Source organism: Rhinoraja longicauda, chromosome 12, assembly GCF_053455715.1.
Source record: "Rhinoraja longicauda isolate Sanriku21f chromosome 12, sRhiLon1.1, whole genome shotgun sequence".
Taxonomy (NCBI): Eukaryota; Metazoa; Chordata; class Chondrichthyes; order Rajiformes; family Arhynchobatidae; genus Rhinoraja; species Rhinoraja longicauda.
The window spans coordinates 41,969,282-42,041,370 of record NC_135964.1 but is presented as its reverse complement, the minus strand read 5'-3'; the positions used below and the strand labels follow the sequence as shown (position 1 = coordinate 42,041,370).

Here is a 72,089-nt window from a genome sequence, read left to right as displayed (position 1 = left end):
CAGCTATGCATTGCCATTCCACCTGTCCTTTGTGATGAAGTTCTTCTAGACCAACACCTTTGACCACAAGTGCATTAGGTAGTGGAGAGCATGGGACTCGATGGATCCCTAAGCAGACTGCCTAGTTTGACAGGTATAATGCCTCATCACCAGAACTCACCAACAAGCTCCTAGAGTCTGGTCTGAAAAAGGGTCTCAACCCGAAATGTCACCCATTCCTTCTCTCCAGAGATGCTGCCTGCCCGCTGAGTTACTCCAGCTTTTTGCGTCTATCAACCAGCTCCTGGATCTCGCTTAGCTGGTGGTGAGAGGGTCCATCCTCAGTCAGATCCTTACTGTACTGTTGAAGATAGACACAACAGCGGGTCAGACAGCATCTCTGGAGAAAAGGAATAAGAGGACTTGCTAACGATGTACGCTGTCCACGGGGCAACAGCTATGGAGAGGTGATGGTTGCCCACCTCTTCGCACAATGTGAATTTGTGAAGAACTTGTGGAGAAGGATGCAAGGATTCGTGTCGTGGTTCATCGCAAGTAGTTGTGTAACAGAGGATTGTCTGATTTACAGGCTGTTCCCAAGAACACTTTCAGAGATGGACATCAGGTGCTTGATGGTCTCCCAGCACAGCGAGATGTCCATCGGGGAATGTTGCCGACTTGCCCCTTCCAGAATGCAGCAGGATTTGCTGAGGGATGCACTGAAGCTTGGTGCAGCCAATACAAAAGGCTCTATGTGGGAGGACCACATTCTAGTGCTGCTTTACATTGAGGGACTGAATACGGTGGGAACACCCCTCAAACAAGGGAAGGGATATCACCCCTTGGGGTCACTTGAGTGGCAAGAGTTTTTGCACAGTTTTTCTTTTGTATATATTCTGATTAAAGTTTATATTGAAATAAAAACAATTCTTTAACTGTGTTACTCACACAGAAACAGATCATCAAAAGAGTTAAATTATCATATGTACCGGCAAAGGAACAATGAAATCCCTACTTGTAGCAGCTTTGCAGGCCCAATAACATAATAAATTACCAAGCCCTCTCCAACAATCAAGCACCCATTATGTTAACGTGTGCTTTCCATTATTTTATTTCCCACAGTCCTATCAATTCCTCCCAGATCTTAACACTCAACCAAAGGGCAATTTTGCTATTGGTATTGTTTTATCATTGTAATGTGTACCGAGATACAGTGTGAAACTTTGCATGTTATCTACTCAAATCATACCATGCATGAGTACAAGAAAGCCATACACTACGTAGTGCAAAAGAAAAAACACAGATTGCAGAAAATAGTGTTACAGCATTACAGTGTTACAGATATAGAGAAAGTGCAGATGAAAACGTTCAAGGATCACGATAAGGTTGGTTGGGAGATGGAGACTACACCCATAAATTATGAGTGATCCATTCAGTAGTCTAATTACAACTGTTTCTGAACGTGGTGGTACATGCTGTCAATTTTTTGTATCTTCTGCCTGATAGGAGAGTGGAGAGAGGGAATGATTAGGGTCTAAGTGCTCCTTTAATATGTTGGGTGATTTCCCGAAGAAGTGTAAAGTGTGAATGCAGTTGATTTGGGGGGGGGGGGGGGGGGGAGGAGGCTGGTTTGTGTGATGGACTGAGCTGCATCCACAACTCTCTGCAATTTCTTATCGCCTTGGGGAGAATAGTTGCCAAAGTAAGTTGTAATACATCCCAATAGGATGCTTTCTATGGTGCATCTGTAAAAAAATTGATAGAAGTCTTTGAAGACATGCCAAATTTCCTTAGTCTCCTGAGGAAGTTGTGGCCATGGTGTGCTTTCTTAGGCATAGCGACAATGTTGTTAATTTACAGTAATTGGTTAATTGAACAATCCACACATCTTTGGGATGCAAGAAGAAATACATGCAGTCCCAGGGAGAATGTGCCAACTCCATACAGTCAGCACCAGAGGTTAAATTGAATCCAGGTTGCCAGAGTTTTGAGGCAGTAACTTTACCCAACTGGGTCACTCTGTCCTTGCTGACCTTTCTTGCAATGTCTCTATTAAAAAAAATTAAATCTTATTTTCAAATCCTTTATGGTCTTGCCTCTCTCTAAACCATAATCTGCTTCAGCCTAAAACAACTGCCCAAGTAACAATAGGTGCAGGAGTAGGCCATTCGGCCCTTCGAGCCAGCACTGCCATTCAATGTGATCATGGCTGATCATTCTCAATCAGTACCCTGTTCCTGCCTTCTCCCCATACCCCCTGACTCCGCTATCCTTAAGAGCTCTATGTAGCTCTCTCTTGAATGCATTCAGAGAATTGGCCTCCACTGCCTTCTGAGGCAGAGAATTCCACAGATTTACAACTCTCTGACTGAAAAAGTTTTTCCTCATCTCCGTTCTAAATGGCCTACCCCTTATTCTTAAACTGTGGCCCCTGGTTCTGGACTCCCCCAACATTGGGAACATGTTTCCTGCCTCTAACGTGTCCAACCCCTTAATAATCTTATATATTTTGATAAGATCCCCTCTCATCCTTCTAAATTCCAGTGTATACAAGCCTAGTCGCTCCAGTCTTTCAACATATGACAGTCCCGCCATTCCGGGAATCAACCAGTTTCAATAGCAAGAATATCCTCCCTCAAATTTGGAGATCAAAACTGCACACAGTACTCCATGTGCGGTACTCCTAACCTCAACCTCACCAATTCTGAATGAATAACTCCACATGTAATTGCTCTACCTAAGATGGCTGTGTCTTCAGCTGCCAAGTCCAAAACTAAAATGCCTTCAAAAACCTCTTTACAGCTGTTACTCTGAGAATCTCAAAAAGTTGACCTCTTTGACCAAACCTTCAGTTATTTGCACTGCCTCCTGCAGTTTATATGTAAAACATGTTGTTTTGAAGCACTTTGTGACAATCTGAGATTCTATTAGGAATAATATAAAAATGGAAGTCTTTTTGAAGTGAAACCTTTTCATGCATTTATTGTAGAATCAATTTAGGCTAGCTCATCTTCAGAGGAACTGGATTTGAAAGAGTGTTATGCAATAGCTAATCAGAAACAAACCTTTGCCATCTCTTATTGCCCAAAATGCTTAAAGAGATGACTCTGAAGATTAAATTCCTCGCATTTTATTATTTGACTTTGGATGCCACGCCGATACATTTTAACCATTCTTTCCACAGAGGAAAACCTGCTGTGATTTATGCGTTCCAATACAAAGGAATTAAACTTACCATAAGAGCAGAAATTGGGAATGCATGACTGATAAAATATTATTCCGAACTGAGACAGGATGGTTATTGTCAATTCAATTTGTTGGTTTTGATACCTGGAATTGGGTGCATTCAGTTTTGGACCCCAATCAATATGACTCTCCATTAAACATTCTGGAAAGTAAAAAATGGTTGGTATTAAACTAACATTGTATCCGATCCTGTCCACTTTCAACATATGGACTCGCATAGAATTGCTCCATTTATGTGAACTTGTTTGCCCCTGACCGATGAGAATAGACTGTCATCTAATTGTTAATCCAAGGCTGCAGATCAGCTGCCTTTTCTCAAAATCACCCAATTTCCATCATTGTTGACTTTGAGTTGGAAAATACAGACTGTTTTAGTAGCAGATGCTGCCAAACATTCTTCTCTCATCCAATACCAACAAAAATAGATCATATGGTCCATCCTCTCATTGCTGTACGTTCAAAATTGAGTGCTGGTTTTCCCACATCATAGCCATCACTATAAAGTAAGTTACTAAATGTGAAACACTTTTCCATACTTCTCGGTAATGATTGAAAGATAAATAACCACAAGCTTGATCTTACATTTTGTGGTGGCTAGCCAAGGGTGCCATAGCAACATAGTTGGTTTTCTCTCTTGGCAGGGGTAGCTGCTTAGATTGGAGTGAATAATAATGGGGAAAAGGAAATGGTGTGAACACAGCAGGAAGCAAGTTGATACTGCAGTAGCTCGATAATTTACGGGGTGTGTAGCGAGTGGAAATTTCATAGCCTCAATTTATTGTCGATTTCAAATATTTTCAAATGACTAGTTTCTCTTGATCCTTCATCCCCAATGTGGTAAATCTTGTCCCTCTTCCCCCTTTCACGATGTCTGTTAATGTTGTATCAGTATGTAGTTTAAAGTGTGAGGTATATGAAAGCACATCAATTATATTTTGGAAAGGAAACACAAGTCTCATGCAGAAAGAATGGGCTCTTGGCAGATTTGCTCAGAGACCAAACAGTTTCTCCTGGCGACACTTGATGTTGATTTTGGAAGCAAAAGAGCCTCCGTTTTCATTTCACTGAATAATTGCTAAGCAACAAACCATGTAGTTGTCAGGTGTGCTCCATTTATGAAGAGTGAAATGCTTCTATTTGCTTGGGTTTATAAACTGGCCTCTGACTCAATCAGGCATGGCAGACTGATTGTCCACATTGTTTTTTTAACTACAGAGTCTATGAGATATTAGTTTTTCAGCAGTCATAAAAATATATAGAATTAACAGCACCGAGCAGCATAATTGATCCAACGGGTCTGTGATGGTATTTACCCTCATCATGAGCTGTTTTTTCAGCTTATTTATTATACTGGGTCAGTATTTTCTCACTAAGATACTAGAAAAACAACTAGTTATTTAAATCATCCAGGAGCATCTCTACTGTGAACTTATTTCCACACATACAAAGCAGTTCTGTGCAGCTCTACACTGAAGTAATTGCAGCAATATGCAGAGAGCAGTTATGCACGTGTACAATTCTTAAAGGGAATACACCCAATGTTACATAAACCACATCTGTTGCACACACTATCATAATATCCCAATATTCCTTTCTATTTTATGTAATTACATTTCTTCATCATGAATGCATCCATGCCATTTGGATCAAGAGCTCAACGATATGTAAATTCCAAATGTAGGAGTAAACTATTAGCACGATGAAATTCAGGGTCCTTTGTTGTTCCTGTTTTTGTTTGAGTCATAGATTCATACAGCACATGAACAGGCCCACCGGCCCAACTTGCTCGGGCCATTCAAGATGCTCCATCTATGCTAGTCCCACCTGCCTGTTTTTGGTCCATATCCCTCTAAATCTTTCCTATCCATGTACCTGTCCAATTGCCATTTAAATAATGTTATTTCGGAGTGGAGGAGTACTACAGATTGGCACAGATAACACTGCTGCTGCAGAGCTCTAATGCCCAACATATTCCATAGGTATGACAAGGTAGGCATTGGCCTAATGCGTGAAACTAGGATAAACATTGATAGGATCATGATCGACATAGACAAGATGCGACAAAAAGGTGGTTTTTTCCCCCTGTCTGGTCCAGTGACTTATGATTCAATGCTGCCATTAGATGGTGTCTAAATGGAGTTTGCATATTGACCTAGTGATTGTGAGGTTTCCCCTGGGTGCTCCTGCTTCCTCTCAAAACCCAACAATGTGCTGGTAGGTTCATTGGCTACCGCAAATTGTTCCCAATGTAGGTTAGTGGCAGGAGCACCAGCATCTGTCAGAGGGAATATATTGTGAGGGAGAGGGCCTTGATGGGAAGGCTTTGAGAGCTGGCATATAAAGCAGTGAGCCAATTGTTCTCATTCGATTTTGTGAGAAAATATAAGAAGAAAGGACTTTCAGGTAGGCATCTAATAGAAAGGGTTCGGCATGGGACTAAGTCTGAAATAATTTGCTCTCAAGGCAAATGAGAAACAATGATGCAGGAAGAAAATCTGGGAAAACCAAAAATTGGCAAAATGGAGGAAGAGGAGGAAGAAAAAGAAGGAAGTGCAGAAGATAATTATGGTGAGTAGAATACTGCAATACAGAATAGGAAGAGCCACCTAGAGGAACTTGGAATCAAAGATACTGTACCAATGCCAATTCCCATCATTGTCAGTATCCAGTTTGAATAATTTATCTGACTTTTACGTAAGCATTTGGGTATTCAGGATGGAGATCAGTGGTGGCAATGAATGGTGCTGCGCGGGGTTGCTTGAAGGTCTAGAAAAAGAGTATGGTTGTTTATTGGTAGTCCTAGGACAGCATTGTCTAAGTTCCCCTACAATGCTTTACGTCATCCCACGGACAACTTAGTGGAGGAAATAGTGTTGGATATGAAAGGATGAATAACAATTGAAAAGTCTTGTGGAATTTTTGGAGTGGTGCTATTTGACTTGGATATAGTTGCAAATACATTTCACCGTGGAAAATAATCTTGTTCAGATGCATAACACTGAAAGACACAGCATCGTGAATGCTTTGTGCTTTTGCTTGACTCATCTGTTTATTTAGTAGTTAAAAGCTACAGATAATTAAATAATCTACTAAAAACTGAGCAAAAAATAAAATTGGCTGGAGGAAGTCAGCGGTCAGGCAACATCTGTGGAAAAAAATGGACTGTGGATGCTTTGGGTTGAGATCCTTTTTCTGGATCTCGTGTATCTAAACTCCATTCATCACTTCTGACACTTTTTCCTTTGTGTCCCACACTCTACCCTCTCCACCAGGTGTTGGTTTCTGCCTCCTTGCCCAACATTATTAGCATCTGTAAGGGAAAAAAATGGACTGCTGTGATGATAACTGGACAGGCTTGGCTAGAGTGGATGTGGAGAGGACGTTTCCACTAGTGGGAGAGTCTAAGATTAGAAGTCATAACAGAATTAAAAGATGTTCCTTCAGGAAGGAGATAAGGAGAAATTTATTTAGTCAGAGGGTGGTGAATCTGTGGAATTCTTTGCCACAGAAGGCTGTTGAGGCCAAGTCAGTAGGTATTTTTAAGGCAGAGATAGATAGATTCTTGATTAGTACAGATGTCAGAGGTTATGGGGAGAAGGCAGGAGAATGGGGTTAGGAGGGAGAGATAGATCAGCCATGATTGAATGGCGGAGTAGACTTGGTGGGCCGAATGGCCTAGTTCCTCTCCAATTCCTTCTGACCGTATGAGCTTATGAACTAGATCTGAAGCAAATTTGAAATATCAAAGGAAAAAAAAGATGATATCTTGATCACCTTGCCTCAGATTGGTAGACCACAAAATGGAAGGAACATTTTCTGAAAAAATGACAAATCTTTTTGCTCAGCCATCTGTTAAGATAAATGCTGTAGACACAAAATGCTGGAGTAACTCAGTGGGACAGGCAGCATCTCTGGAGAGAAGGAATAGGTGACGTGTCGGGTCGAGACCCTTCTTCAGACTGATGGGTCTCAACCCGAAACATCACCCATTCCTTCTCTCCAGAGATGCTGCCTGTCCCGCTGAGTTTCTCCAGCATTTTGTGTCCATCATTGATTTAAACCAGCATCTGCAGTTCTTTCCTACACAAGATAAATGCAGTATTGTCTGACTGAAAAGTAACTTCAAGTTGCGGTCAGCTTTCAATCCAATAAAGCATGATATCAACAGGAAGTCTGAGAAATTATCTGTTCAGTTCTTAAAATACCTGTGGTTCACATGAACAATGATTGCTATTTAAAGTCTTATGTCATGTACTGATATTGCTGTCTGGGTTACACAATCCCGTTATAGAAGGTCCCAGTAGTTGTCTGTTAAGAAACCTCATGTCTCATGTACAGCTTTTTACATTTTCATGTCTGAGGTTAAGAACCCACCAAGAACAGAAAGCACACAAATGTTAAATGCCAAAACTGAACTACAAACTGCTGCAAAATAAATCTTCTAAGCAAAATGTATACCATTTGAAAGTTGGAAATTCTTTATAATCTCTGGAGTGCCTCACATGTGAAATGGGTCATTAGATATGTTTTTGTGTGTTATCTGAGTCTATGTGCCAGTGCAATATAGACTGCACCGTAATGTCTGCTGTGCTGTAAGTGAGATTTTCATTGTATCTGTTCCTTACTATACTTGTGCATATGACAATAAACTCCACTTGACTTGATTTGACTAGATTAGTTTGCAGTCAGCTGAATATGTGAATATAATCAAATCTAGTCAACATGGTTTTCCAAAAGGTAAATCATGTCTGACAAATTTGCACAAATTTTTTGAGGATGTGATAGAGAGAATTGATCGAACAACCTGTTGGCGCAGTGTGTTTAGCTTCCAAAAGACATTTGACATGGTGTGACATAAAATGCTGGTGCACACATTAAGAGGCGGTAAGATTGGAGAAAGCATAGACACAAGGAACTGTGGATGTTGGAATCTTGAGTAAAACACAAAGTGTTGGAGTAACTCAACGGGTCAGGTAGCATCTCCGGAGGACATGAATAGGTGTCATTTCATGTCGGGACTCTTCTTCAGATGAAGAGCGGTCTTCCGAAGAAGGGTTCCAACCTGACCCTTCTGAAGAAAGGTCCCGACCAAAAACATCACCTAACCATGTCCTCTGGAGATGCTGCCTGACCTGCTGAGTTACTCCAGCGCTTTGTGTTTTGTTGGAGAAAGTGTATTAGAATGGACAGAAAACTGGCTTTTACATAGAAAACAGTGAATGGGTTATTTTCAGGCTGGAGTGATATAACCAGTGGAGTAACCCAGGGACTGGTTCTTGGCTGTCAATTCTTTACAATTTGCATTAATGACCTGGGCGAAGGAAAGATATGTAAAGTTTCTAAGTTTACCGATGACACAAAAGTAGATGAAAGAGCATATTGTGATGAGGACATGTGATTCTGCTACAAGATGTAGAAAATTTAGTGACTTGGTGAAAAGCTGGGTAATGAAGCTACATATGGGGATACGTGAGGTCATGCAATTCAGTGAGAGGAATCAAAAGGCAGCTAAATAAGTAGAGAGAGATTGCAAATGCATGAAGATCAGAAGGACTTGGGTGTTCTAGTGCAAAAAGCTAGCAGGCAGATCTAACTAGAAATTAACAATGCAAGCAGCATGTCAACTTTTATTGCAAAAGGGTCAGAGTCTAAGAATAGAGAGGTTTTGTTACAGTTGTGCAAGGTGTTGCTGTGGCCGCACCTGGAAAACCATGCTCAGTTTTAATTCTGTTATCTAAAAATGGATACAGTAGCCTTGGATAGAGGCCAAAGCAGATTCCGCAAACTAAATCCTGGGATGAGGGGTTTGTCCAACCAAAAGGCTTTGTTTTTTTATTCTTTTGAGTTTAGAAGAATGAAGGATAACCTTATTCAAAGATCCTAAGGGGCTTCTCAGGGTAGACTTTGAGATGCTTCCACTTGTTGGAGAGTCACGACCAAGGGGACAGAACAACAAAATAAGGAACCAGTCATTTAAAACTGAAGCGCTTCAAAATTTCTTCAAAGGGAAGTGAATCTCTGGAATTCTCTGCGCCTGATGCGGGTGAAGAACAAATCATTAGAAATATTTAAGGTGGAAATAGATAAAGATTTGAAAGACCAAGGAATTGAGGGTTATGGGAACTGGTGCATAAGTCAGAAGTTATAGAGTCATACAGCACAGAAACAGTCCTTCATTCTAACTTGCCCATGCAACTCAAGGTGCAATTCAAGGTGCAGCGGGTAGTCCATAGAGCTCAGAGGACCATCGGAACACAGCTACCAGCCTTGGAGGGCATCTACAACACACGATGCCTCAGAAAAGCCACCAGCATCCACAAAGACTCTTCACACCCCTGCAACAGTCTGTTCAAACTTCTACCATCGGGCAGACGATACAAGGCCTTCTACGCCCGCACCTCCAGACTCAAAAACAGCTTAATTCCCAGGGCCATAGCTGCTATGAACCGGTGCTGCTGAGCCGGATGGTCACATCGCACAGTGATCCGGCACAGATCTACTTGCACTTTATTCTGTTTTAAAACTGTTCTCATTTGTTTCATTGGGTTGTTTAAATTAATACTGACTAGCTAATTAAATTATTGCATCGTATGGAAGGCGCATTCCCAATCTCGTTGTACCCCTGTACAATGACAATAAAGATATATTGTATTGCATTGTATTGTATTGTATATTTCCGCTAGTCTGACCTGCCTGGGTTTGGCCCATATCCCTCTAAATCTTTCCTATCCATGTTTCTGTCCAAATATCTTTTAAATGTTGTTATAGTACCTGCCTCAACCACCTACTCTGGCAGTTCGCCCCATGTACCCATCACCCTTTGACTGAAAAATGTTCCCCTCAGGTTCCTATTAAACCTTTCCCCTCTCACCTCAAATCCATGTTCTTTGGTTCTTGATTCCGTTACTCTACATTTATTCTGATGTACAGTAATGCAAAAAAATATTGCATCAAGATAAGCATAGCAAGAAGCCAAAACAAAAGATGATTGTCAGCAGATGAAAATGTTTTGGTGATATTAATTAAGGGATAAATATTGTCTCTCAATTGGGGTATAACTCCTCTGTTCTTAAATGTATTGCCCAGAACATACATACATACATCCGTCATCTATTATTTGTCATGGTGTAACTTATATGTTTGCCTCCCTCAGTGTGTGGGAGCTGAAGTGCTTCTTGTAGGTTGGATGAGAAAGAAAAAATGAATGCTAGTTCGCTTTTTGCTTCCCACGTGTATTCCTCATAACTGATTTGGGAATAGCAAATGATGTGGGAGGACTTTGAAAATTAAAGAGAGGGGAAAACCTTTTTTTTAAAGCTACTGAAGAAACGTTAAATCTGCGAGGCAGTCTGGAAAGGTTCTGGGATTGTGCTGTTGACTCCTAACCACAATACCACAAAGCAGAATCGTGGAACTGCCTGTCATGCAAACATAACACAAACACCTTCATTTTTATTTTCTCTTTTCAATCACTCAATAACGTAGAATTTGACACCAAATTATATGCATTGTATGTGAGGAGAATAGAATGTATGTAATCATGATATGTTTCTCTTCATGGTAGTCGTTCGTGGTGGGAGATTGCTGGTAACTTTGGTGCTGTCATCACGAAACTACAAACAACTCACTAGATTGTAGGAGTCTTACTCATGATTAACCAACTAAATCTGAACACTTCAGTAGAGTTTTGTCTTGTTGCTTGTCCTGTTTAGAATGCTCTACATCTTCAAGACACAGGGCGATGAAGAATTGGGTTGAAAGGAATGTGGGCCTTCTCCTTGGATTCTTCATTGTCAATCATTGCAAATACACTGAGTCACCAGAAACCATTATGAAAATATGTTGACCTTTATCTGTGTCTAAGAGTTGGTGATTGTGGTTGTGGGTCAGAAGATTATGGATCGAATCTCCTCTCCAGCGAATTAATATACAGTATAATCTGATACCACAGAGATGAAGCTAGCAATTTGATGGGTCTTTAAATGGTATCAGACCTGTGAATCTTTTCTTATGATGATTCCAATGAAACCACTCAGAAGGGTTGTTGTCCCTTTGACATGGACACACTTCTTCAATCAATAGCCATAAAATCGATGGGGCTGTAAATCCTATGGCGCAATGTAAATGTTTTTATAATGTACTCAGCAATTTTTTAGTTGAAAGATGATTATCTGAATGTGTTATCTTAAAAGAACATAAAAACAGTACAGCACAGGAACGGGCCCACAATGTTTGTGCCGAACATGATGCCAAGTTAAATGATCTCATCGGCCTGTATGTGATTCATATCCCTCTATTCTCTGCACTTTCATGTGCCAACCTAAAAGCCTCTTAAACACCACTAACATATCTTCCCCCACCACGACCCATAGCAATGCGTTCCAGGCCCCCACTACTATCTGTGTAAAAACTTGCCCTGCACATCTCTGTTAAACATTTCTCGTCCCACCTTATAGCTTTGCCAGCTAATATTGGAGTTACACCCTGGGCAAAAAGGTTCAGACTCCCTATGCCTCTCATAATTTTATCTACTTCTATCAGGTCTCCCCTCAACCTCTGACAATCCAAGTCTATCGAACCTCTCTCCGTGGCTGACACCCTCTAACCCAGGCAGCATTCTGGTAAACCTGCTTTGCAACCTCTTCAAATCTCTCCTGCAATGGGGCAACCAGAACTGCAAGCAATACTCCAAAAGTAGCCTAACTAAAATCCTATAGAGCTGCATCTTGTCCATGCAACTAAGGTTTCAGATCCTGAAATTTGAATTTTACTTTCTTTTAAGTGTCAGTGGCCAACTGGAATTCCAGGTAGAAAATCAAGGAATTCTGCAAAAGTACGTTAAAAGGCACTTTTTGTCGCAGAATCATGTGCTAAATTGGGATCTGACTAGTTCCCTAAAAGGCTGCATTCATAGCTGCCACATTTCTTCAATGACCCCAGAGGTTAAAGTATTCTTCCCAAGGTAGCCATGGGATACCTGCAGTAATGGCTGTCGACAGTGATGAGATGTGGAATTGGGAACCCAATTATCTCCAATAGGGATGGACACAAAATGCTGGAGTTACTCAACGGGTCAGGAAGCATCTCTGGAGAGAAGGAATGGGTGATGTTTCGGGTTGAGACCCTTCTTCAGACTGATTCTGCCATTTGGATGAGGTTGATTTCAAAGAATAGATGATGTTTCGGGTCAAGACATTCATCAGACTTTCGATGAAGGGTCTCAACCCGAAACATCACCTATTCCTTCTATCCAGAGATGCTGCCTGACTCACTGAGTTAGCATTTTGTGTCTATCTTCAGTGTAAACCAGCAATTACAGTTCCTTCTTACACATTTTGTGTGATCTCCATTGGTCGTGGCATTCCCCATGTGATCGTTCATCTTGATCGGGTCTTGTGCCATGAATTGCCTCCACACCATTGCAAGGTACTTTCTGATTAAGGGATTGGTGTTTGCGGCATTTAGCTCGGACTTGCTTTGTACAAATAGGATGCAGATGGTGCAAGAATCACTACTGCAACCCTGACCACTGGAAACTAAGGTTGGTGGATGATGCATGCAAAGCACAGATGGCATAATGCCAATCCTTAATTTATGTCTCTATCAATCCTTGCATGGTGAACTCCTAGCTCATAATTTATTTTTTATCCCAGATGTTGTTTAGCACATAATAATAGCTTTGCACTGTGCCTTTGTAACGTAACAGTACATGTAACAATAAACTAAACTCAATTCAACTCAACTCAAATGCTACAGTTTATACTAGCAATGGGCAAAATGTGCAGTGTGTGAACTGTGATGTTATCAGACGCATGAATGATGCTGGATAAACATCAGTCTTGCCAGTATGAATCAGCACAGAATGGTAAGATGTGTGAGTTTTGGATGAAATGTGATTCACTTCTTTTATACTTGGTTCATGTTTCCTCTCAACACCAAGGGAACAGCTTTTCTCCAATAACAGGAACTTTCCTTTGCAAAGCATGATGACTATAAGGGTGCACTTCATGTGCAGCATGGATTATTTCAAGGTTTAAGTCACAGCAGATGGAAATCATTATACACATAAATTTAATTGTGATCCAGGGGCCAAAAGCTTGTTCACACAGTTTAAAAAATGGCATTGTGTTGTTGAAACCACCAAGAGCAAAGCTATTTTGTGCACATTTATGTATTTTTATACAGCATTTGAAATCAGTTTGCATCCATTTCATCACAATTTTTATTTCCCCCAGTACTTTTATTTCTCATGTAAAACCTATCATTATTAACAGTAGTGCATCATGCAAAATTAATCTGCAGTGTGATTTTCAAAATTCATGGTCTGAAAACACAGTACTTTGTAATTCCTACAACTTCAAACTAGGCCTCACATGCATACTTTAATCAATTTGGCCATGGAAGTCAGGGTTAGAACATAGAATATAGAACAGTATCTCACAGGATCAAGGCCTTTGGCCTACGATATCTGTGCCGAACATGATGCCAAATTAAACTAATCTTGTCTTCTGCATGGTCGTGTGCCTATATAAAAGCCTCTTAAAAGTCATTATCTTATCCGCTTCCACCATATGTCTGGCAGCACATTCCAGGCACGCACTACTCCCCGTGTAAAAGACTTGCATGGCACATCTCTTTTAAACTTTCCCCATTTCTCCTTAAAGCTATGCCCCTAGTATATAACATTTCCACCCAGAGATAAAGGTTCTGACTGCCAATGCTCATCGTTTTATTCATTTCTTTCAGATCTCCCCTCAACCTCCAACACTCAGAGAAAAAAAATTAAGTTTGTCCAACCTCTCGCTATAACTGATACTCTCCCAATTCAGGCAGCATTCTGGTTAAAAAAAGGCAGGTGATGGTTTGGGTCGGGTCCCTTCCTCAGAGGTTTGAAGAAGGGTCCTGACCCAAAATGTCACGTGTCCTTTTTCTCTAGAGATGCTACCTGACCTATTGAGTTACTCCAGCACTTTGTATCTATCTTTGGTATAAACCAGCATCAGCAATTCTTTGTTTCTAACATCCTGATTTAGTTTAGTTTAGTTTATTTTAGAGATACAGTGTGGAAACAGGCACTTTGGCCCTCCATGCCGGCCATCGATCACCCATACACTAGTTCTGCGTCATGCACATTAGGGGCAATTTACTGAAGCCAATTAACATACAAACCTGCACAACTTTGGAGAGTGGAAGGCAAACGGTGCACGTGGAATAAACCCATGCGGTCACAGGGAGAACATGCAAACTGCATACAGATAGCACACACAATCAGGTTCGAACCTGGGTCTCTGGCACAGTGAGGCAGTAACTCTACCGTTACACCACTGTGCCATTAATCTCTTCTCTCAGAACTCTTGGGCCTTGCAGTCTTAGAGGAAATGGAAACTAGCATGATATTGCCAGTTGCTGTTAGTGCTACAGTGTTAAAAGCTGATGTAAAGTGGAGGAAAAAAGCCTGCCTTTTGAGATTATATATATCGTTCCATAGATGAAGCCTTGTGAGTTTCTGCCGACAAACTTTTTTTCAAGTTACAATACAAAGCAGATATTTACAGTATAATCACACGGTTATGTGAGCCAAGATCTGAATATATATACTAATCTAGTTCTCACCCTTTGTTCATGGGGGAGTACCAAGTGTTAAAATCGGAGTGAAATGATTAATGGAACATCTGAGCTCAGAAGTTCCTCAAATCTTGTGGGCAAATGGATTCTTGCAAGTTCAGCATCAATATTGCAATTTGTGAGCAGCGAAAAGCGAACTAGTTGCAGTGTCTAAACATAGATGAATGTAACAAGAGAACTGCCAGTCTCTAAGGGGAAGGAGGTTGTGTCAAATTGAAGATCTGGAAAATATTCAGCAATATTTGTCACATTTGGCACCGAATATGCTTTTAATTTAGAATCTCCGTACAACAGTGCCATGTTTAAGAATGAAATGTAAAATGAGAATCCAGTGCCATTCTTCAAAGATGACTCAACGACAGCACCCCGTGTGCTGTATATCGTTATGTTCTGCAGTGGATATTTGACTTTTGACTTAGGGTTTGTCACACAGAGCTCTTTCAGGCCATAGATGACAAGGTATTCAGTCAGTACAGCATCAGGGTTGCACAAAGAAAGTCTGAGGCTTGGGACTGATGAGTAATTCAGCAGCAGCCCGACAGTAGTAGTATCTGACAGCCACACCACTAACCTGCTGCTGTGACTAAATGTCGGGCTGGTTTTATCGATATCCTTAGAAAAGACAGTCCTACATTTGCACATAAGGTTGGCAAGAGCAAACCCACAGTCTGGGATACTGGAGACGCAGCTGCAGTTCCGGAAGTTGCTCTCTTTTTGAAAGATAAGTGTGTGGTTACTGCTCCTTAACACAGAGACACAGGCACAGCACCACAGAGCAAAGAGCACCAGCTGGTTTGATGCAGCAGTGACCTTCTTCATCTTTTCAACCAAGCCTTCGGTAGCCTAACAGTAATCTCCCATTTTTTCCATAGGGTCTGAAACAGAAAGACATAGAAATTGTTTGTAACTACATCTTGATCTTTGGAGGGTCATTTAAAAAACAAGTCGCTCAAGTTGTTGGAGACACAAGGAACTGCAGGTGCTGGAGTAACTCAGTGGGTCAGGCAGCAGCTCGAGAGAACATGGATAGGTGACGTTTCACAGAGTGCTGGAGTAACTCAGTGGGTCAGGCAGCAGCTTGAGAGAACATGGATAGGTGATGTTTCACAGAGTGCTGGAGTAACTCAGTGGGTCAGGCAGCAACTCGAGAGAACATGGATAGGTGATGTTTCGGATCAGGCCCGAAGGGTCTCGACCCGAAACGTCACCCATCCAAGTTCTTCTTAAATGCTGCTTGACCTTCTGAGTTACTCCAGCATTGTGTGTCTTTTCTTGCTCAAATTGTTGTTTTTAGCTGAAGGGTGGTTAAACTGCAAAACCACTAAAGTACATTGGTATACTGATGACTGAATTGTGGGTGCAACTTCCTGTTCAAAAACAGAACTTAAAAGTGTCATCAGGGCTACTGTCAATATCTATCTTATTTTCACTTTTGCGTCATCCAGCTGGGATATTTCCTTTCCCTTTCTTCACTTCTCTATCACTGTTTCAGGCGAATCATTATCAACCTTTACCTTTCAAAAGCAGCATAAGAAGGGTCTTGATCCGAAACGTCACCCATTCCTTCTCTCCAGAAATGCTGCCAGTCCCGCTTTTGTGCCTATCTTCAGTTTAAACCAACATCTGCAGTTCCTTCCTACCCATCTACTTTGCCGTGCATCATATGAAGAAACTATTCTCTCAATTGTCAAGTCAAGTCAAGTTTGTTTGTCACATACACATACACGATGTGCAGTGAAATGAAAGTGGCAATGCCTGCGGATTGTGCAAAATAAAATAAAAAAATTACAATTACAGCATATAAATTAAAATTAATACAGAAAAGAAAATTTAGTCCCTGGAGTTATAATAGTTAACAATCCTGATGGCCTGTGGGAAGAAACTCTGTCTCATCCTCTCCATTTTCACAGCATGACAGCGGAGGCGTTTGCCTGACCGTAGCAGCTGGAACAGTCCGTTGCTGAGGTGGCAGGGGTCCCTCATAATCTTGCTTGCTCTCGATCTGCACCTCCTGATGTATAGGTCCTGCAGGGGGGCGAGTGTAGTTCCCATGGCGTGTTCTCCCGAACACACTGCTCTCTGCAGGGCCTTCCTGTCCTGGGCAGAGCTGTTCCCAAACCAGACTGTGATGTTGCCGGACAGGATGCTCTCTACAGCCCCAGAGTAGAAGCATTGAAGGATCCTCAGAGACACTCTGAATTTCCTCAGCTGTCTAAGGTGGTAAAGGTACTGCTTTGCCTTACCCACCAGTGTGGCAATGTGTGTTGTCCATGTCAGATCCTCTTTGATGTGGACTCCCAGATATTTAAAGCTGCTCACCCTATCCACAGTAGACCCATTTATTTCCAGTGGCGTGTACGTCCTTGGATGTTGAGCCCTTCTAAAGTCCATAATCAGCTCCTTAGTTTTTTTGACATTCAAGAGGAGGCTGTTGTCCTGACACCAGAGTGCCAGATCAGCCACCTCCTCTCGGTAGGCCTTCTCATCGTTGTCGGAGATCTGGCCCACCACCACAGTGTCATCAGCAAACTTGATGATGGAGTTTCAGCTGAACCTGGCCACACAGTCATGTGTGTACAGGGAGTACAGTAGGGGGCTAAGGACGCAACCCTGGGGGATCCTGTGTTCAGGGTGAGGGGGCTAGATGTGTGTTCCCCCATCCTGACCACTTGGGGCCTGGCGGTGAGAAAGTCCAGGACCCAGGCACACAGGGGAGTGTTAAGCCCCAGTTCCAGCAGCTTCTCAGCCAGTCTGGTGGGGACTATGGTCTAGAAAGCTGAACTAAAGTCAATGAACAGCATCCTCACATAGCCCCCCCTCCAGATGACAGAGAGTGGTGTGTAGAACCTGGGAGACCGCATCATCCGTGGATCTGTTCGGAAGGTACGCGAACTGTAGTGGGTCCATGTTGCGAGGAAGGAGGGCACAGATGTGCTTCTTGATTAGTCTCTCAAAGCATTTCATGACAACCGAGGTGAGGGCCACCGGTCGGTAGTCATTCAAACAAGCTGGGGAGGCATTCTTTTGCACCGGTACAATAAAGGATCTTTTGAAGAATGCAGGGACCACGGACTTTGCCATGGACAATTGCTCTGTCTCTGTCACAACTATGTTGCTTTAACCACCTCCAGGTTTAAGGACAGTTTCTTCCCCGCTGTTATCAGGCAACTGAAACATCCTATCAATAACAGTAGCTGGCCTGGGCTACTATCTACCTCACTGGAGACCCTTGGACTACCTTTAATCTGACTTTACTGGACTTTGTCTCACACTAAACGTTATTTCCTTTATCATGTATCTACTCTGTGGAAAGACACAAAATGCTGGGGTAACTCAGCGGGACAGAGGGCATCTCTGGACAGAAGGAATGAGTGATGTTTCGGGTCGAGACCCTTCTTCAGACCGAGTCAGGGGAGGGGGAAATAAGGAAGTGTAAGGTGTGAGAACGAGACCTCAAAGGCATTGAAGATCAAGGAAAATGTAGAATAGATCATTGTTAGCTAGGAGAAGGTGATAACAAAGCAAACAGAGATAACATGATCAGGGACAGTCAGACTAGTCGGAGAACTGAGAAGGAGAGGGATGGAGAGAGAGGGAAAGCAAGGGTTACTTGAAGTTAGAGAAGTCAATATTCATACCGCTGGGGTGTAAGCTGCCCAAGCGAAATATGAGGTGCCGTTCCTCCAATTTACAATTTACAATGTACACTGTGGATGGTTCGATTGTAATCATATATAGTCTTTCCGCTGACTGGTGAGCATGCAACAAAAGCTTTTCACTGTGCCTTGGAACAATGATGTAAACTAACTAAACTAAACATCTTCCGTATTAATGCTTCTAATAGAATCATTGAATCATACTGCTCATAAGTGGGCTCTTCTGGCCCACTTTGTTCATGTCGATCAAGATTCCTGACTACACTGCCCCAATTGCCTGCATTAAACCCATGCCCCTCTGTGCCGTTCGTATCGAAGTCCTTGTCCAAGTGCTCTTAAATGTTTAATTGTACCTGCCTTTACCACCTCCTCCAGCAACTCATTCCAAATAACCCTCACCCAGTGTGTGAAAATCTTATTCCTCAGCTGTCCTTTAAATGTATCCCCTCTCAACTTAAACCCGTTCTATTCCAAACTCTCTTGCCCTGGGACCAGGGCCGTCTTAACGCATGGGCCTGATGGGCACTTGCCCGGGGGCCCACGAGCATAGGGGCCCCATGCTGATCTGTGTATGTTAAGTGACTTGCAATAAATAAATACTACTTTAAAAATGTAGGTTCAATAAGTGCTTTTTTCGCAACATTTTCGGTCACTAAGTGCTTCTCACAGCATCTGTAAGTGCTTTTCGCAACAATGTAGCACCCTAAGTCCATCGCTAAGTGCTTTTCGGTAAGTGCTTTTCGCCGGCACGACAGGTAGGGAAAGGGGGGTGGGGGAGAGTAACGGTAGGGGCCCCAGTACACTGCTTTGCCCGGGGGCCCATAATGCTGTAAAAACGGCCCCGCCTGGGACATAGGACTTCCGTCTTCCTCACACATTGATTCCCCTTCACTCTGGGTGACAGGGCTCTCTGTCATGTCTATTTCATCTCCTATCATCATAGAGTCATAGACACATTGAAATATACAACACATGCCCTTCAGCCCGCCATGCCCATGCTGACATTTTGACTATCAATACTAATCCCCTTTGCCTGCGCTCGCACGTTCTTCTTTGCCTTGTCTATTTAAGTGTCTGCCCAAATTCCTTTTAAACATAAGAAATATATCTGTTTCCATCACCTCCTCAGGCAGCACTTTCCAGTTATCAACCACCCTCTGTGTTAAAAACATTCCATTCAGATCCCCTTTAAAACTCCTACCTCTCAGCTCTTTTGTCTTTGGTATTTTGACCATCTACCCTAACTATGCTTCTCATAATCTTATGTACATTTTTCATTCTGCTCTCATAATTCCAATTTCATGACGACATAGATAGAGCTATTTATGCCGGCTCAGAGAACAATCCCTTCAAATACAACCTTTCACTAACCTTCTTGTGACCTGTTTCAGGATTAACATTCCCTGATTCTTCTGCCAGCCACCAATACTGAGGGCAATTTACAGTAACCAATGAAACAGACAACCTGCTGTAAGCTGGAGAACCCAGAGAAACCCAACTGTTAATTGGGAAAACAGGCAAAAAAACCCCACTCAGAAAGCAGTAGAGGTCAGAAATGAACCCAGCTTGCTGGAGCTGTGAGAGGGTCGTACTACCTCCAGCACCAACCCGAAGAGGGATTGGCTCCTTCTGGATCTCTCCTTTCATCTTGCCAATCTCCGCATTCAATGAATGTTCCATTTTAATTTCCAACCTTTCCAACCACATCTTCCAGTGCACACCCCAGTTTACATTGCAAATGGGCTGGTAACAGCATAACACTCTGGCCCACTTATCGATTTCAATTAATATCCAAGATAGACACAAAATGCTGGAGTAACTCAGCGGGTCAGGCAGCATCTTTGGTGAAAAGGAATAGGTGACGTTTTAGGTCAAAACCTTTCTTCAGACTGCAGTCTGAAGAATGGTCTTGACCCAAAATATCACCTATTCCTTTTCTCCAGAGATGCTGCCTGACCCGCTGAGTTACTCCAGCATTTTGTGTCTATCTCCGGTGTAAACCAGTATCTGCAGTCCCTTCCTACTCAATTAATATCCATTCCCCCTCACTCATGGATTATTCCTCTCCTAGTTACACCTTCTTTACACAAACCTTTACTACCCTAGTTCAGCCAACCACCGCTTGTTGTGTCATTCAATCGCTCCTTGTTTCCATGCTGTATCTCGAAACAAAAACGTACTATAGTGGGTGGCAAGAGACTCACTGGGGACCTGATGGCATGTGAGAGGGAATAGTTTGCAGAGATATATGTAAAGAAATATGACTGACGGAAAGGCCGAAAGCGAGTATGGACAGAATGGGCCAAACGGCCTCTTTCTATCATGTAAAAAAGGTAAGAAAATATGAGAAAAAGTATAAAATTAAGGAATGATTCACCATTGCATTACACTATTATGCAAAGTCACGGTCTACTGCAGTAAATCTAGACAGCTCCAAACGTCCTTGATGTTTATTTTTAGACAAGAAAAAACACTCTTAAATGGGTTCATAACTTTACCGAACTTGCATAAGTTTCTTAACTCTCACTATTTAGTAATAACGTGCAACACCTTTATAGTAGCAAATTATCATGGGGCTCCCCATAAGGTTTAATTTTTTTTGATTGATTGTAGTTTTCTTACTGAGATTGCAACCGACCACATCAGAGTGATTTCTATATTTTTCCTGAGAAAATATTTCAATGTACTTACAGTTTTAGATTGCTAAGTTTAAATAAAAGATTCTCTCCCCTTTCTTTCCCTTGACTGGAACTGGGTTATGAGCACCATAGCAAAATATTGCAGTCTGAGTATTATCGACCGTGAAAATGCAGTTTCCTATGACTTGCCTGACTCAAAATTTATCTCTGTCTTGAATTATTCATTCTTTGTTGTCTGGACCAGGAGCTAAGCTATCTTTATTCCTTCTACACTCCAGCAAAATCAACCTCCTGCATTTACTCTTCAGGATTTGTTTCCAAACAGTTCTGTGATATAATAGAAATCTGGACAAAAATAAACACACTCAGCAAAAATAGCTTTGATGGTTCAATGTTGTCAATGCAAAATGAAAGAGAGATGTGATCATCATAGCAGCTATGTTACAAAAGCTGATTTTTTAACCATCAGTGGAAAGAACTATTGTAATGGATACTTGGAAGAAAAAGAGGTACAGAAGTTTGAAAATGCATACCTCCGGATTCAGAGACAGTTTCTTCCCTGCTGTTATCAGGCAACTGAACAATCCTCTCATCAGCTAGAGTATGGTTCTGACCTCCCATCGATCTCATTGGCGATCTTTGAAATAGCTTTAATTGGACTTAATCAGACTTTATCCTGTAAAATGTTATACCCTTTATCCTAGGCGATGTGGACGGCTTGATTGTAATCATGTATAGCCTTCTTTTGGATTAGATAGCACACAAACAAAAGCTTTTCATGTACCATTGTACACGTGAAAATAATAAACTAAACTGAACTAAACTAAACTAATCTAAACTAATGAATTATATAACCAAGACAGTCAAAATAAATGCAAATTTATTGTAATTTCTATAGCAAGATATTTTGTAAAGACATTTCAAAACATGGTCAACTTTTTAAAATTCATCCAGTACTACGCATACCCAGTGCAGAAAAAGACAGATAATTCATGTTATTTCTTCAATTATAATAGTACTCACAACAAAATTTCAACTGCATTCCTCATGTTTCTTGAATGTTTTGGAAAAGCATTTAAGTGCAATAGTTCAAAGGTGCAGGGCTAAATACATTAACAATTTTGACACAATCAACTGTTACTTTGATCACAAGAGGCTGCTTGTTTGGCTTCACATGGTGAGGTTGGCAGTGGAATTATCCAGAAGGGGTCATAATTTTAGTCTTATCAGCATCAGTGATGAATTCCTAATTTGTTACATTTCTTTCTCCTGCTCTTGTTGAAAGCAACAGCTTATGCCAGTCTCTGGCTCTGCAGGCACCAGCTGCCCTCTGGTACCTGTGCCAAGTGGCCGCCACTCGTGTGTCAATGAAATGTGAATGATGTGATCGGTCTTCAGTGGCATAACAACTGAACCCAACTTTGTCCTTGCCCAGAGTGCACAAGCATAATTACACACATTGATTGTGCCCTGACATAATTGAAGATCTTCACCTAACCAGTCGAACTGTCTGAAGATGGGTCCCGACCCGAAACGCCGCCTGCCTATGTTCTCCAGAGATGCTGCCCAATCTGCTGAGTTACACCAGCACATTGTCAAACACCAGCTATTTATTTGGCTGAAACCTGTCAATTAAGCACAAACCATCTTCATAGCCTGGCATCTTCCTGAACAGGAGGGAATGTGTGTTGGAGGGGTCAGGAGAGACGAGGGCTACCCACAATAATCATTGAGGAAGCACGAGTGTGCAGAGAAGTATTTATGTATGTGTGGACAAAAGCAGTCAAGTTTCAAATCCTTGTGAGCTCCTGCTGGGTGCTATGGCTTGGTGCCTTACCATCTGGGTGATCCACCCACTGAGCTATCTGGGTAGACCGAGTGAAGTCTTTCATGCAATTTAGATGCTTCTACCAAACATATAACTCGTTTCATATGCTTACAACCCAGCGGTATGAATATTGATGAATATTGAACTTCAAGTAACCCTTGCATCCCCTCTCTCTCCTTCCCTCCCACACCCAAGTCTTACTAGTTTCACTGTTGTCCTGGTGAGTTTCATTGTCTGTAAAACTCGCTTTCACCCAGCCCACAGCAAACAATAGACCGTTTCCTTGATCATCGTTACTTTTTTGCATATCTTTCATTCATATTTTCTTTATCTCAATATCACCGTCCATATCTCTTGTTTCCCTTTCCCCCGACTCTGTCTCTGTCACGACCCAAAACATCACCTATTCCTTTTCTCCAGATGGGCTGCCTGGATCGCTGAGTTACTCCAACTTTTTGTGTCAATCAATTGAATGCTTTCCGTTTGTTAATTTTGAGAAAGGCAAACTATATTTTGATGGAAAATTGGGCATGTGGGAATGAACACAAGGCTAAATGTCAATTCATCAAGCAGATCAACATCCACCAAAGTCATTAATTAGCTGGAGGAAGGAAGGGTGTGTTCCTTCTGAAGTTCGAACCAACACGCACTTCAAGCAGTAAGATCCACAGGCAACACACGCATAAAAAAGAAAAACCGTATGACTTACGCTACGCAGATAGAAGGCTGTTAAATTCAGAATCAATCATCATCACCGTTCTCGAATAATGCTCAGGTGAATCGACTTCACTAAGTTATCAGAAGGAAGAATAAATTTTCTCCAATGGCATCTGCTTCTTGTTGCATGCAGATCACTGCTTTCATAGCAACCTGCTGGCAGTACATTTAGGTGTCTACTGTGAAGTATATAGGGATGGTTCCAATTACACTGTTTCTGTCGTTAATCCAGAATCCAGAATACTGTACTGAACATATTGTCGCTAATAGCTATAGCAATTTTTTTTAAGAGACTATATAGCTGGAGCCAGGGAAGGCTATTTGTTTCTCCTTTGTAAAGTTTTCTGGCAAAAAAGATTGTAACAGTGAGATTTTGGCAGAGGGACTAAAGATTCTGCAGACGCAGTTTGTGTACTCCTGCTGTTGATCACCATTCTATTGCTGCTCCATTCTTGGTAGTCACGGGGCCTGGACACAGGGGAAGAGCAGAAGTCGGCAGCATATGCACACAAACTGGAACAGATCCACACTTCAAAAAAAAGTGGATAACTTGAAATGGATCAAGTTGGGAAAAACACTCATAAGATTCAGTCAGATTTCTGCAGCTCCTACTAGCTTTTCACAATGGGATAACTTCAAGCTTTGAAAGTCTAGAAAACCCTATAAATTCACATCGTTTCTGAGAGCAAAATGGGCATTTAGCCCATCCTGCCTGCACTGACTCTTTGAAAGAGTTGCCCAAATAGTTCCACCCTTCTATTTTTTCCCTTGCTGTACCTTTTATTTTGCTTTCTAAGGATGGTACACTTGTGCAGCTGGCAGAGCAGCTGCCTCACAGCTCCAAACACCTGGGTTCAATACTGACTTTGGGTGCTGTCTGTGTGGAGTTTGCACGTTCTCCCAGTGACAACATTGGTTTCCTCCAGGTGCTCCGGTTTCTCCCACGTCCCACGGATGTGCAGGTTTGTGCATTCATTGGCAGCTGTGAATTGCCCCTAGTGTTTACTGAGTGGATGAGAAACTGGGATAACATAGAACCAGTACGAACGAGTGATCGATGCTCGGCATGGACTCGATGGGCTAAAGGCCTGTTTCCATGCTGTGTCTCTAAACTCTAAACTAAACTATATGTCATTTTGAAACTTACTATAGATGCTGCTTTATGCCATGTTTTCAGATCAGTTATTCCATATCATAATAACTTGGTTCAGGGAAAAGCAAATCTCTTCAATATTCTCTCTGATTCTTCCTGTCAATTTACTGTCCCTGTTGGACCCATTCCCCCTACCAGTTTTCACCTTTCAATGTAGAGAAATTAAAAAGATGATTCATATCAGTCTGCACTGCCTTTCCCACATCATCCTATGTTTTGACAGTGAAAGTTACCTTTGGTCCTGACCATCAAGTGAACCTACTAACTGTAAGGGCCATGATGAAGAAATTGCACCAAAATTGGCAGCGTGGTTGATGGTGAAAAAGAAGGTTCAAAGCATAGGAGCGATCAAAGGGTTCATGAGGTGATCACAAAAGTAGTAAATGGATTTTGATCTGATTAAGTGTGAGGTAATGCATATGGGGAATGCGAGCAAGGTAAGGGGATGTGTGATGGATAGTCCATTCTCATCCCAGATGCTGACTGGTCCACTGAGTTCCTCCAGCACTTTATGTTTTGTGAGATAAGTAGTAACATGGGCAAGTTGGGCCAAAAGGCCTGTTTCTGCGCCACATGACTCTATGAGTATGAAATGAAGAATTTGGAGAGCTGGTCCACAAATCACAGAAGATGAGTTACCTTCTTTAAGTGCTACAGTTCTTCTTCTGAAGATGTCCTACAGTGGTTTCCAAGAGTCATGATGAATTAGGTGAAAAGAGTGGGACACAGATGTGAAAAGGATGAAGGTACATCAATGGATTTTCCAAGTTAGGGATTTGTATGATTTGGAGGGGAGTCTGCGGGTGATGGTGTTCTCATGCAGCACTTGTCCTTCATGGTAGGAGAGGTTGCATATTTGGGGCATGTTCTCAGAGTAGTCTAGGCCCACATTGCACTTTGAAAATGGCACACGCTGCAACCATGGTGTGCCATTGTGAAAGTTATGAATATTTAGGATGGATGGAATGCCAATCAAAGCTGTCAAGTTACATGCATCCATGCATGCAGAAAATATTTCAGCCTGCCCTTGATTCGTGCCGTAGACGGATCTATTGTCTAGTTTCTTTAGTCTATGTTCTCACTCTCTCCCTGCTCCCATTCATTTGTTGACTAGATATCCTTGTTTACAGCTTAACTCCAATGTCATCCTGGTTTTATCAGACATATCTCCTCCCCCCATCCACCTTGCTAATTGACAAGCTCCTTTCATCTCTTCAACTCTGATGAAGAGTCTCCAACCTGAAACAGTGACTCTGTTTCACCTCCCATAGATGCGACTTGTCCTTCTGAATATTTCCAGCATTTTCTGATTCTGTTTTATTAATTTATTTTTAGAAATACAGCTTTAAAATAAGTCCTTCTGTCTTCTGAGTCCACTCTGACCATCGATCAGCTGTTCACACAGGGAGAACGTGCAAATTCCACACAGACAGCACTTGAGATCAGGATCGAAGCTGGGTCTCTGGCGCTGTGAGACAGCACTAATTTCCAATATCTGCTGCTTTTTTGATTTTCATTCATATGAAGACACACATAACTTCATTTTCTGAGGAGTTGTGAATGGAATTGAACCTTGTGCTATCATGAATGCATATCTGCACTGCGTTCATTATAATTGAAGGAAGCATATTAATGAAGCAGGTGAAGAAAAGTGGGCCCAGGGTACTGCCCTGAGAAAGTCTTGCAAAGATGTCCTGGACTGGAATTATTGACATCCACAACAACGGCTATTATTTCAACCAAGGTATGTCTCCAACTTATGGAGTATTTTTCACTGATGTCCATTGACTTTGGTTTTACAAGAACTCTGTGATGCCATATTTAATCATTTAATCAAATGCATCCTTTATGCCAAGGTAACATAAGTTATGAAAACATTGCTCAAATCAATGACTAACATGTCAAGATGGAGACACAATGAAATGCAGATAGTCTGGAGGAACTCAACAGCATCTGTGGAGGGAATGGACAAACAATGTTTTGGGTCGAGACCATTTCTCAGACAAATTAAGACTAGTAATCATTAGAATATGTGTCCAAAATAGCTGATGCAGGGTGTTGATCCGAAATGCTGACAATTCCTTCCTCCTATAGATGCTGCTTGATCTGCTGAGTTCCTCCAGCATTTTGTTTATTGGCCCAGATTCCAGCTTCTGCAGTCTCTTGAGTTGCTTTCAAACAACAAAATACACATTCTGGAGAAAGGATTGTTGTTTAATTTACTGCCATAAATATTTCCTCTAAGTAGTGCTGTTGAAGTTTATTTATATTACTGTAAATATTTAGTGCAATAAAGTCATATTAGCACACAGTCAGACTTTAAAGCTAACCCCCAAAAAATAATTTGAAATAGCTGTTAGGCAATTTGATCATCAAGGATAAGTTGCGCCGAAGGCCCTGTTTTGCTCTATGACAATCAAGCTAAATTAAAATACGTAATTGTAGGTTGTAATAGAAGAAGATTTCAATCCTCGAGCCTTTTGTTTGATGATCAATGCATCAATTCCATTTACTGAATTATTTGGTACCTCTGTTCAACCAAATGCATTGATCTCAATATGGGAAATTCACGTGATCCATTGCCCACAGACTTTAGAAAAAGCTGTTGAAGATTCCCCATTATCTCTTGCATGAAAAATTGCATTATAATTTCAGTTGAAATTGCGTTATAATGCAAAAATTGTGTTATAATTTCAGCATGTTTCTTAATTTAAAAATTATACTTATTCTGGCTTCTCCCGCGACTCAAACTTTACAATGTCATTTGTGGCTTAGTGGTTAGTACTTCACTTTAGTAGGTTAAGGGTTTGAGTTCTTTGCCGGAGAATTTAGTGTTTGAATGTCAAAGATGTTCTTTTGCGTTTGTGCAATTAAACAACGATCTATTTGATCAATGTAATGGAAATAAAATATCCAGGCTTTAAAAGGAGCAGAGAAGTTCTCCCAAGTGTTACTGATAATATTTATCTCACAATTAATTTCTTTTTTTTAATGAGATATATATATAGAATATTATTTATAAAAGTTATTGTGTAAATTTAGTTGTTGCATTTCCTACGATGACTGTTTCAAGTAGGCTGTATTTTATTGTATTGAAACTTTTTTATTTTAAAACAATTCCATTTCCCCCCCTTATTTTTTATACCGAAGTTAATATGGATTTAGGGGTGACACATTGGTGCAACGGTAGAATTGCTGCCTTACAGAGCAAGAGACTCGGGTTCGATCCTGACCACGTGTGCTGTTTGTACAGTGTTTGTACGTTCTCCCTGTGACCACGTGGGTTTTCTCTGGGTGATCTGGTTTCTACTCATATTCCCAAGGCTTGCAGGTTTGCAGGTTAATTGGCTGCTGTAAATTGTTCCTTGTGGGTAGGATGCAAAACTGGGATAACATAGAACCGTGGTCGGCACGGACATGGTGGGCCAAAGGGCCTGTTTCCATGCTCTATCTCTAAACTAAACTAAAACATGTGAAATTGTTTAAGATCCAGTATCAATTTGTACAACCCTAAAAGGCCAAAACAAATTCCTAGGCTACAGAGACTGGAACTGAGCACAGTGCTCCAGGTCTGATAAATGCTGTACACTAACGAAGTTTGAATTTTTTTCTCTTACATTCAATTGAACTACATTTCACATCTTATATCCTCTTCCTCACCATCTGTAATGCTTTCCATTATTATTCCCATTTACTCTGATGCTTTGCATCTAATAGAATTACTGAATTATATTTGTGAATACCCGGCCTCGTGTTTTTTTTTACCATCACCTCCAAATTCTCCATATTCTTCCAAATTTACCTTCTGTAGTATTGTCGTGGCCTCTCTGGCATTCCTTTTTCCTTAACTCATCAGACTTAAAATGTTAAATCTCATCCTCAAGTTTCTTCTTTTCATCACAATGCTGCAATCACTTCCTAGCCTACACTTACCCCTGCAATCTTTGTTTTTCCGAATGCCCAAATCTGTGGGTTGAGATTATCAGGCTGACATTCAGTTGACTGAGGCCATGCATTATGACCATCCAGAGGCCTCGTAAAAGCAGTGGAAAGAGCACACTACCTCACAACTTACCCATCCACCTGCATCAGATGCCTAGGAACACAAGTATGTATCCCCCAGGTTGCACTCTATTCTGATTTGGAAATATATCCCTGATTCTTCATCCCCTGGGTCTCAAATGTCTTATCCAACAGCATAGTGGAAATACCTACACCAGAAGGACTGCAGCAGTTCAAGGCAATCACGACCTTCTCAAGTGCAATTGGAGTTTGGCCATAAATGCCAGCAATACTCACATCCTGAAATCTGAAGGAGTTAAATAAATCAAGGATATGAATATACTTGGAGAATATGGTTCCACTTTGCATACGGTATTGTTGCATCGCAGTTTGGTTCGGAACAACTCTGCCAAAAAACGCACAAAATTGTAGATGAAGACCAGTCCATCGCATAGACCAGACACTCCACTATCAGCTTCATCTACACTTCAAACTGCCTGGGGAAAGCACCCTAATCAAGATCCTTTTTCATCTTGATCATTCCCACTTCTCTGCTCTCCCATCATGCAGAAGATACAAATGTTTGAACGCACGTACCATCAGACTTAGGAAAGGCTTTGTTCCCAGTGATCAGACCACTGAAACGGTCTTGTAACTGCACTCTGGTATTTTCTCCATGCACTACCTAGAGTACTATAGTTATACATGGCATGATTGTATTCATGTATAGTATTTTCTGAAAGAAGATATCTCTGATGTCCTAGAATGAAAAACCTCAAATGGTTATTCCGTAATCTGTTTTTGCTGGTTCAGTGCAAATGTTTCTGGTCTGCTTTCTTTCTGTCAATGAAATATGTTGTTTGTGGAATATTGTTATTGCCATGGTGATACTTTTGCCTCTGGATCTACTTATTTTTCCCTTCTTGAGTGGAAATCCAATTTGAAAACAATGTGTTTTAGTTCCCATACTTTAAAAAAAATTACATGATTGCAGCTGATCTCTCATGAGGTTGCTTGGGGTGGTTTGAAACAGCCTCGTGATGTTTAGCCCAATCCCAATTCACTGCGGGGATTTAAACACAGTCAGGGGAGGACGGATTGTAAACCAGTGGAAGGCAGGCAAGCGGAGGAGGAATGGTGGAATGGTCAGGGATACTTAGATAGATGAATGTGGGCATCCGAGAGCCTTAGAGTTGCACAGTCAGGCACAGGTTGTAGAGGTCAAGGCTGGAGTTTGTCTAGAAATGAGAATTGGAACACAATGGAAGAGAGGACAAGGGAAAGATTGGAACAAAGAAGTGCTGACAGGAAAATTGAACTTGAAAAAAGTACAAGCTTACCTATTCAAGCCAAGACTTTATAGTTCCCAAAATGAGAAACTTAAAGAATTTTTATAGATTCTGAACAGGATGAACCAGTCACATAACATGTTGAGATTTGCTTTTAAATCTTGACCAACGCAAAAGGAAAACTATTGAAAATAAAACCGCAGGGGATTATTTTTATGAATCAGCAGCCTTTTGTAATTGTATGAGAATAAGTTAAAGCATGAACTCCGGAACTTAGTGAGGTAAACTTGACAGGAAATGTCCAATATGAGTTGACACCCTGCAACTTTAATCAACAAGCGCAAAATGAGATCTAAATCCACAAACAGCTCGAGGGAAAACCTGAAGATGGTCCACCTCTTCAGCTGCAATCTTACACGCATATTTTTCATCATTCATCTGGATTAATGAAGACCCTACAATTAAAATTTCCACTTATTATTTTGAACTCTGCCACAAACTAAAGAACATACAGAGAAACACAAAGTGTTGGTGCAACATTCACAGAAAAACTGAAGGTTTGATGAAGGAACTGACTTATTTTGAAACAGATAGCATTTATATTTGTAGGAAGACATAACATATTTTTTATTCTTAATTGAAAGTAAAAGTGGAAACAATTGTTGGTTCCTCTGATTGCAACAGTGCATGTATAAATAAAATTGATATTCACGTGTTTCTTCATGTATCATGATGTATTTTGTCCTACTTCAAGTTAATCAGTTGCAAGGACCAACATGTTTATCAGGAACACTTTTATTTGGATGGGATTTTAACTGACTTTGCATCTTGAATCTGTACCAATGAACATTATTCCTTTCCACAACTATCACTTTCAAATGATGTAAAAAAAACATTTGTCAACTCAGTCTAATTGTCACTACACAAACTGCCATAATTTTTTTTAATCACAATAATTCACAATGCACTTCACCATCCCTTAAAGAGTCCTTGAGATATTTGATGAAATTATTATAGAAAAGTTTGAAGTTGATTGGCAGCATAACAGTGTCTGAGATGTCAAATTGTGAAGGCATACACCTGTTGGGAAGAGGTTACCCTACCATTTCTCTAGTCTCTAGTCTCTAGTCCTCCCCTCCCCTGACTCTCAGTCTGAAGAAGAGTCTCAACCCGAAACGTCACCCATTGCTTCTCTCCAGAGATGCTGCCTGTCCCGCTGAGTTACTGCAGCATTTTGTGTCTATCTCCGGTGTAAACCAGCATCTGCAGTTCCTTCCTACAGATTGGGAAGACAAAAACAGTTGCGAACGCCAGTCCATGCAAAATCCCAGCAATGTCCATTTTCAATGGAAGAGACTTTGAAATTATGTTCCACAAAAACATATAATTAAAAAGATCAAATTCAAGGCCTTGGTCAATGTTGTTTGCACTTTTTGCTACTTATAGATCCCTGTAGAGAGTTTAAGAAGTTTATGAGGGTTACAATTGCCATATATAAACATCACTCTCTGTATTGCTTATTTGGAATGTGGAGGAGAACTTTGAAAATAAATTCTTCCAATACTCACTGTGCAGCCTTGTGTGTTGTACAGAGTTTAATCAAACGAACACACTTGTTGAAACGTCAGTGATTTTATCTATTAACATTTTATTCACAGGTTTGTTTATTGCTTTTTTGTTATGTTTTCACTTTAGAATTTTACAGCTGCCCTTTATCATGCCCTTTGACCATCACACAGTATTCATAACAAGATAGGAAATTAATGACACAAACAGAAATAAATCAAATAATCTAGCCGTTATGGGAGAGATGGTGCATAATATTCCAATCACGTTAGGGAACTTTTAGTAGAGCTGGATAAAACGGCAAAGGAGGTATATGGCTCTGACATTAAAAATAGTGAGTGGCAAGATGTTGGCCGAGAAAAAAGAAAGAAATCTGTTTTGTTGGTGAAAAGAAACAGCAAGAAGCAGAAAACACATATAAATCTGAAGATGAGAGGATTTTGCAAAAAGATGATGCGGGACTTTACGTGCAGACTGAACAAATCAAACAAGCAAAAGTACTGTGGTGAATAAATTAATCAATTATATAAGAGATGGTTTTTTTGAGCAGTAGGTTGAAGAATCAATGAGGGAAACACAGTACTTTGGATCTAGTATTATGTAATGAGGAAAGGTAAATTAAAAAAAGTTAGTTTAGTTTATTATCGTCACGTGTACCGAGGTACAGTGAAAAGCTTTTGTTTGTGTTCTATCCAGTCAAAGAAAAGATTATACATGAATACAATCAAACCGACCACAGTGCACAGATGAGGGATAATGGTACAGCATTTAGTGCAAGATATAACATTGAAGTCTGATAAAGTCCGATTAAAGATAATTTAAACGTCTCTAATACGGTAGTGGGAGATCAGGACTGCACTCTAGCTGGGAAAAAACTGTTCCTGAATCTGGAGGTATGCATTTTCAAACATCTGTACCAGGGAATGACTGGGGTGAGACTGGTCCTGATGGCCTCGCCGAGGCAGCATTAAGTGTAGATGTAGTCAATGGAAAGGAAGCTGGTTTGTGTGATGATCTGGGCTATGTCCACAACTCTGCAATTTCTTGCGGTCTTGAATGGAGCTGTTCCCAAACCAGGCTGTGACGCATCCCAATCAGATGCTTTCTAAGATGCATGTGTAGAAGTTGGTGAGGATTGTTGTGGACATGTCGAACTTCCTAAGCTTTCTAATGTTGGCAAATGATTATACTGTGATAGAATTATATCTAAAAATTGCAAGTGATTTAGTTTAATCTGAAACCAGAGTCTTAAATCTTAATAAAGCATCTCAATCTGTTAGTTATAGCAGTGGTAGATTGGGAGATTGCATTAAAAGATATGGCAATATACAACAAGATTTTTTTCAGAGATTTTGTCCAGACATTTCAATTAAAAAGTCTAATCGCATTTCCATAAAACACAGTCAACCAGAAGAATGTGAAAATGACTTATTTCTGTAAGGGAGCTCTGAAGCATTGATAAAGAAGGGAAAACTAGAATGCAGGAGGAGACTGGCAACAAACATAAGAAGATATTATGGGAATTTCTATTGAGATATAAAGAGGAAAAGATAAGCTAAAGTTAATCTGCGTCCCCTACAGAAACGGTGAAATTATTTGGGGGAATGAGTTAACAGCAGAGATATTGGGGGTAAAATGATGGCAGTAAGGCTAAATGGGTAATATTTGGGCTGAGAAGCTGCAAGTAGTAGGCTGCCACAGGGATCAGCATGGGGACTGTAGCTGTTCAATGTATCAATGATTTGGATGAGAGGATCAAGTGCATGTACCCAATTTTGCTCTTGATAAAAGTTAGCTGATGGTGTGGGTTGTGGGGACGATGCACAGAGGCTTCAAGGGGCTATGGGCAGGTTAAGTGAATGGGCAGATTTTGCAAAAATATTTGATTAGGAAAGGAAGAAGTAATGTTCTTTAAATGGAGAGAAGTTGGTTTGTGTGATGGTCTGGGCTGCATCCACAATTCTCTACAATTTCTTGTGCTCTTGGATGGAGCTGTTCCCAAACCATGCTCTGATGCATCCTGATAAAATGCTTTCTAAGGTGCATTGGTAGAAGTTGGTGAGATTAGTTTAACTTGGCATTGTGTTCAGCACGGACTTTGATGCCTGTTCCTGGTCTATGGTCAAACAAAGGAGCATTTGGGAAACCAACAGGATAGATGTCCATGGATTTGCTGGCAGCTGTGGACTGCAGGCATCTTCTCTTGGGAATGAATGGGGCAATGCATGTACCTTGGACATGAATGAATGGGGCAATGCAGGCATCTTCTCTTGGGAATGAATGGGGTATTTCTGTGAGTCTCTTGTACCCCTTGAACTTCCCCTGAGCTGCAGCAATCAAGGGGTGGGTCGAACTGAACATAACTGAGAGCTCTTGAGTTTTTCTTCTTTCATTGATTCAGATTAATTGTCTACCTTTCAACACTGAACTGGCAGTGAAACATTTGTACCCTCCCAAAGTTACCAATTGAGGGCTGATTATTGTGAACGTTATTCAGAGATGCGGGGGGGAGGGGGAAGAAGAAATCTGGCAGAGGGGAGGGGCAGGACAAAGCCTGGTAGGTATTAGGTTCATTATCCCAACATTTGGTGTAATTGCTTAAACTAATCTTTGGAATCAATGAAAAACAATATTAAATCTAAACATGATGAGGTCATCGGTCAAATATATTGACCTTTATTAGCGATGGACAGCAAATGCTAGCTTTGCCAACATCACCAATATTCTTTATATGAATTTAAAAAAAATACATGAATTCGCCATTTTACAAAGTTGTTCAATTTGGGATAAGATTCTCAGGAAACAAAATTATATGAATGTAAAATAGAAAGAACTAATATTAACCGTTATAAATATTGTGTGCCTTCCAGTTTATCATTCAACTATCTAAATGAATACTGGCCCTGGCAGTTACGCATTGCAAATAACCTGAAGGCAAGCACCTCGTTGCCTCAATAGGCAAAAGTGCCCAAGTTGAAAAGAATTAGAAATAAGAAAACAAAATCTCTGAAAACCAACTTGTTCCAGAGGGTTAACATATTGAGCTGTGGCTCTGCAGACACACTTTCTGCAATTGTCTCAAAATTGAATGCTTTTCTCATTACCAACTTTAAAATTTTTTCCCATCATCCTCACAAGTGGAGGCAGGTATTATTGCAACGTTTAAGAAACTTTTAGACAGGTACATGCATTGGACAGGTTTAGAGAGAAATGGGCCAAACACAGGCAGGTAGGACATTGGTTGGTGTGGGCTAGTTGGGCCAAAGGGCCTGTTCCCATGCCGTTAGACTCTATGACTCTATGACACTATGCCAACAACAGTGCACCACCAACCTGAGAGAGAAAAAACTGCTGTAATTTGCAGAGCATAAGATGCAAAAGGAAATTTGCAAGCACAAGTTGGCAAGGTAACAATGGTACAGATAATGTGTCGAATGGTGACTTTTGCCAAGCAATGCATTAAAATAGGAGGCTCTTAATTCTTCATGACCTTACTGAAGTGACATAATCCCTCCCGTCCACTGAGTGCCGAGTGGAATGACCAAGGGAGTGGCCTAGCCCCCGGGTGCCGCCACAGGACCCCCCCCCAAGAACCGAAGGCACGAAACGGACAGGGGGACGGATGAAACGGCCAGCCCGTGTGCGCGCCACGGCGGGCGCAGGAAGCAGAACCACCCCGCCAGGGGAAGGCACCCGCGGGAACTTCGGGGGTAAGGGCCGGGACGCGGGACGACCCCGAGGGCGAGGCTGCGCCAGTAGCACCGGCTGGCTAATGTCCACATGCGCCGGCTTCAGCCGTGAAAGAGAGACCGTCTCAGGACGACCCCCCATGTCCAACACGAAGGTGGCAGAGCCCCGCTCAAGCACTTTGAACGGTCCCTCATAAGGCCGCTGAAGGGGTGGCCGGTGGGCATCCCGACGCAGGAACACAAAAGGACAGTCCTGCAGGGCGGAAGGGACATGTGACCGCACCGAACCATGGCGAGACGTCGGCACTGGCGCCAGCGAGCCCACTGTCTCCCGAAGGCGTTGCAGGGTGGCTGAGGGCTGTTCTGCCTGACCCTGGGCGGGGGGAACGAACTCTCCGGGCACCGTAAACCAATTCCGCCGAGGAGGTGGCCAAGTCCTCCTTGGGGGCGGTGCGGACACCCAGTAAAACCCACGGCAACGCGTCAACCCAGTCCGGGCCAACGAGCCGGGCCTTCAGAGCGGCCTTGAGCTGGCGGTGGAAACGCTCCACCAGGCCGTTCGCCTGCGGATGGTACGCTGTGGTGCGGTGCAGGTTAACCCCCAGCAGTTGGGCCATGGATGACCACAGCTCGAATTGTGGCCCCCTGTCGGACGTAATATGGAGCGGAACCCCAAATCTGGCAATCCAATTTGCCGCCAATGCACGGGCACAAGTAGAGGCACACGTGTCCGGCAGTGGAACTGCCTCCGGCCACCGCGTGAAACGGTCCACCATTGTCAGGAGGTAGGTGAAACCCCGAGAAGGCGGCAGCGGCCCCACGATGTCCACATGGATGTGGTCAAAACGGTGGCGAGGGACGGGGAACTCCTGGAGCGGCGCACGCACATGCCGCTGTACCTTTGAGGTTTGGCACGGGATGCAGGTGCGCACCCAATGCCCAACCTGCTTGCGTAACCCGTGCCAAACAAAACGGGAAGCCACGAGGGTCGTCGTCGCCCAAATGGAAGGGTGGGACAGCCCGTGGAGCACCTCGAACACCCGGCGTCGCCAGGCAACAGGCACGATTGGGCGTGGCTGCCCGGTGGACACATCGCAAAGCAGTGTCGCGCCCCCAGTGCCACAGGGAACGTCCTCCAACCTGAGGCCCGAAACGGCGGTACGGTAGGCGGACATCTCGTTATCGGACAGCTGGGCCGCCGCCAGGGCTGAGTAGTCGATTCCATCAGCCACTTGCAGGACGGCGTGGACCGCGGGTCGAGACAAGGCGTCGGCCACCCGGTTGTCTTTACCCCCGATGAAACGGATGGAGGTAGTAAATTCCGAGATGTAAGCCAGCTGCCGCTGCTGGCGAGCTGACCACGGGTCGGACACCTTGGCGAAAGCGAAAGGCCCACGCCGTCCTGTGTTTCCCAGTCAGTTTTTTTGCTCATTTTGGCTTTGAGCAGCATCATGTGCCTGCACTCTTTAAAAAAGGCATTCAACGGCCAATAACAGTGCAGAAGCAGCAGAAAGCACTTCCCGTTTTCGTTAAAGCTGTCCACGTAATGATTTGTCTGTTGTTTCTTTTGGCCTTTTGTGTTCCCTTTTGTTGTATCCGCAGCTTTTCACAATGCACGTTTATTTGGACGTCTGCTAATGCCACCACCTAGCAAATGAAGGCTCACGATGATATGCCATTCGAGGATATGCTGCTTGAAAACGAGAGACTTTCCAAAATGTTTGTTGCCCAGAGGAAACTGCAAAATGGTGACTGCTTTCAAAACAGGAAATATTTCTATCTATACAGAACAGACAACACTTTGTGGGACTTGCTTTTTCATTCTAAATGTCTGATAAAGTTAACTGTTGTATCATTCTACATGGACAAAATGTGATTATTTTTCTAGCTTCTCTTCCAAAATTACTCTCTATACTCATCTTCTCCATTGGATGCACCTTTGATGTCTTGGCCTTATCCTTTAAACCACATATGACCCATTCCTTCTCTCCAGAGGTGCTGCCTGTCCCGCTAAGTTACTCCAGCATTTTGTGATCTACCTTCGATTTAAACCAGCAAAGGCAGTTCTTTCCTACATTTGACCCAATCTCTTTTGCTGTTCTCTTTCTGCAGGTACCGTCTTCCTTCAAATCTGCCATTTTACCACCTCCCCTAAGCTATTGCATCATTTTAAATCTCCCTCTCCTCTTCATATTCCTAGAATGTGCTGAAGACCTCCCGATTCATGTCCATCTTACACAGAACTCCTTCTTTGAATTGCCCCCAATCACTTTCTCACCTCTGCCGCAACACCGAAGTATTGATCAAAGTCATTAATGATGTTGTGAGCAAAGGTGAGCAAAGGTGATCTGGACTGTCTTGTCGTTCTCAACTAGACTTCAGTCTTTGACACAATTGACCACATCACTATCCAGTGCTTCTTCCCACTTAACCTGATGGGACTGCACCCTCTCGTTTCTATTCTTATCGATGTATTTGTATTTATTTCACAAAATGCTGGAGTAACTCAGCAGGTCAGGCAGCATCTCAGGAGAGAAGGAATGGGTGACGTTTCGGGTCCAGACCCTTCTTCAGACTGATGTCAGGGGGGCGGGACAAAAAAAGCATATTGGATTGATCTTTCATGCAATTACTCCAAGGATCAACTCTGACCTTATTTCTTTTCTACATGTTGTGTCTCAGTAATGTCATAAAGACATATGGCTTTGGGCTCTGCATTTATACTGATTTGTTTCAGCTTCACCTCACCATCTCATCTCTTGTCTACTCTCTCTAAATTCTCAAACTGTGTGTCCAACATTCATCACCGGATGAGATGCAAATTCCTCAAATTAAATTTAGGGATTGAAGACTTCTCCTTTGATTCCCATCACAGTCTCTGTTACCTATCCCAAACTCCATACCTCTGCCTAGCCAATGGTAGACACAAAATGCTGGAGTAACTCAGCAGGTCAGGCAGCATCTTTGGAGAAAAGGAATAGGTGACGTTTCGGGTCAAGACCCTTCTTCAGACTGCGTAGCCAACGTCTAAAACCAGAGTCACACCTGACCTTGAGCTCAGTTTCGAACCTCCAGTGCTAGAGCTGAGCCCTTGGTTTGCCTCCATGACATTACCTGATTCTCCCCACCACCTCAGCTCAGCTGCTATTGAAACTATCATTCTTGCTCTAAGCTTTATCTTACGATAACTGGGTTCATGCATTATATTGTCAACAAACATCATTGACATTTTCTACCAATGCATCTTAAGCTCCATTCATCAATCATTCCTCTGATAGCTGATTAACGCTTGGTCCTGATCCGGCAAAGCCTTGATTTTAAAATACTTATTCTTGTTTATAAATCTCTCCATATCTTGCCCCTTTCTATTTCTGATATCTCCTCCTTTGTTTTAATCCTCTGATATTTAATTCTAGTCGAATTCTAATAATCATTCCACCCATAATAGTTGCACATTCAGTTGCCAAGGCCCAAACTCTGGAATTCCTCCATCAAACCTCTTTTGTTTCTATCTCCCTTTCTTTCTCAATGACACTCTTTAAAGCCAAACTTAAATCCTGAGATTTTGCACATCTACCCATCTGTGTGAGTTGGTGTCAGTTTTTTGTTGAACACTTGCAACAAATTACTTTTGGATTTTATTTGCTGGTGGGAAATTACTTTGAAGTACAGATTTGGAATTCCTCGTATGCGGATATCATTGATCAAGCCAAATTTATAACCCAGTCCTTGTTGACCATTGCATTTTTTAGTGATCTTTTTACAATCAAGTATCATGTTGTCACATGAAGAAGGCACAAAATGTGCAACCCACATTTTACAAGAATTATCATTTCAGTTTCACTATTTGTTACAGTGAGATCTCAATGCTGGGCTTCTAGTCCATGACTGTAAATAACTGTAATTGTACACAATGCATCGCCAGTAAACCAGCAAAGTGTGAAAAGATATAACCATTCATGAATATAACATCAAAATGGTTATTACATTGCTCTCACTGTGCATCAAGTCATTCAAAAAAACATTTTTTTTGTTGGTTATGTTCATGGATGTGGGAACACTGCAAAGAATGTGAGCTAATATTCATCGGCTCAGGGATGAATGTATCGCGGAAACAGACCTTTTGTTCCAACTCCTCCATGCCGATAATCCCACCTCCCAGCGTTTGACCCATAACCCTCTAAACCTTTCCCATTCATGTACCTGACCAAATGTCTTTTAAATGTTGTTATTGTATCAGCTCAACCACTTCCTCTGGCAGTTTGTTCCATGCGCCCACTACCCTCTGTATAAGAAAGTTGCCCCTCAGGTTCTTATTAAATCTTTCCCCTCTCACCTTAACCTTAAACCGATGCCCATTTGTTCTTAAATTCCCCAACCCTGAGAACAGGATTGAGTGTTCATCCTACCTAGTCCCCACATGACTTTCTGCATCTATGTAAAATAATCCCACAATAATTCCACAAGGAATAATGTCCCAGGTTGTCCAACATCTGAGATAAGCTTCAATCTTGGAGATTAGTTCCAAGACTGTCAGTCTCCTTGGCATACCACGTGGCGGCGCCTAACGGCAGCGGCTGACTAGCAGTCTGTCCGTCTTTTTTTCCCCTTTTTTTGTTGTGTGTCGGTGTTGGGATGGTTTTTATATATTTTTTTTGATTGTGTATGTGTGGGAGGGGGTGGGTGGGTGTGTGGGGGGGGGGGGGGGACTTTTCTCTTCCTCACGGCGCGGGGTGCAGCTCGGCTGCGGGGCCTAACATCGCCCGCTGCGGCTCGGCCGCTGGACTTTACATCACCCGGTGCGGCTTGGCCGCTGGACTTTACATCCCGGTGCGGCTTGGCCGCTGGACTTTACATCCCGGTGCGGCTTGGCCGCTGGACTTTACATCCCGGTGCGGCTTGGCCGCTGGACTTTACATCCCGATGCGGCTTGGCCGCTGGACTTAACAGTGCCCGGTGCAGCTCGGCTGCGGGGCTTAACATCGCCCGGTGCAGCTCGGCTGCGGGGCTTTTCATCGCTGGTGCGGCTCGACCACGGGACTTTACATCGCCCGGTGCGGCTCGACCACGGGACTTCGCTGCGCAAGGCTTGGTCGCGGACCTTTCATCGCCCGGTTCGGCCGCGGGACGTTTCAGCGCCCGGTGCGGGGACTGTGCGGGTCGGTCAGGGACGAGCTGTCTGTCCGTGGGCGTGGGGAAGAGAGTGGAAGTTTTGTTGCCTCCATCACAGTGAGGGGGTGTTTGGAGTCACTGTGATGGACGTTTGTGTTGGGGTTATGTGTCTTGTGTTCTTTTTTTTGTTCCTATGACTGCTATGTAGTTTCGTTCGGTACTTCGGTACCGAACGACAAATAAAGCTCTGTTATACCTGTTATACCTGTTATCACTGCTGTTTATGAAGCAACATTAGTTTTGCTTGTTTTCTGTGTTTTACTTTGGCCTAGATCTTGCACTGATCTTTTGCCCAGTAAAGCCTTTTTGTGTTGCTGACAATGATGATCACAAAAATGCTGGAGTATTTCAGCGGTTAGAAACATAGAAGCATAGAAAATAGGTGAAGGAGGAGGCCATTTGGCCCTTCAGTCGAACTTAAGGTTCAGGCAACGTCTCTGGAGAAAAGGAATAGATGACGATTCTGAAGAAGGGTCTCGACCTGAAACATCACCTATTCCTTTTCTCCAGAGATGCTGCCTGACCTATTGAGTTACTCCAGCATTTTGTGTCTCTCTTTCGTGTAAGCCAGTATCTGCAGCTCCTTCCTATACAATGATGATCACACACTGGTATATATGGAATTCCATTTTAAGGTATTTCTTGACTTCAAGATAACAAAGTACTGCTTTAAGGTGCATGGAAACAGGTCCTTCGGCTGCACACCGACCAGCTAGCACTATCCTATCCCTTACACTAGCACTATCCTACACACTAGGGACAATTAACAATTTTACCAAAGCCAATTAACCTACAAACCTGTACGTCTTTGAAGTGTGGGAGTTACTCCAGCATTTTGTGTCTAGTCAGTCTTTTTTCTGGGTAGGGAGTCTGAAACTAGAGAACATGGGTTCAAGGTGAGAGGGGAATTATTTAAGAAACTTGAGCGGCAAGCCTTTCACACAGAGAGTGGTGGGTACATGGAGTGAGCTGTAATGTGAAAGTGGTAGAGGCAGATACAATCACAGTGCTTAAAAGCATTTGGACAGGTACATGGAAAAAGGATGGGCCATTTGCACGAAAATGGGCTTAGCATATTTAGACATCTCCTTTGGTATGGACAAGCTGGGCCACAAGGTCCTGCTTCTGTGCTGTATGAGTCTATCACTCTACATGCATTGATTACCCCTTTTGTTCCACAGAGACCCACTCATTCCCTCGTTACCCTCTTAATCTAGGGGGCATGGTGGCGCAGCTGCTAGAGTCGCTGCCTCACAGTTATAGAGACTCAGGTTCAATCCCGCCTCTACATGTTGTCTGAGTGGAGTTTGCACATTCTCCCTGTGACCTGCCTACCTTTTGATTCTTTTTTCCAATGTGCATGACCTTATAATTCCCCACATTAAACTCCATTTGCTAAATTCTAATCCATTCCACTGCAGTCACACTTGCATAATCTCACCATGTTTCCACCTAATGTTGTGGCATTGACAAACTTCCACCCCTTACACTCTGCCCCACCTCCAAGCCATATATAGCCAAGAACTGATCCCTGGAGTACTGCATTGGCTGCTACCTTCCGGCCACAAAAATACTGATTTATTCTGAGTTTCTATGTTCGATGTGATAGCCAGATCCTATAACACAGTCCTATAACACAGGATTACCAAAGTTCAGAGAAATGACTCAGCTCCACCTTCTCAAGGACAGATAGAGATATATAACGATTCCTAGTCTTGATAGCGATGCCAACATTCCATTAATGAAACAAAGGACCTCTTACCGGTAAAGATACCAAAATCTCTGAAGCGATTTAACCTTGACACGCTAAATACCAAAACATCATTCAACTTTTATAAAACTTGATTTAAAAAAAAACCCAAATAGCTGTGTTCTTTGTGAGAAACTTATATAAAGGGAGGGTAGATTTTAGTCAAGACAAGTTTATAAATTATTTCAAGCCCTTTTATTTTATGCAGAGGTTCTGCTGAGAACTGCACCATGGACATGAATTGTCACTGTTGCCATAGCGATGGTAAATGAATAACATAGTTTTCCGAGAAGTGAGATTGGTCAATAATTCTCTAACATTGCGTAAGTGATATCTGAGAGGAGTTCCTGAGGTAACTCGAGTAGACCAATTATTTAGTAATGTAAAAATGAATGTTTGAGCAGAGACTTAAAATAAATGTGTTTGCGATTCAAAAATACCTAGCTGAGGGTTGTGGTCTGAACTTTCCAAACAGCAGAAATATACTATCAAATCCTTTTTGTTTTCATAACTAATCTAGTGCTTGTCATCTGTTCCCTCAGATCACCTTGAGTGGCTACAATGATTAAAGATGTTAATTAAAAGTAATTCCCAGGATTAATTTTAGTGGTGGGACGAATGATTGCATCAAGGAAAAGGTCAGCAACTTAATCAGCGGATCCTTCCTCTACACTGATCCCATGTCAGATGATTTGGCTTCCTCGGCCATAACCAGGATCAGTTTTCTTCAAAGCCATTAAATCCACTTTGCACATGACAAGAACAACAGGGAAATGGAAAAAAAACACCATTTAGTGACTTGTAAAGTTATCACCATGGTTTTGTTGTCTCTAAGTCTCCTTATATCACAGCAAGGCAACTGTCACTGCAATATTATTAGATACAAGTCCGTTAAAGTAACTCATTGAGATTCAGTATTATATGTCTCTGTACTTGCTATAGTACAAGGGCTTGGGTCATCAACTGCATAAAATTCGATTAGATTACTGGTGGGCACAGATCTGTCACCATTAATCATCAGTGTACAGTGTTGTAGGTTACCGATCTCTTGCTGTCAGTGACCGCGATTTCAGATCATTCTTTTAAAGTGTTGATACAGACAAAGCTGTAGGATTCTTTGAGTTTGCATCCATGCTTTGGTGTGGAGGAGGAATGGGTGTATGCTGATAGAAACAGCTACGCTTGAAATGGCGTGCATCTGGTGAGCTAAGCTGGCCAGACAAAGCTCATTACATAGATGGAGTATTCAATGATAACTGCAGGAAAGTATTTATCACCAGTTTCAGGAACAGATTCTTTCCTGCTGTTAATAGACTACTGAATAGACCTCTCGTAAACTATGGGAGTAATTCGATCTCCTAACCTACCTCCTTGCAGCCATTGCACTCTTTTAATTTGTACTTTTTCGATTGCTGTAACACACATTTCTCCCCAACCCCTTCCCCTTCCACCTATATTATTTTCTCTAGCGTAACAATTCGATGCACCAGGCTCTGTCCCACCTCATCTCTCTTCTGGCTTCCCCCACCTCCCACCCCACCACAATCATTCTTGAGTAACTCCAGCACTTTGTGTCTTTTTTTGTTGTACTTGTTTATGACTTGATTATGGTCGTGCATGGCATGATTTGGCTGGATAGCACACAAAGCAAAGAATTTCACTGTATTTCGATACACATGACAATAATAAACTAATATCGAGACCAATGCAGATACCAATACCGATGCCAATACCAATACCAACTCGAGCTATCCCATGGATGTTTCAAAGAACTCCAAATAATCACTTTTGACAGGGAACCTCAGCTTTTGCTCCTTCAGTGGGTAGGATGAGTGGGTAGGATTAATGTGGGGCCGACCACTTCCCAGCCTCGCCAGCTGTACTTTCCTGGTTACAGAGGGTTAAATGGGCTGAACTTTTGCATCTGAGAAGCATATGGTGAAACAGAACAGGGCCTGAGCAGTGATTGTCCTTGTGCAGTGGATCCTGAACAAGGCCTTTTAAGAGTAAAAAAACCCTATTCAAAACAGATGTAAATGATTTAAAATAAAAACTATTTAACACTAAAACAATTAAAAGTGTGCCAAAATAGGTCAAGCACTGAACTTTTTCCATGGAATTGGGCACCTGGATAGAGTGGATGCGGAGAATCTAGGACCAGAGAGTCCAGGAACAGAGGTCATAGCCTCAGAATAAAAGGATGTACCTTTAGAAAGGAGAGGAGGAGGAATTTCTTTAGTCAGAGGGTGGCGAATCAGTGGAATGCATTGCCACAGAAGGCAGTGGAGGCCAGTAATGGATATCTTTCAGGTGGAGATTGAAAGATTCTTGATTAGTATGGGTGTCATGGACAATGGGGAGAAGGCAGAAGAATGTGGTTGTGAGGGAAAGATAGATCAGCCATGATTGAATGGCAGAGTAGACTTGATGGGCCCAATGGCCTAATTCTGCTCCTACAATTTATGAACCTCATTCAATTGAAAGGGGTCACAGTCTGTGCACCAACCTTCCATGACATAATGCTATGGGTCAGAAGCAAGGTGCATCTGGACACTCTTTTCTGCATGCCACTGCAGAATGGACAATCAAACAGTGGCTCACTTCAGAATTTTTGGCTTTCAGTCTGCATTCCTGAAGCCTGTGTTTTAGGGTAAATTAGTATTCATTGCCATGAAAGTTATTTTATTGGATCTGTTCTTAAAGTCTTAGAAACAGGATCAGGTTGCACTGTGTGGTGAACTGCAAATGTAATTTGCTAAATCCATCCATATCCAAATGTTAACCACAATAGGATATAAGGAACACTACTTTGCTGGAAGTTAATAAATAAAGTGATGATTGCTGGTGATTGAATGACAACATCACACCACACTTTAAGAAACGACATTTTCATTATGCTGAGGCGACCCAAGCCAACAGAGCTCAAAATATTTTGGCAGTAAGCATGGAACATGCAATTTGCTTTATATAGAACAGTAACCATAGTATAAAATGGTTGTATGCACAGGAATAGACGAAAACTCAATGTATTTTCATTAAATGCCAAGCCATCTGAGCTACACAGTAATGTTGAAACAAATAGAAGAAAGATTAATACTCCCAAAATCTGGAACATACTGTAAGTGAGCCAAGAAGGAACCTGCAAGTTTTATATTACCCCAGAACGATTTTTTTCTTCGAATTCGTAATGACAGTAACACATTTTTTGTCTGTCGTTATGGAAGATCGAGGAACCATAAATAACCTATTCAATATTTTTTACTTTGAATGTTTATCTTATTTTTGGTTGCGAAAGATACCGCTGAATTCCTCCACCATCTCCTTCTACAAAAAACATATTTTGATTTAAACTCTGAAATGCTGATCACAAAGTTACACCTATGCGCAAAAAGCTAATAAAGCTGCCGAAGCATAACTCTTTAAGGAGTAGATTCAGATAATACAGTGCTTTACTTACCTCTCGTTACAATTCGGCTTCTCCAGTCAGTCTGCATCAGCTTCTTGTGTTATATTACCTCATACCTCACACCAACCATCCTCTTTGACAGTCTTATAAATCTGGAAGTGAATGGAATGTGCTTTGTGATCTTGGACTTGCTGTTTCCAATACTCAGTGGAGGCCATAACCCTCAGCTGTTGCCACAGCAACAGTTTTCTGAGGAAGGGCAGTCCGAGACCCACAACCTAATTATTAACACAGCAGGATGACAAGTACCTTTCATTTATTCTAAATGCTCCAAACTTCCAAATGTACACTACTTCAGACTGTAGTTTATTCAGAGTTTTCTGTGCCCTTAACAATTTTACGAACCAAAATAAGCTGAAAATCACGAACCAAAGGATAAAGAGAATTTAAAAAACGAATTATACGACCATGTCTGAAATTAATTAACACTGTCAGAGGTTAATAAATTCCAGGTATTAAATAAATACAGCAGTGTGGCGGATAAATACAGCAGGAAGATTTCCTTTACACACTTTTACCAAACAAATTGGACAACTTATTTTTGAGTCACTTTTATGATTTCACTGGAAATATTTTTGAGGTAGGGTGGATGTTTCCACTAGTGGGAGAGTCTAGGACTGGAGGTCATAGCCTCAGAATTTAAAGGACGTTCCTTTAAGAAGGAGATGATCAGGAATTACTTTAGTCAGAGGGTGGTGAGTCTGTGCAATTCTTTGCCACAGAAGGCAGTGGAGGCGCAGTCAATGGATATTTTTTAAGGCAGAGATAGATAGATTCTTGATTAGGTCAGGTGTCAGGGTTATGGGGAGAATGCAGGAGAATGGGGTTTGGAGGGAGAGATAGATCAGCCATGATTGAATGGCAGAATAGACTTGATGGGGCCGAATGGCCTAATTCTGCTCCTCTCCCTTATGACCTTATGATCTTCCCAGTGCGATCAAGATATCTGCAACACCTAAAGGCTGGAGAAGCCTTCCTCACACTTTTTAAGGCACTTGTGCAATTGGTAAGTATATCAGATCTTACATTATACCCACCAAAAGCAGGATGAATCCAACCTGGTCACATTCTATGCTTTCAATACACTCAATTTTCAGCAAAATTATGTCAGGAGCTGTGGGTTTTTTTTTACTCATTAATTTCCTACTTAATCATCCTTAGTCTGGGCCCTCAGAAGACCATTTGATTTCAGATCTCACCACAGTCGCATTGCAAACATTGACTTAGATTCTATATTGGCTGCTTTATACATTATCGGATTATTCAAGCAAGCATGGCATCTGTGAACCTTAACTGTGAGGGATGGGAATATGGGGAGCAGTAGCATTGGTGATCGAACAGGAGACCTCCTGATATCATATTAGTAGAACGTGGGACATGGGTATTCTTGGTGTTGTAATAATACCTGGAACAAATGAAGATTTTTAGTTGCCGGAAAGCAATTATGACATTATATTTACTGCACAATAGGATGCGATTTGGCCCATTGTGTCCATGCTGGACATCACATCCCCAGGCCATTGTTGGAGTTCCTCGGGCTCCATTTTTAAGGTCTAACTACCTTCAACAAGCTCTGCTACTAGAACTCATATCAATTAACTTTCAGGAAGAAGGGAAAAACCTGGAAAAACACAAACTGCAGATTCACAGCAGCATCTTAAACTGGAGAGTAACCATGGGGAATGCAATGTTGTTTCAACAGAGAGTTGCTGAGCTCTGTATTTGAGTGAACCTGGCAGTACTGAGTTGAGGTTTGAGATGCTTTATCTGAGATCCTCGCAAAATAATGAAGGAACGTTTGTGACAGAGCTACTCCCAAATTCCCATACTACAGACAATGAACCTTTTAAAGTCGCGGAAGAGATGCCAATCCTCAAACTTATGTTGCACATAATTATGATGGGATTGAGGAAGCAGATAGTCTAAACATCAAGAAATGGTAACCATGACTCATAGAAGCCCTTCTGTTTCAAATTTCCTTTATTTCCATTATTAGCTGGTGTGGTCTACTTGTGAATCCTTATTTCTAGTAACACAGTCGATTCTTTAGTATCTTCTGGCCTGGCCTTGCAAGGTGGTTAATGATACCAAATGTTGACCCAGAAAACATAATAGGAATCAAACAGAATGGATCATTGTCCTAGGCTGCGAGTTCAAACGTGGAAAGGTGCTCTTGCCTAGTCAATCTCACAAGGCTCTCTACAAGATCTTAGCTAAATCGAGAGGTCTGTTTCTTGGAATAGTGGCAGCGTAATCACACTTTGTATCCATACCAAGGCTGCCAATGTCCCATAACCCAGGATTTACGAGTATGATATCCAGATGTCTCCTGTTCTATCACCAAGACAAACATGCCAGGACCACGGCTTAGGTGTCGGTAATTTTTCGAGCTTTCAAACTTGGCATCAGATTAAATAATAACAAAGAAATCTTCTGCTGATTGTGACCTATTGTCTCCCTCAATGGAAGGATCGACACATCGCCATGTTGAACATGGAGGAAGCACTGAAAGTTGCAAGTGGACAAAACCAGATTAGTGCATCATTAAAGAATTCTACAAGGTCATGTAGACACTTCATTGCTCGTAACTCGCAGCTCATAACCAGCTGCCAGAGGAGGTAGTTGAGGCAGGGACTATCCCAAAGTTTAAAAAGCAGTTAGACAGGTACATGGATAGCACAGGTTTGGAGGGATATGGACCAAATGCAGGCAGGTGGGACTAATGTAGCTGGGACATGTTGGCTGGTGTGGGCAATTTGGGCCGAAGGGCCTGTTTCCACACTGTATCACTCTATGACTCTGTAAATCTATGACTCTATGACTTTGAGCACCTCTAAAGGCCAAGTCCTGAAGGGTATGGCTGCCAGTTTGGTTTTCCATCAGATGGTGGAAGAAGCAACACTTGGACTTATTGGCCCTTTTCTACCTGTGACCCATGCATCTGTCTAGGGCAGTTTTTTTAGGTCTAACTACCTTCAACTAGCTATTCTGCCAGCACTAACATCAATTAACTTTTAGGAAGAAGAGAAACGCCAGGAGAAACACAGACTGCAGATTCATGGCAGCGTCTTAAAATGGAGAATGCTATGGTGGTTCAGCAGAGTTGCTCTGACACTCACATTCCTTTGCTCTGTTAGAGGCCTTGAGATATAAAGCTACTCAAAGCTCAGCTCATTACTACTAGGATTGCTCTGATGCAGAACTGAAGCGGCACGGTGGCGCAACGGTAGAGTTGCTGCTTTACAGCGAATGCAGCGCCGGAGACTCAGGTTCGATCCTGACTACGGGTGCTGTACTGTACGGAGTTTGTACGTTCTCCCCGTGACCTGCGTGGGTTTTCTCTGAGATCTTCGGTTTCCTCCCACACTCCAAAGACGTACAAGCATGTAGGTTAATTTGACTGGGTAAATGTAAAAATTGTCCCTAGTGTGTGTAGGATAGTGTTAATGTGCGGGGATCGCTGGGCGGTGCGGACTTGGTGGGCCGAAAAGGCCTGTTTCCGCGCTGTATCTGAAATATGAAAAATAATAAGATAAGAAGGGTCTCGACCCGAAACGTCACTCATTCCTTCTCTCCGGAGATGCTGCCTGGCCCGCTGAGTTACTCCAGCTTTTTGTGTCTTTCTTTGGTTTAAACCAGCATCTGCAGTTCCTTCCTACACTGTCCATTACCGTATTGGTCACACCATCCACATGGAGATGAAATCTTATTCTTGCACTTAGAACACTCTTCATTCTGGTGTGTCAAATCCTGGAACAATTGTTTGTTCAAAGATGACTGTTGAAGAAAAAATTAGGAAAGGACTCAAGCATTACTTAAATATTCACTACCAACGTGGTACGGCCTCAACACAAAGCTAAGTACAGGCTGAACAGAGAAGATTACAGGCAAATGACAAAACAATGTCATTCCACTTCCGACAGAATCATCTATTTTCTTTGCAACATAGAAAGAAAATATTCACCCCATCAAGTCTATGCCAGCTCTCAGAGTAAACCCATCAATTCTCCTCACTAGAATATAAGCCAGAAACCAACATCTTATGTAAATATACAGCGGGATATGGAAAATAGAGGCATGGTTTGAGGTATATAACATGACCTGACTGAATACAGAAGTGGATGGAGGGGATAATTATTGGCTAATTTGATTTCAGCATTTGCAGTTTTAATTTGTCACCACTGGAAACAAGAGCTGAAATAAAAGGTGGGTTGAGTTGCAGAAAACGATTTAAAAAAAGAACAAAGGCCAGTTAAAACAGATTAATGGAGGCATTTAGAGAGTGGTTACACTTTTGAGTGTTATGTGTTTCTAATTGCAGTGTTGTGGGATGTGCTCAGTGGGTCAGGCTGTAATAATGACAGAGAAAAATTAAGCCTAATTGAGGATGATTTGCAGCAGAAATGGCTAGTGCTGATACGCAGAGAGAAATCAAAGTATCGAACATGGAGCTACAGGCCCTTCGGCCCACCAAGTCTGTGCCAACCAGCGATCACTCCATACACTAACACTATTCTACACACTAGGGACAATTTATAATTTTCAACAAATCCAATAAACCTGTACGTCTTTGGAGTGTGAGAGGAAAGCGGAGAAAACCCACGCGGTCACAGAGAGAACGTACAAACTACGTACAGATAGTATCTGTAGTCAGGATTGAACCCGGGTCGCTGGCGCTGTAAGGCAGCAACCCTATCGCTGTGGCACCATGCCACCCTTCCACAAGGGTCCAAGAGTCTCTTCCACAACTGAATTTATTTAATATCATTACATATCCCGTCTCACACATTTTGTGCCCGTTTACATTTTCCATTGGAATTTTATTTCTGCTGCATTTACAACCTTTCTTTTAGACAGGATTTCCTTTTTGATATCATTATAGCCTCTCTATTTCTTATGCCTTTGTGGAAGGAGGACATTTGGAACAAAACAGAAAATAGTTTTTGGACAAAGCACAATGGAGATGAATTGCGATTGACCTTCACATCCGTTCCAACAACATGATTCATGTGGCTGCAGTGACCTTTAGTGCAGCCACAGGTCAAAGTGAATTCCAGAGCTCATTACTACTGCTATCCCACAGACTATGCCAGCTCTCTGAGTAACCGCATCAATTCCCCTCACTAAAAAATCCCTTAAGTTAAATCAAGGATTGAATGATTGGGCAGCGTACAGTTCCATTCACAACTCCTCAGATTTAAATCGATAGTGTCAGATAAATTATCTTCTCAGGGTGATGAATCAGCGCCACAGGAAATGAGCCAGGGCTATGAGAAAAGACATCAAGAAGCCCGAGATCCAAGGGTAATGGTGAGCCAAATGCTGTGGATGCTCGGCTAATAAAGATACAAACCTGAAGACGACATATTTTTGTTAGGTAAATATACAGAGAGATATAGAAAAGAGAGGAATGGTTTGAGGAACAGAGCGTGATCTAAATAAATACAGAAGAGGACGGAAGGGATAAATGGCAGACTCCTCTTACGATATTCCTTCATTCTGTGGGCTGGATTTTTCTTGCACAATTGTGCTGGAAGTGTGGAAGCCCAATAACACTTGGGAAGTCCTTCAGAACGTTGAAGCCCTCTGTTGCCAGCGATATAGTGATTTCTGGGATTCTAATCCAGTTAGCGCAAGTGAGTGTGACTACAGTTTTAGGCTAAATCCAACAAAGAAACTGCAGGTAATGGAAACCTGGAATAATAACATATCAAAATGTATTTCCATGACTATTGCCCTGAAAAAATATTTCTGTCTCTGCAGATGCTGTCTGGCCCCCTGAGTCTCCAGCCTTCGCTGTTGCAGTCATAGTGGAGAAACAAGGAACTGCGGATGGTGGTTGATACACTAAAGGACACAGAGTGCTGGAGTAACTCAGCAGGTTTGGCAGCATCGCTGGAGAGCATGGAAAGGTCACTTATCCATGTTCTCCAGCAATACTACCTAACCTGCTGAGTTACTCCAGCACTTTGTGTCCTCTGACACAATCATGCTGTGAACACAGGAGGGTGTGACCCTTGTCTTTATCTTCAGATCCTCTCTCCCCTACGCCTGTGACTAACAAAACTGCTGATCCTCTTGTTAATCATCTGCCTCTTGTTAATCATCTGTGGCACCAAAAGCATAAATAGCAGTGAAACTACGGCCCTCCAAAGTGCAGATCAGCCATCCAAACCTTCAAAGAGTGTCAAGTAATCTCTCTGGGCATGCCTGAGAGCAAACCCTTTCCCAGAAGAATGCAGCTGTGAACAATGAGTAATTTGGCACAATTTCTGCTGTTGCTTCTTCTGTTGCCATTGAGTACTTGTTGTGTTTTCGCTAGCAGGTTTTCACGAAACACATGGGTTGAAAGTTAATTTGAAATTTCCTTGTTAACACTGTTCTGACTGAATGTATGGTTAAGTGGCAGACTATTTCCCTGAAGTGGTCACTTTCACCAGTTTTAATCTCTCACGTCTGGTTCCAAGCCGTGGAACTCCTGCATGTTATAATCCTGCCCGAAGCATCCACAGCATGATTCACACCTTCTTCTGATCTAGTAAATTGTTTATCCTCTTTCCCATATGCTCTTCTGTGCACTGGGGAAGGTGAGAGCAAAGCAGATTAGTACACCGTGGAAGAATTCTGCTCTACCCGTAGCTATGATGCTGAGGTACTGTGACTCACTATTTTAACACCCCCCTCTTTTCTCACTTTCACTGCTCCATTTCACTCTCCTTACCGTATTCTAGCGTTTTAAAACAAGCTCAGAGAAGGACCTTCATCCTCTAATCACATCCTTGGATTGATCATGCTGAAGGTACATTGTAAGTGGATCTTCAAATTGTATTTAACATTCAAATATCATATTTAGGAAGTGGGTCCTTAATATTATAACTACAATATTAGAAAAACAACATAACTCCACAGATGCAAAAAACAGAAGAAGCGAAAAATCTCAGCAAGTCACCTGTGAAAAGTGAAACAGTCAATGTCTTGAGTCTGCAACCCTTCCTCAGAACAGTTCTGAAACTTTATAGTCACAACCTCTTTCATCTTGAAGAAGAGTCCCGATCCGAAATGTCATCCATCCATTTCCCTCCACAGATGCTGCCAGACCCGTTGAGTTCCTCCAGCAGATTGCTTTCTTTAGTTCTGAACTATTGACAGTTTCTCTTTTCACAGATCATGCCTGAAGTGCAGTTATTGCAGTTTTTGTTTCAGACTCAGCATTTACAGTTTTAACAATGCCACAACTGGAAACAAGAGATTAAATAAGAAGTGGTTTTAAGTTGCGGAAAATGATGGAAATACTTTGATAAGGCGAGGCCAGGTCAAACAGACTAATGGAGGCAGTTAGAAGGGGATTACACTTTAGATTGTTAAGTGTTTGTAATAGGAGGCTGTGGGCCATGCACAGTAGGTCAGACTATAACAATGACAGAAAAATTGAGCTTTATCATAGAAAGATGACTTGCAGCAGAAGTGGCGAGTGCTGATACACATAGAAAAATCTAGTTATCGAGTCTCTTCCTCAACTGAATTTATCTGCTCTCGTTCTACATCTCTTCACACACATTTTGTGCTCTATTTAATGTCCCATTGGAATTTTATTTCTGCTGCATTCACAACCTTTCTTTTTAGACAGGGTTCCTGTTTTGATAATATCCTAGCCTCTCTATTTATTTTGCCTTCGTTGAAGTAGGATATTTGGAACAACAAATAAAATAGTTTTTGGATAAAGTACAATGCAGATGAATTGTGATTGACTTTTATGCTTCACATCCGTTCCAACTACATGATTGGTGTGGCTACAGTAACCTTTAGTTTAGCGACAGGTCAAACTAAACTCCAGACCTCATTGTTGCAGCTATCCCAGAGATAAGTTCTGCCTTGAGTGGGGTCTGGGCCTCGGGAGGTGGAACTCTAGGCACTTGCTTGATCACCTTGCTAGACCTTTGACAAGGGTTCTGAAATGCCTTTGTAAACCCTTTAAAATTTCTTCTAATCAATTTAATGTTTTTAAACATTTCAAATTATGTAAACAATTAAAAAACAGTAAGACTATGAAAAATATTTTAACTTATGTAAATTGATACATATACATAAATATTAATTACTGTTCAGTTTCAATCAAGTTGGTGACGTGAACAAAAGTACAGCATATGCCAAAAATTTCTGTATGTCCCAGCCTGTAGAATGAAAGATACTTCAAACCTCAGAGAGCAAATGGATAGTTCTCCTCTACAGAACAGGCACCTTCTTTGAGACATAATCTGGTGCAAAGATGTTTCTCCCTTTAGTAGATATATAAGACTGAATCCTGAGAGCTAAATCGTAACCATTTAAAGTCGACTATGTTATTGTCACCCTAGATATAGTGGTAATATATATCCAGACAAAGCAATTATCTTACCAGTTAGACCATGGAACATAGAATAGTACAGGCATATAATGCTGGAGTAACTCAACGGGTCAGGCAGCATCTCTAGAGAAACGGAATAGGTGACCCCTGAACGGTCTGAAGAAGGGTTCCGACCCGAAACGTCACCTATTCCTTTTCTCCAAGCTTCTTAAATGCCACTTTTGTATCTGTTTCCATCACCATCCCTGGCACCCACCACCTTCTATGTAAAAAAACGTGTCCAACACAACTCCTTTAAACTTTGCCCCTCTCACTTTAAAGTCACCATCTTTAAGATCAGAGCCAAGGTCGGAATGCAAACCAATGGAACATATTGTCATAACTACTGAAGGAAAAGATGAAAGTAAAGTGAAATTCTATTTAAATGTGAAAATAAATTGCACACTGCTTGCAGTAAAATATCTGTCATTTATATTTAAACTATAACTTATTTAACTAAGCCCTATGGAAGCATTTGATAAACTTACCTGAGGAGACACGGTTCTTTAGCTTCTCACTATTATTTCAAGCTGGGTTCTCTTGTTCTACTTCCTGCAACCTTTAACTATAAAATTGCACATTGTCTGACTCACTGTGGGTAAATTCCATTTGGAATCTGTTCATATTGATTGAAAATCAAGTCCTTTGGTAAATTAAACATTAGATATGGACCCATTACTTAACACAAGGCAACGTAAACAGAACAGAGATTTAGGAAGGCCTCAACTAGAGTCATTTCATGTTGCCACAATAAATTAACAGCAGATGCTATCCCAGTAACTCTCCACTCAACTCTGGGCCATCTGTATTGCAGGAACACATATGTCAGGCTCCTATTAATTGACTACAGCTTGATGTTCAATCCTGTGATCTCACCAAACTCATCACCAAGCTCCAGGATCTGGGCCTCTATACATCTCCTTGACTTCCTCATTGGAAAACCCAACCAGTATGGACCGTAACACTATCCCCTCTCTGACCATCAACAATGGTGCATGTCAGGGCTGAGTGGTTAGCCTCCTGGTCTACTCTCTTTACACCCATGACTACCTGAGATAAAAAAAATTCACACAAAGGGTGGTGGGTGTATGGAACATGCTACCAGATGAGGAAGTTGAGGCTGGGACTATCCCAACATTTAAGAAACAGTTAGACAGGTACATGGATAGAACAGGTTTGGAGGGATATGGACCAAGCGCAGGCAGGTGGGATCAGTGTAGCTGGGACATGTTGGCCGGTGTGGGCAAGTTGGGCCGAAGGGCCTGTTTCCACACTGTATCACTCTATGACTCTCTATGGCTGTGTGGCTCAGGAGAACATTGTGGTTCACTGAATCATGGGTGGTGATGAGTCAGCAGACACGAGGGAGAGATAGAACACCTGGCCGCAACAACCACTTACTCAGCATCAACAAGACCAAGGAACTAATAGTGGGTTTCAGAAGGGGGATGTTGGGAGACCACAGCCAGTAGGTTGATGGCGGAGAGAGTTAGCAACCTCAGATTTCTTGGTGCTATCATCTCAGTTGATCTGTCATAAACCCAGCACATTGATGTAATCATGAAGAAAGCGTGCCAGCATTTCTACTTTCTTAAAGGTTTAAAGAGCTTCAAAGAGGTTACCAAATACTTGAGAACAAACTTTTATAAATGTACTCCAGAAAGTACCTTGACTGGTTACATCATGGTCTTGTGCAGCAATTCCAAACACAGGAACTCAAAAAAGTGGTGGACTAACCATGGTCCATCATGGTCACAACCCCCTTCTACCAGAGCGCATCTACTTATGGTGCTGTTTCAAGAAGTGGAATCTATCATAAAGGATCCCTATCATCCCAGCCATGCCCTCTTCTTGCTGTTACCTTTGGGCAGGAGGTTCTTCAGAAATCCCTGAAGTTCCACACCATGAAATTCAGGTAGTCAGGTGCTTGAATCATCCCACACAACTCTAATCCTTCTTCAATAACGGGACGCTGTAGACTACCTCTTAATAATAATAATAATAATAATAATATTCATTTATTGTCATTGCAACGAGTACAACGAAATTAAAAAATAGCCAATCCTGACGGTGCGTACAAACATATATGCAATAAATGCAAAAACAAATAAATACATAAATACAATTAAATACAATTATATTAAGTACAAGATTTTTTAACGGTGTTGCCTAGTGCAAAGGTAGTGTTCAGTTCTCGTATGGCCCTGGGGTAAAAACTGTTCTTAAGTCTGTTTGTTCGGGATTTGATCGACCTGAAACGTCGACCAGAGGGCAGATGAACAAACAGACGGTGGCCGGGGTGGGATGGATCTTTTATTATTTTGCCTGCTCTACTGAGGCAGCGTAGTCTGAACAGGTGCTCCAGGGAGGGCAGTGAGCAGCCGATGATCTTCTGGGCCGTCGTGATGACCCTCTGAAGGGCCTTCCTGTCCTTTTCTGAGCAGCTGGCATACCATGTGGTTATACAGTATGCCAGCACACTCTCGATGGAGCAGCGATAGAAGGACAACATGAGCTTCTCCTGCAGGTTGGTTTTCCTGAGGATCCTCAGGAAGTGGAGTCTCTGCTGTGCCTTCTTTACTGTGGTGATGGTGTTGGTAGACCAGGTAAGATCCTCTGCGATGTGCGTACCCAGGAACCTGAAAGCTGGTACCCTTTCCACACAGACCCCATTGATGTAGAGTGGGTCGTAATCTCCACTGGTTTTTCTAAAGTCAATTATAAGTTCCTTTGTTTTGGAGGAGTTCAGGACCAGATTGTTCACTGAACACCATGCTGCCAGCCTTTGGATTTCATCCCTATAGGCTGTCTCATCTCCTTCTGAGATGAGTCCAACCACAGTCGTGTCATCCGCGAACTTGATGATGGTGTTGGTGGGATGGGTGGGGGCGCAGTCGTGAGTGTAGAGGGAGTAAAGGATGGGGCTCAACACACAGCCCTGTGGTGAGCCGGTGCTCAGTGTAATGGTGGAGGAGAGGTGAGGGCCTATTTTGACGGTCTGGGGGCGGTTGGTCAGGAAGTCCTTGATCCATTGGCAGATGGTTTGGGAAAATCCAAGGTCGGAAAGTTTGGTGACCAGTCTGCTCGGGATGACCGTGTTAAAGGCAGAGCTGAAGTCGAGGAAGAGCATCCTCACATAGCTCCCCTGGTGTTCAAGGTGGGTCAGTGCAGTGTGAAGAGCAGTGTCGATGGCATCCCCTGTAGACCTATTTGCTCTGTAGGCAAACTGGTTAATTGTGTTTTTGTACTAATATTTTGTTTTATACACTCTTTCTTTTCACAGTTTTGTATAATTTATGTGTAATTTATGTATAATTTATATTTTTGAGTGTTTGCCTGTCTATGTAGTTGTAATGCTGCTACAATCAAGATTTTCAATGTACCTTTACCAAATCGTACATGTGCATATGACAATAAACTTGACTTGACGTAACTTGACATGCATACCTCTAGATTCAGGGACAGTTTCTTCCCAGCTGTTATCAGGCAACGGAACCATTCTATCACCAATTCGAGAGTGGCCCTGACCTACCATCTACCACATTGGAGACGCTTGGACTATCTTTAATCAGACTTTACCGGACTTTTGCACTAAACGTTGTTCCATTTAACATGTAATATGTACACTATGGACGGCTTGAATGTAATCATGTAAAGTCTTTCCACTGACTGGATAGCACGCAACAAAACAGTGTCTAGTGGAGTACCCCAAGGATCTGTGTTGGGTCCACTGTTGTTTGTCATTTACATTAATGATCTGGATGATGGTGTGGCAAATTGGATTAGTAAATATGCAGATGATACTAAGATAGGTGGAGTAGTTGATAGTGAGGTAGATTTTCAAAGTCTACAGAGAGCCTTTTGGAAGGGTGGGCTGAAAGATGGCAGATGGAGTTTAATGCTGATAAGTGTGAGGTGCTGCATTTTGGTAGGACAAATCAAAATAGGACGTACAGGGTAAATGGTAGGGAATTGAGGAATGCAGTGGAACAGAGGGATCTGGGAATAACTGTGCATTGTTCCCTGAAGGTGGAATCTCATGTGGATAGGGTAGTGAAGAAGGCGTTTGGTATGCTTGCCTTTATAAATCAGAGCATCGAGTATAGAAGTTGGGATGTAATGTTAAAATTGTACAGGACATTGGTGAGGCCGAATCTGGAGTATGGTGTGCAGTTCTGGTCGCCAAATTATAGGAAGGATGTCGACAAAATGGAGAGGGTACAGAGAAGATTTACTAGAATGTTGCCTGGGTTTCAGCACTTAGGCTACAGAGAGAGGTTGAACAGGTTGGGTCTTTATTCTTTGGAGCGTAGAAGGTTGAGGGGGGACTTGATAGAGGTTTTTAAAATTTTGAGAGGGACGGACAGAGTTGACGTGGGTAGGCTTTTCCCTTTGAGAGTGGGGAAGATTCCAACAAGGGGACATAGCTTCAGAATTGAGGGACAAAGGTTTAGGGGTAACATGAGGGGGAACTTCTTCACTCAGAGGGTGGTGGCTGTATGGAATGGGCTTCCGGTGGAAGTGGTGGAGGTTGGCTCGATTTTATTATTTAAGAGTAAATTAGATAGGTATATGGATAGGAGGGGATTAGAGGGTTATGGTCTGAGTGCAGGTAGATGAGACTAGGTCAGGGAGAATGGTCGGCGTGGACTGGTAGGGCCGGACAGGCCTGTTTCCATGCTGTAGTTGTTATATGTTATATGTTATATGTTATATGTTCACTGTACATCAGTACATATGTCAATAAAATAAAGTAAAATAAACTAAACTAAACTAAACTAAATACAATCGGTATCATGCTGTATTTAAGTTTAAGGTTGCTTTTCTTTACCAAACTACCAGATAGAGGCCATGGATCAATACTCACTAGACAATTTCTTAAGCGCTGCCTTTTAATGAATGTTTTAGGCTTTCCACAGCATTTATGTTGCATTAGAGCATAACCAAAGTATGTGACACATACAAGACCACATATATCATGTCAAGTGACATCAGCCCATTTATGAAAGCTGCAGTGACCACAATATAGGCAGATGAAAGAAAACCTAATGCATAAAATATTTTGTCTACAAAGAAAACTGTAGCTAATTTGATAGCTGGAAAACATTTACTGATTGCTGCAATGCACGTGTACATACTCCAACACAGCAGAGAGCACATCCAGTCACTTCACATAATTAATCACTTTACATTTTGCCAATACTGCCTTTAAGTTGAATAACAAGTTCGATCTGGAACGGTTTTCAACTTTCCACGCCTATCCACGAGGAGAGGGCTAGAGTCGACTGAGCAATTTTCTAATTTAATGTACCTGCCTTGGTCGAGTTGCATCGTGAAATTCATCCCACCGTTGTATGCCTTGGCTCATGTCAGCATGAATTGTTCATTTTCAAAATAATAACGTTAACATGTAATATTTTTCCAAAGGATGGGTGGAGTTAAAATTACATTTCCTCGAACAAGAACAGCCGGAAATAATTTGCATTCCTGGTTGCTTGATCAATTTGTGTGTGTTGCCAAAAGAGCACAAAAAATAAAAAATAACATATGGGGATGTGATGATCCTTCTAATGATATAACATTAGGGTTAGTATTGCGATAACATTAGGGTTAGTATTGCGATGTTTTCTTATCACTCCAAACCATTGTTAATATCTCCTATTTGGAGTGGAAAAGGTTGGATGTGTATTTAACAAGATGCAGATAATAATACAACCTTGGGATAATGTTCCTATGTTGCTAATAATGTCTCTGTGGGCAGATAGGTGCCTTATTATATACCAGGTGGAATGTGATCAAGTAAAGGAGAACAAATTATACTCTGTTATATTGTAGAAACATCTTCAGGGAAAGTTATGACTGTAAAACCCAATAGAAATAACCTGATATGCCCAGTTATATAGCTAACATGTTATAGTGAGACAAGAACTAGGAAGATCGCTGATAGCTGTAAGAATAATGGGTGATTTAAAATTCCCTCATAATTCCCTCCTTAAATCCTCTTCAAAGGGCAGAGGTAAATAGATTCTTGATCACTACTGTTGTCAGAGGCTATGGGAGAAGGCAAGAGGATGGGGTTTGGAGGGAGAGATAGATCAACCATGATTGAATGGAGTAGACTTGATGGGCCAAATGGCCTAATTCTACTCCTATTGCTTATGACCCTATGACCTTATATTGCCTGGGAATCCCATAGTACAATGGGGTTGGGTTCCCTGAAAAGGTTGGGTATATGTTAAATGCGCCAGCATTGATGTAGCTCTATAGGACTTTGGTTAAGTCACACTTGGAGTATTGCTTGCAGTTCTGGTTGCCCCATTACAGGAAAGGTGTGGGGGTTATGGAGAGGGTGCAGTGGAGGTTTACTGGAATGCTGCCTGGATTAGAGGGTTTCAGCTACAAGTAGAGGCTGGATAGACTTGGATTGTTTTCTCTGGAACATTGGAGGTTGAGGTGAGGCATGATAGAAGTGTATAAAATTATGAGAGGCATTGATAGAGTAGACAGTCAGAACCATTTTCCCAAGCTGGAAATGTCCATTATTAAAGGGCATAGCGGTGAGGTGAGCGAGGGCGAGTTTAATGGAGATGTGTGAGGCTATGAGTGAGGGTGCTATGAGTGATGGGGGGCTATGAGTGAGGGTGCAACATTGACCTCCTTTCAGGTGATCAAGGTAGGGCAGGTGACTGAAACATTACTAGGGGAACACCTTGAAATTAGATTTAGATTTAGATTTAGAATTACAGCGCGGAAACAGGCCCTTCGGCCCACCGAGTCCGCGCCGCCCAGCGATCCCCGCACACTAACACTATCCTACACACACTAGGGACAATTTTTATATTTACCCAGTCAATTAACCTACATACCTGTATGTCTTTGGAGTGTGGGAGGAAACCGAAGATCTCGGAGAAAACCCACACAGGTCACGGGGAGAACGTACAAATTAGTGACCACAATTTTATTAGTTTTTAAATGGTTATGAAATAAAATAAGATGGATCTGCAGTAAAATAAGATGGATCTGCAATTTAAAGACTTAAATTGGGCCAAGGCCTGTTTTGCTGGGATTAGAGAGTAGGTTTATTGGGAATTGTTGTTTACTGGCAAAGGGACGTCTGGCAAGTGGGAGGCTTTCAAATATGAGATGGGGAGAGTTTGGGGACAACATGTCCCTTTTAGAGTGAAGAGTAACACCGACAAGTTTAGGTTCCCTGGTATATTCAGGCTGAAATAAGACAACAGGTGCAAGGAATAACTGTCTACAATAAGTAAACAGCAATTGATTTAAAGAGTTCAGATGATAGCATGAATTGATGCTATGAAAAATAATAATTGCACCTGAGCAATAGATATCTTTCGAAGACACTGACATTAATAAGACACATTTCTTGCAATCATAGTCTTAGAGTGATAGAGTCTTACAGCGTGGAAACAAGCCCTTCGGCCCAACTTGCCCACACCGTCCAACATGTTCCATCTACACTAGTCCTGCCTGCCTGTGTTTGGCTCAAATCCCTCTAAACCTATCCTGTTCATGTACCTGTCTAATTATTTCTTAAACATTGAGATAGTACCTGTGTGTTCCATACACCTACCACCCTTTGTGTGAAAATTAATGCACTGCTCTTCTTTAATAATAAAAGCATTAATGTCAGCTTCATGGGAGCAGAATGATGGTTATAATGCCCCGTGAAATTGAAATGCACTGACAAATATATTGAAGACTTAACAATTAAGGTACAAAGCTCACTACCATGGTCTCACTGTTGCAAGCTCTAATAGGATCTGAAAGTCAGGCGAGATTCAGGTATTCAGGGAGTGTTGAGAAAGATCTAGCCATTGGAGGTCCATTTGGAGCCATGGCTATGGTAAAGAGGTTAACCTGGGGATGAGAGGATCTAGACCTGTGGTGGAGGGAGGGATAAGTGTGGAGTTAGGGGATCAACAGCTCACTCATTGGAACATTGGGCAGTAGGAGAGGATGGGGTCATTGGGTGATTACGATGCAATATGATACGATAGAACTTTATTTATCCTAGGAATGAAATTGTTGAAACACAACAAGATACATGAAACATGAAATTAAAATGATGAGTGGAAAGTCCAGGATTTGGGCTGTGCAAGGATTGGGGAGGAGAAGGGGTAGGGGGAAAGGGAGTCAGTCTACCCCATGACAGAAGGAGGAGGAGTTGTACCGTTTGATAGCCACAAGGAAAAAAGATCTCCTGTGGCGTTCTGTGCTGCATCTTGGTGGAACGAGTCTTTTGCTGAAGGTGCTCCTCAGGTTGTCCAGTATGTCATGGAGTGGTGAGTTGTATTGTCCAAAATACTCCGCAGCTTGAGGAGCGTCCTTCCCTCCAAGACCACCTCCAGTGGGGACAGGGTTGATTTGGAGGTTGGGCCAGAGGGCAGATGGTGGGTTGGGTTGGGTTGGATGCTTTCTTTGTGGGTGGAAGAGATTGAAAATTAGAGAATAAGTATTGGCTCCAATTTAGTGGCACCTGATGTAAACAAAGTTATCCTAGCATCACAATGCAGTGAACTGACGGATGTTTCATTTAATTTAATTTAGTTTAATATGATTTAGTTTAGTTTAATATAATTTAGTTTAGTTTAATATAATTTAGTTTAGTTTCAGTTTAGTTATAGTTTGGTATAGTTTTAGTTTAGTATAGTTTATCATATCATATCATATCATATATATACAGCTGGAAACAGGCCTTTTCGGCCCTCCAAGTCCGTGCCGCCCAGCGATCCCCGCGCATTAACACTATCCTACACCCACTAGGGACAATTTTTACATTTACCCAGCCAATTAACCTACATACCTGTACGTCTTTGGAGTGTGGGAGGAAACCGAAGATCTCGGAGAAAACCCACGCAGGTCACGGGGAGAACGTACAAACTCCTTACAGTGCAGCACCCGTAGTCAGGATCGAACCTGAGTCTCCGGCGCTGCATTCGCTGTAAAGCAGCAACTCTACCGCTGCGCCACCGTGCCGCAGTTTAGTTTATTGTCACGTGTACTGAGGTACAGTGAAAAATATTTTTGTTGTGAGCTCTCCAGTCAGCGGAAAGACAATACATGATTACGATCAAGCTGTCCATGGTGTACAGATACAGGATAAAAGGAATAATGTTTAGTGAAAGATAAATTCCATTGAAGCCCAATATCAGCCTCCCATTATATAATGTGATATCAGCACGCAGATATGATTCATGCTTCCAGTTGAATCTCTACAGTGAAATTAATATTGCTGCATTTTGTCCTGCCCAAGGTGAATTTTTAATCTCACACTACTGAAATAACTAGAATCACACAATTGAATATCCACACCATGCCATTACAACTGTAGCACTGTGAGTATCTAATGAATACATTCATTGAATAAACACATTCAAAATATTTGCCTCAGCCTCTGCTGAAAATTAATGTAGACAAGAAAGATTCGAACATTCATTGGAACATTGTAAAAAAAAATCTGAAGAATTTGCAGTAAGAAGATATGAGGCAGAAAGAACTTCATTCTCAAAAGCCATCCTCAAAAGTATGAAACTTTGGATGCTTTATTTTCAAATCGGGAATCTGGTTCAGTTATTTTTTTGCTTCATATGTAGCTACATGGAAACTCCTTAATACAGCTGACTTCTCTAAAGGGAAGTTATGGCAGGGAAACATTTCTTTCAACTCTACAGCTGTGACAGCTGTGGAAAACATCACTTTTATTATTTGTAGAAATTGAATTGTCGAAATGGCTAAGTTATAAAAAATTGCACGTTGAATTAAATGATTGCCTAGACCTTTAATCATTACCACTCTGAAGTTTGGTTAATTTACTCGGGTGAAATTGGGCCCCGATAGTTCCTGAGAGAGGTCATGGATCCTTTTTTCTTGGATGTGTTTGCACAGATATGGAAAAGTTCATTCCTGCCAGTGAAGCAGAAGAGGGTGGGCCGGGGAAGAAGGTAGGCAAATAGTTCCAAAGTTAATCTTTCACAGAATGGCAAAAGCGGAAGGGGAACTGCAACAAAAAAAAGGATAGAGTTAAAATATTCGATATACCAGGTTCATGCAAAAGAATGTAAAGTGAATGGAGATGGTTATTTCAAAATATATATTCTGAGGTAAAGAATTTACAATTATGCATTGTTATTCCTATCCTCTGGATGTTCAAATGAGTTCACAGCCAACCATGAGGTTTTGAAATGTGCCTGTCCAAATGTTTCTGCCACAACTACTTCCCCTGGTAGCTTGTTCAGGGGAACAACCCACCAACCCTTTGTGTAAAAAAGGTACCCCTCAGGTTCCTATTAAATCTTTCCCCCCCTCGCCTTAAACCGTGTCCTCTGGTTCTTGATTCCCCTACTCTGGGCAAAAGACTCTGTGTGTTTACCCGATCTATTCCTCTCATGATTTTGTACACCTCTATAAGATCACCCTCATCCTCCTGCACTCCTTGGAATAGAAAAGTGTAAATGGAGAATTGGGGAAGGATTGATGTGGTAAGGGATGGGGGAAGACTGCTTTTTGCAAAGGACTAGGTTGCATCCATAACCCTCTGCAATGTTTTTTTGGGTCTTGATCAGTGCATTTGCCAGACCTAGCTGTGATGCATCTGATAGGATGCTTTCTATGGTGCATTGGTAAAAATTGGTCAGAGTCCTTGAAGATGTGACGAATTTCCAAAACCTTCTGAGGAAGTACTGGTGTCGGTATGGTTTCTTACTCATAGCGCCAATGCGGTTGGACGAGGTTAAATTGTTGTTGATATTTTTTTCTAGGAACTGGAGGTTCTCAACCATTTCCACGTCAGCACCGTTGATGCTATCTACTCCACATTATAGTGTTGGAGTGGTGCACGCTGCCCCACTGTGCTTACTGAAGTCGATGACCAGCTTCTTCATTTTGCTAACATTGGAGGAGTTGTTGTTGTTTTGAAACCATGTTACTAAATTCTCTTTCTCCTTCCTGTACTCCATCTTGTCAATGTTTGAGATCTGGTCCACTACGGTGCTGTCATCTGCAAATCTGCAGTTTTGAGTAGAATTTGGCCACAGAGAATAGAGGGAGGTTACTGTAATAAGGAGTAGGAAAGAACTGCAGGTGCTGGTTTAAATCGAAGATAGACATGAAATGCTGGAGTAACTCAGAGGGACTGGCAGCATCTCTGGAGAGAAGGAGTGGGTGACATTTTGGGTCGAGACTCTTCCTCAGACTGATCAGTCTGACCCTTGATCAGTCTGAGGAAGGGTCTCAACCCGAAACATCACCCATTCCTTCTCTCCCACAATGCTGCCTGACCTGCTGAGTTACTCCAGCATTTTGTGAATAAATCGATTTGTACCAGCATCTGCAGTTATTTTCTTATAGAGTTGTCCCTGTTATCAATCTCTTTGTTATTAGGGCCAGGGAGATGGCATCTGCCATGTTTCTCTTGTGACAGTACATTTGGGCCTAATTTGAGTAGTGCTGGCAAGCATAGCAGTGTAATTGGCAGATATTTTGTCAAAGCATCTTTGAGCATATTCAAACCAATTTTATGGAATTTCATTTAATCTTAGGTGACTGAAAGACACAGTTTGCTTTTAACAGTAACACAAACGTTTTCCTAGTTATCCTATACAACATTTCACAGCGTATGAGTCAACAACCTTTAAGTTGTTTGTCCAGTTTCACAATCTCATGGAACTCTATCCAACTGAAAAGTCTATGGAGAGCAGAATATTTTGGCAGAAATCCTTCATAGAGTCAAGTCCACGTAATTTGTGTAAAAACACTCTATATATAGCTATCTTCCCAAAATTTTACCCAATGCTTGGCAATAAGTGTCTTCAAACAAATGGTGTAATGTGGAACACCAATAGAATAGATCAGTTGCTTGCTCCATAAGTTAAGGCCAAGAGTGAGGTATGCTTGATGTTTGGCTCATTTACCTCACTGGATATCTGTTAGAGGGAATTTTGTACTTTACCCGTACTCTATATCTGACTTTACTCAGATAGGCACAGACACAAAATATAACAACTCATAGATCAGTGGTGAGTATATCGAACAAGTCGATTTAATAAAAGGCCTTAGCAATTACATTGGTAAGCAGTGTGAGCAAGCTCAAACTACTTCAAATCCTACAGTAACTGTAGGATTCTTATATCCTCATGACACAATGGTTACTTGTGGAGTTGAAATAAACAATCATTAATCAATGTCCCTGTAACCTTTCATCTTTGTGTTTTCCCAAAGTTAACTTTAATCCTGAGTTTCCTGATGTTTGGAAATCTCCCACCCACATATCTCACATGTAGATACCATAAATGTCCAGATTCTCCCGCCAAATGGAATCCCCTCGTAAAAGAGGTCATTTGTTAAACTTTGGGAGACTTGCCTGCTAAACACAGTGACCAAGAGCAGCTGCAATGCAAGATTACAACAGATAAGAACCTAGACAGAACTGTCAAGGACTATCCAATCCCCTACTGACAAGGAAGCCTGCTTCTCAGCAGAATGTTTCAGCTTTGCTATTCTGACTACATTCTTGGCCATTTTCCCATCATGCTCCTCAGTATGTGAGCTCCAGGGTTAACCAAACTATAACCTACTCATCTATCTTACAATTTTTTTAATTCCGGGCAACAGTATCAAATATATATTAAACAAAATAGGAAGTTCCTGGAACCAAGTTTGAGGATGTGTTTACGAAACAAAGAATGTGGAAACTTTCACTTCCAGGACCAATGTATTATTTGGTCACAGTGGGTTTGTGGGCCAATAACACAGTAACAGCTCACAAATGTGATGAAAAATCAGATAACAGTTGCAGCACAGAAGGAGGTCACATGGCTCAATGAAGCCACCTGGCCTACCGACAACTATCCAGTGGTCCCATTTCCATGCTCTTTCCTTGTTGCCCTGCGATTCTATTTCCTTTAATTATTTTCTAAAAACTGCAGGGCACTGCAAAGAAATTGCGCAATGCTTAGTGCCAGGATCCAACTTATTCCTGAGTACTGGGGCTTCCTACATTGAATAGACGCACAGGTCTTTGGGGTATACAGTTGGAACCTTTTTTCGGAATGGAAATGTCAAAGGCTAGAGGGTATAGCTCTAAGATGAGGAGGGCAAAGTTTAAAGGGGACGTGTGGGTCAAGTTTTTTACAGCGAGGGTGATGGGTACCTGGAACATATTGTCAGGGGTGTTGGTGGAGGCAGATACGATAGTGGCATTTAGAGGTTTTTAGATAGGCACACAGATATGCAGGGAATGAGGGAGATAATAGATCATACGTAGGCTGATGTGATTAACTTACCTTAGCATTATGTTCAGCACAGATAATGTGGGCCGAAGAGCTTGATCCTGTCCTGTAATTGACAGTGACAATGACAATGAGTTTCCCACAGAGTTTCCCATTAGTTATGAACAATCAAACAGCGGCGCTGGTAAAAAAAAAAACATAGTGCTGCAGTAACTCAGCAGGTCAGGCAACATCCCTGGAGAACCTGGATAGAAGATGTTTCGGGTTGGGATGCTTCTCCAGGCTTCAGACCCTTCTTCAGTGGTGCCAGTAATCCAGAGTAGGCAATGAGCATTGAAATCCCCTATCCAGACCATACTCTGTGCCCTCGCTACCCTTAATGTTGGTCAACGATTCAATAGGTGAGGGGATTTGATGTGGTATTCAAATGGTGGTGGTCTTGCCTGTATTTGAGCCAATATCATGAGACCTTGTGGCCAAATGAGAATTTCCAGGACTATTCACTCCAATCTTTCTACCACGATATAATCAACCTTTTGTTGATTGATCTAGGATCCTGATGGAGGAGTCTGTAATATTGGCTAAATGTACGGATATGAGGACAATTCTGTCAGGATGTTGTTTGATTACTTTGTGGGACAGCTGCCTCACAGAACTATTTCTGGAGAGCTTTAGTTTAGTTTAGTTTAGAGATTCAGCATGGAAACAGGCCCTTCAGACCAACGATCCCCACACTAACACTGTAATGGCAGTTTCTATACCTTCTCAAAGTCCAACTGCGATAGCCATTACTGCTCGGGGATGGAATGGAGGTATAGCTTACGCACACACCGCACTCTGAGATAACAAAAACAAATCTTCTAAACGCTGTTTCTTGATTAATTGGTCTTTATTAAAGTAGCACAAATCAAAAGAGTCATTCATATCTTTTCGTTCTTATCAACTGTTTGTTCTTCAAACAATACAGTAAAAATCACGTAGTCATTACCGTGTGGTCCTTGTGAGTGTAGCTGGCACGAGTGTGGCAGTCGTGAGTGTGGCAGATGTGAGTGTGACTGGCGCGAGCGTGGCAGACGTGAGTGTGGCAGACGTGAGTGTAGCAGAAGTGAGTGTAGTAAAAAAACTATTCTCTCCATCCTCCGAGACTAAACTGACCCACAATCTCTGTTGCTACGCTAGCCTCCTCCCATGTACACTCCCCATTACGTATCAAATCATACCCACAAGCATGCAAAAAAGACAGAAACTAGAAATATTAAACATAGCCATAATAAAATGACAGTAACTAAATTAAGCGTGAATGGCTCCTACACACCGGCCCCTAATTGTTCTGCGTATATGACGAAGCAATTACCAATAGATATTAAAAGGAGCTATAAAAGCTTAATATTTATCCAAAACAAAAGTAATATGCATTATATGTTGGCATTCAAACCTCTTTAGCGATTCTTCAATCTTCTCCTTCACCTTCTAGAAGCAGACGTATCTCGGTTATTGGTCTTACCAAGATGTTGTCTTTAGTCTGAAGTCATACAGTACGCACAAAACCTTTAACGTCTGACATGATCTCCAGTATCTTTTTACAAAGTTTCGACAACATGTGATTTCTTCCTCCATGTCCGATCTGTTCATGAATATGTCGTAACAGCAATGTTGAAATATGAAAGTCCTTTGAGAGAATAATAGGATGCTTAGCTTCTTCAGGCATCGATAGTTTATTTAGGCGACCACCTACTCTCAGAAGTCCTTTATCTAGTATCGGGTCAAGCCTGTATAAACAACCACTTCTTTTAACACCATGTTCACCAGCTTGTAATGCTAATAGCTCTTCCTTATAGTCTTGTCTTTGACAGAAAGAGATAACTGCATTTTCCGCCTTAAAAAGATCACCCGGACATCAACACTGTCCCCGGTATGATGCCTTAAAGACTTGCATCTCTTCGTCAACCTTTTCTTTCAGCTTGCCAGGATCCGTTTCAAAGCTACTCATAGCAGCCTTTCCTTTCTCTTACGAGTCCACTGCAAAAGCATTGTTTTTAATTTAAGAAACCAAGCTTCAACTTCACAGTCTTCAACTTATTCCATGATGAGAAATGGGTAATTAAATAGTTTGTTGAATCCAATGGGTCCTTAATAATGGCTTTCACTAAGAAGTCTTGCTTGATCTCCGGATCATTAGCAGAGATTTCAGTTTCCAGGTTAAACTTTGGCCATTCTCAGTCTGGTTTACAGAGAAACTCTGGCCCACTGATCCATCTCTTACTGCTTAAGAAGCGGTCTGCTGTTAATCCTCTAGAGGCTTCATCCGCAGGATTTTCCTTGGTATTAATGTACTTCCACTGTGATACATTAGTAGCATCCCTTATAAAAGAGATCCTGTTTGCGACAAATGTTAGGAAGCGTTTATTTTCATTATTGATGTACTTAAGCACTGTCATGCTATCAGTCCAGAAGGTAGATTCCTCCAGCTTAAGCTGCAGTTCTTTTTGCAGCAATATGTCAATTCTGACAGCTAAGACTGCGGCTGCAAGCTCCATCCTGGGAATCGTCATTTGCTTCAATGGTGCCACTCTGGCCTTTCCCATTAAGAATGCAGCATGTACTTCATTGTTATCATTTTCCAGTCTCAGATATGAAACAGTACCATAACCACTTTCACTTGCGCCAGAAAAGTGATGCAGCTGTGCAAATTTGATTTGATCAAAGTTTGTAGGCTTCATACACCAGTCCACTCTGAACTCCGAGATCTTGTTGAAATCTTCTAACCAATCTGTCCATTGCTGAGAGAAGATTTGCGTTATACTCTCATCCCATCTAAGTTTCTTCTTACAGAGATCCTGCAAAATTAACTTGGCTGGTAGTGTAAATGGTGCAAGAATTCCCAATGGGTCATAAACCGTCTTGTACATGGTTGCTCCTGAATCGAAATTCTGAACTTGAACACATCTGTTTCAACGCACCAGTGCAATCCCAGTGCTCTCTCCATGGGCAGATTGTCTTTGTCCAAATCCAACTCCCGGGTCTCCTTGGCTCTATTATCTAGTGGAATGGTGTCCAATACAGCACGGCAGTTGCTAATCCATTTCGATAGCATAAATCCTGCCTTGTTGCAGAGGGAAGTCAAATGTTTTACCATTTGAATTGCTTCCTGTTCTGTAGACATGGATTTTAAACATTCGTCCACATAGAAATTGCTCCTTACTGTGTTTGTCACTTCTTCAGAAAAATCAGCTTTATTGTCCTCAGCGGTTTTCCTCAATGCGAAGTTTGCACAACTTGGTGATGACACTGCTCCAAAGAGATGTACCTTCATCCGGTATTCAATAAGATCTTGTTGTGCATCACCATCCGGCCACCATAGGAATCGCAAGTAGTCGACATGTTTTTCCGATACCTTGACCTGATGAAACATTGCCTTGATATCCGCCATCAAAGCTACCGGCTCTTGTCTGAATCAGATGAGAACTCAGATGAGTGAGTTTGTTAGGTCTGGACCCTGTAGCAGTTGACAGTTAAGTGATTTACCCTTGAAAACCGCAGCACAGTTGAAGACCACTCTTAATGGTCCTTTCTTTGAATGATACACCCCATGGTGTGGGATATACCAAAGCTCCCCATCACTTCGATTCAGCTGGTCTTCTGGCACCCTTTCGGCATAACCATTATCAATCATCTCTGTGAGGAAAGACATATATTCATCATGAAATTTTGTATTCTTGCCAAACTTGCATTTCAGATTCTGAATGCGTTGTTCTGCAATGCAACGGTTATTCGGCAGACTAACACTTTCTTGTTTAAAAAGTACGTCAAGGCAATAGTGTCCTTCTATCATCTTTACTGAGTGATTCATAATTTCTAAAAATTTTACTTCTTCTCTGGACATTTCTTCTGATTCCTTGCTGGTTCTTTTACTGAAGTCGTGATTATATTGCTTGGTCAACAACTCCTCTAGATTTACAATAGATATTCGATTGACGACAGCAGCAGTATAGTTATTCCTTTTCCTGCCTTTGTTGTTCCTTCTCAAGGAGCCATAGATAACCCATCTGAGTATGGTTCTCTGAGTATAGATAACCCATCTGAGCAAACGGTCCATCTCCTTGACTGGTAACAACCTTTCTAGTTTCTAATGTCTGCAAAGCATTCGTTCCGATAAGTAGGTCGATATCAGAATTTATTTTAGGTATCTTGACATCCTTCAAGTAAGGCCATTTTTCCAAGTCTTCTTGCTTAGGTATATTTGGATGAGAGACGGGCATCGTCTCTTGTGTAAACACATCAGATATTTGCATAAATTGTCTTCCTCCAGACTAGATATTTCCATACTTGTGATATGATAACTATCGTAGCATTTCTGACCATTCATGGTGTTCAAGAGAAGCTTAACATTTTCTCCTGTAACGTCCAGCCTTCTCATCGAGCTCAACTGAGGTGAGGCAACAACATCACTTGTAGCTGGCTTCTCCTTTTGTTCCATTTGCTCCGGCTTCTCGTCCGTATGCCTCTGTTCAATGTGAAGCAATTCAGGATGATCTTGTTTGCATATATTACAAGTTATCCGATTACTGCAGTCTTTAACCATTTGTCCTTTCTTCAGGCATCCATAACAGATTCCTTTCTCCCTCAAGAAGTCAATCTTTTCTTTATATTTCTTTTTCTTGAATTTTCGACACCATCTT

General features: G+C 41.9%; 1 protein-coding gene across 2 annotated transcripts; it reads right to left on the bottom strand.

The window, feature by feature from the left end:
- Window positions 1–13,395: 13,395 nt before the first annotated feature.
- LOC144598581 (exosomal polycystin-1-interacting protein-like) lies at window positions 13,396–59,529 on the bottom strand. Of its 2 annotated transcripts, none has more exons than XM_078408764.1 (2): window positions 59,472–59,529; window positions 13,396–15,725 (listed from the first exon to the last, which is right to left on the bottom strand). In XM_078408764.1, the coding sequence occupies exon 2, from the start codon at window positions 15,667–15,669 to the stop codon at window positions 15,001–15,003; it is 669 nt and encodes a 222-aa protein (XP_078264890.1). In that variant the 5' UTR covers window positions 15,670–15,725; window positions 59,472–59,529; the 3' UTR covers window positions 13,396–15,000. The 2 variants fall into 2 exon arrangements, with proteins under 2 accessions (XP_078264890.1, XP_078264891.1); XM_078408765.1 differs by lacking the exon at window positions 59,472–59,529 and adding an exon at window positions 16,365–16,484.
- Between the last annotated feature and the right edge of the window lie 12,560 nt (window positions 59,530–72,089).

Excerpts from the sequence above, each read along its gene's own strand:
- LOC144598581 (XM_078408764.1), bottom strand. The coding sequence starts at position 15,669 with ATGAAGAAGGTCACTGCTGCATCAAACCAGCTGGTGCTCTTTGCTCTG.